Source organism: Passer domesticus, chromosome 6 (assembly GCF_036417665.1).
Source record: "Passer domesticus isolate bPasDom1 chromosome 6, bPasDom1.hap1, whole genome shotgun sequence".
Classification (NCBI taxonomy): domain Eukaryota; kingdom Metazoa; phylum Chordata; class Aves; order Passeriformes; family Passeridae; genus Passer; species Passer domesticus.
Genome location: NC_087479.1, coordinates 494,407 through 565,426, shown reverse-complemented (window position 1 = coordinate 565,426; position 71,020 = coordinate 494,407). Strand labels below are relative to the sequence as shown.

The 71,020-nt window shown below is 52.4% G+C and overlaps 1 long non-coding RNA gene across 1 annotated transcript; it reads left to right on the top strand.

Annotated features, from left to right (window-relative positions):
* The first annotated feature begins 33,487 nt into the window (after positions 1-33,487).
* On the top strand, positions 33,488-34,732 carry LOC135302013 (uncharacterized). Its single transcript, XR_010363699.1, has 2 exons — positions 33,488-33,768; positions 34,587-34,732. It is a non-coding gene; the product is annotated as an uncharacterized LOC135302013 (long non-coding RNA).
* Positions 34,733-71,020: the final 36,288 nt, after the last annotated feature.

Genomic DNA, 71,020 nt, shown 5'->3' with positions numbered 1-71,020 from the left:
GATGGAGAGGGAAGGAGAAGAGACACAAAGTGAGCTCTGCCACTGGGGAAATACTTGTAAAACAGGTGCTGAAAGTCTCTCCCCATGACTAATTACAGATTTGCAATACAAAATGAAAGATATTATTGTTTGACTGAGGCATTCCCTCCTTGCAGGCTCACACTGAAGGATTTCTTTCTGGAAAACAAAGAGTAAATCCCACACTGCATCCTCATTCCTGCCTTTCCTGGGATGGAAATCCCTCTTTGCCTGCCCTGCATCCCTCTGTTCAGGTAAAGCCTGTGTTCCCTCAGCTCTGCTTGCTGGATATTAACTTTATATCTGCAATAAATGACAGGAGTATTTGAGGTGTGTTGTTCTCTGGGCAGGTTTGGGTTTTATGGCATTGCAATGACCATGGCCTGGCTCTTCTCTGTGCCATGGGTAACACATTCACCACTTGCAGTTCAATATTTTATTGAATATATCAGGGCCACCTTCCCAGTAACTGCTGCTTGCATTTTTCCTCCTTTAAAGTGACATAAAAGAAAATAGGATTGAAATTAAAACAATACAGAAGTTATAAAAACTGTATAAATATATTCCATGTTTCTATGGCTATTACCTCATTTTCCACTTCAGACTTATCTCTGGGTGACAGGAAGCCAAAATCCCGAAATGCTTTAATTAGGCTGAAAATCTTATTTAATAAAATTCTGCTGGAGAAACACAAGCAAATGCTATTAGCTCCCACCAGGATCAGTCAGTCGAAGGCAGTGGTGACTTTTACCCTGCAAATGGCACCATAAATCAGAGCAGAGCTGGCACAAGGAGCAGTAACTGGGTCTGGCTTTCTGTTGTTTCTGAGGTTGTTTTGAGCAGTCCCTCCTTCCCAAAAAAGTACTTTTTGCAAGGAAATCTGTTTATTCACCCATGCTGGGCTAAGCATAATAAACAACAGCCTTTTTCTGGAGAACCTGTGCACAGACACCACCCAGGCTCCCTCTGGCACAGCCCTGTCTGGGGAGAGGGAAATCCAGCTCACAGAACCCACAGATCCACCTGGAATGGCATGAAGGAAATCCAGGGAAAAGGGCGGCCTTTAGGCAAGAACAAGCCCAACCCCTGCTCCAGGGGATTAAAGAACTTCTGCTGAGACTGCCAGCAGCAGGGGCTGTGCACAGCATGGAGCAGGATGGGATGGGCTTTAAAGGAATTCCTCACCCCAAAAATGCACAGAGGAGTACTAGGATGGGATTTAAAGGAATTCCTCACCCTAAAAATGCACAGAGCAGCACTGGGATGGGCTTTAAAGGAATTCCTCACCCCAGCCGTGCACAGAGCAGCACTGGGATGGGCTTTAAAGGAATTCCTCACCCCAAAAATGCACGGAGCAGCACTGGGATGGGCTTTAAAGGAATTCCTCACCCCAAAAATGCACAGAGGAGTACTAGGATGGGATTTAAAGGAATTCCTCACCCTAAAAATGCACAGAGCAGCACTGGGATGGGCTTTAAAGGAATTCCTCACCCCAGCCGTGCACAGAGCAGCACTGGGATGGGCTTTAAAGGAATTCCTCACCCCAAAAATGCACGGAGCAGCACTGGGATGGGCTTTAAAGGAATTCCTCACCCCAAAAATGCACACAGCAGCACTGGGATGGGCTTTAAAGGAATTCCTCACCCCAGCTGTGCACAGAGCTGGAGCAGGAGGGGCTGGGCTGGCAGCCTAAATCCAGTGGGATGTTCAATCCGTCTGGGATGGACAATCCAGGAATGGACATCCAGGGCCAGAAAAGAGGCACAGGACAAGTGACCACGTGAAAAATTCCTTTCATTGTGGAAAGAGAATGTACTGGAAATTATTTTCTAGCTTACAAATAAAAATCCATAATTTCAAATGTTTTTTTTTGGAGGTGTGTCCCTCACAAGGATCATTGCCGGAGCTCATTTCCACCTTTCCCCTCACACTGGGCTTGGTGAGGTTGTCCTGCAAATCTTGGCCACAGGGGCAGCACCCAAGTTCCCCCTAGAAAGTTCAGTATTGCTGAAAATTCAGTAAAAACTGCATGAAGTAGGCTCAAAGTGTAATAAAATCCCAAAGTCATTAGAGCTGGAAAAGTTCCTCAAGATCATCCAGTCCCAGCTGTGCCCCATGCCCACCTTATCCCCAGCCCAGAGCTCTGAGTGCCACATCCAGAAATTCCCTGAACACCTCCAGGGACTCCCAACCTCCCTGGGCAGCCCCTCCAATGCCCTTTCCATCCATGTCAATAAAGTTATTATCTGCAATATCTGGTCACTTCACCACTGTTTTTCTAAAATATTCCCTCTAACCTTTTCCCACTCCTAAGAAAACTCCTTTGCTTTTTCCAGTCTATCCTCTCAGAAGCCTCCTGAGCTGCTGTGCTGGGCTCTCATCACTTTTCTGGGAGCTGCAGCTTCCCTCATTTCCCAATTTCCCATAATTTCTGCCCCTGGCACTGCAGGCAGCTCTGTCAGTCCTGGTCTGAGGGACCACGGACAGCTCCAGCGGGACTGGAGATCCCCACTTCTGTGGGAGTGATTTGGGAACCACGGGCAGCTCTGATCCAGGACTGGAGATCCCCGCTTCTGTCGGAGTGATTTGGGAACCACGGACAGCTCTGATACAGGACTGGAGATCCCCGCTTCTGTGGGAGTGATTTGGGAACCACGGGCAGCTCTGATCCAGGACTGGAGATACCCGGTTCTATGGGAATGGTTTTGGGAGCCAAGGACAGCTCTGAGCCAGGATTGATGATCCCCGGTTCTCTGGGAATGGTTTTGGGAATTTGATGGGCTGGATTTTGGCAGAACAAAGACTCTGCAGAGAGCTCTAAATAAGTTTGCTCTAAAGGCAAGTGTTCTGCTTAAAGGCATCTTGCTGGATAACTCCTGGCTAAGCACACCCAGAAAATGTCAGTGCAGCAGAACCCTTTGGGGACTTAGACCATGGGCTACCAGAGGAGAGGAATTCTCAGGAATCTGTTACCCCTCAGAATCACAGAAAATCCAATCACTTCTGCAGAAGATTTTGGGTACAAAGTCATTCCCTGGCTCTTGTGGCTATGCTCACAGATGTTTTTTATTCCCACTCTGTTATTGCTGCATCCCCACACAAAACCCAGGGTGAGCTTGCACTGCTGAAAACAGGGAATGTATCCCAAACATCACCCAGGAAATACAGGAACCTCCCAGAGACAGGCGGGATGGTGAGGAAAAGCAGAGCAGGGGGTTTATTTCCCTTTGTTTCAGGCTGCATCAGGTGTGATTGGGACTGGCATTTAATTGCAGCGCCGTGCACGGGCTCAGGAAATGCTGAGGAACAGTATCAATTCCACGGGAAACAGATGGAAATCGGCTGTGAAAAAACACTGAGCACAGCAGACAAATGGCTCACAAAGTGTGAAAAACCCCTCAGAAACAGCACATTTGGAAGTTTCTCATATTGTTTGATTTATTTACTCCACAGTTTATAAACTGCAATGCTGGAATGGCTCTAAGGGGTGTTGATGGTTGCTGACAGCCTTGAAATAATTGACTGATATCAGTTTTGGTGCTGAAAGAAGCAGCAGTCTGGGCATTCTGCAGAGCTCAGAGTCACCAGGATGAGGGAGCTGCTGGCTGGGGTTTCCCCTTCCTTAATTCAGTGTTGTGTGAAGTGTGTGAGGTGTTGACCAAACCCAGAGCTTGTCTGGTCATTAATTCTGCTCCTTCCCAGTGCCAGGCACTTGTGCAGCTCATTTGGAGCAGCAGAGCTTTTTCTGTGGATGCATATCCACAAAAAAAAGATATATATATAATTAAATTCTATTATATTCTATGCTATTCTATTCTATTCTGTTCTACTATTGATTTTCTACATATCCATTTAAAAATAAGTTATCTGCATATATGAAATAATAAAATAATAAAAATGTAAAAAATAATACCTAGTCCACACCCAAGGGGTAAAAGCAGCAGGTGAAACAAACCCAAGGTCCCAGGGCAGTGAGAGAGGAGGAGCAGAGAGCCCTGAGTGACCTCAACACAGCAACAGACAAATTCTTTTGCAAAGAAATGGTGGGAGGTGGATCCCGTGGGAGAAGGATCCAGTGAGAGGTGGATCCCAAATCCCATGGGAAGTGGATCCAGAGGAAGGTGGATCCCATGGGAGATAGATCCCAGATCCCATGGGAGGTGGATCCCACAGAAGAAAGATCCAGAGGAAGATGGATCCAGAGGAAGGTGGATCCAGAGGAAGGTGGATCCAGAGGAAGGTGGGTCCCATGGAAGGAGGATCCTATAGAAGAAGGATTCTGGATCCCACGGAAGGAGGATCCCATGGGAGGTGGATCCCATAGAAGTTAGATTCAGAGGAAGGTGGATCCCATGGGAGATGGATCCCAGATCCCACTGAAGGTGGATCCCTTGGAAGGAGGGTCCCAGATCCCATGGAAGGTGGATCCCATGGAAGGTGGATCTCATGGAAGGTGGATCCCACAGAAGGTGGATCCCACGGAAGGTGGATCCCATGGAAGGTGGATCCCATGGAAGGTGGATCCCATGGAAGGTGGATCCCTCAGAAGGTGGATCCCATGGAAGGTGGATCTCACGGAAGGTGGATCCCACGGAAGGTGGATCCCACAGAAGGAGTCCCTCCCGTGGCAGGGGTGCAGTGGGATGAGCACAGGGCTCCCTCCCAGCCCCAGCTGGGTTTCCCGCTCACAGGAATTGTGTCTTTGCTCCAAGGCTGCTCCCTGTGAAGGTGGAGGATTGAAGGGACTCTGCAATTGCTCTCCCATGGGAATTCGAGGAGCTCTGACCTGTTCCGTGCCGAGCTCGGGGGGGGGTGGATCAGCTCAGCCTCCCTCATTAATGCCCAGCGCTAATTGCTGGTACGGCCAGCCCCACCCTGGGAGGGATCCCAAAGCTCTGGCAGCGATCAGGGATTTGTGGCTCCTGCAGAGCTGCCGGGATGCCAGGAGCTGCTGGGTTATTTCTCCTTGCCTTTTATTAATGACGAGTATTTATCCATCCCTGCAGCAGCAGCAAAAGTTCAACCCCCCATATATATTTTATGAGCAATATTTTTGATGCTTCTTAATAAAACAAGAAAACAAGGCTCCCATCTAAAATGTCCTTCATTAAGAATCAAAGTAAATGAGCAGAAGGCTCCAGTGGAATGTGAAGAGTTTCCATTAGGATGGAGCTGAACTAATAAGTTACCGTTAACTGGCTCGTTAAAAGGCGCCTTTCCCTCAATGGGAGAGCTGCTGAGCCAGGGAGGGAGAGCACTGAGTATTCCAAGGAATGTTCCTCCTGTCCCACCTGCCCCAGCCCTGCTCACCCCTGTGCCGGGGAATCCGGGCCACGACAGCCAGAGCCACCCTGCCAGGGAGGGGACATCTCCCTGGGGATGCCAACGAGGGGGAGCAGCTCTTTTGCTGCTGAGAAGGCCCTGGGGGTGCTGGGGATGAAAGCTGGATGTGAAAAATGAACCCCTGAGCCCTGCGCTGAGCCTAGCATGGGCAGCAGGGAGGGGACCTGTGCCCCTGTGCCCCTGAGACCTCACCTGCAGAGCTGCCCCAGCCCTGGGACACAGCACAGGGAAAGGACCTGGAGCTGCAGCAGAGAGCCCAGAGCAGCCACGGAGCTGCTGCAGGGCTGCAGCCAGGCTGGGAGAGCTGGGAATGTTCCCTGGAGAGGAGAAGGCTCCAGGGAGAGCTCAGAGCCCCTGGCAGGGCCTGAAGGGGCTCCAGGAGAGCTGCAGAGGGACTGGGGACAAGGCATGGAGGGACAGGAGCCAGGGAATGGCTCCCAGTGCCAGAGGGCAGGGATGGGTGGGAGATTGGGAACTGGGAATTGCTGGCTGGGCTGGAATTGCCAGAGCAGCTGTGGCTGCCCCTGGATCCCTGGCAGTGCCCAAGGCCAGGCTGGACACTGGGACACCCTGGCACAGTGGGAGGTGTCCCTGCCATGGCGGGGGGGGAATGGGATGGGTTTTAGGTTCTTTCCAGCCCAGACCATTCCATTATTCCATCATCCTTCCCAGCTGCATGTTCACCCCAGGCTCTGGTCATTCTGGGAGCTGAGGAGCTCTTTCTGCAGCCAGCAGAGGCTGGAAAAGCCTTCAGGTGGCTCCTGCTTGCTCAGAATCCCACGCCAGATTGCTGGGGCTCCAGGCACTGCGGGACCATAAAGAAAACATATGGGCAGCTTTTTATCTTCTTCTCAGCCCTGCTCTTGATATAGCTCAGCACATGTGCACAGGAGGGAAAAATACAATTTGCATGAAAAACACTTCCTTTGCAGGAAAATGTGTGTGAGTGTAGAAAGTACATAAAAATATGTTCCTGCAGCAGTGTTATTGATAGAGCTGAGCGTGATGGATCGTTATGGATTGCAACTGCTGACAAAAATAAGCTCCAAATAACTCTTCAGAGCAGTGCAAGTGTCAGGGGAGTTGATGGTGTCACCCAGGTCCCAGCAGTGCCCATCTGCAGTGCACAGGCACAAATCCCTGACCCCAGGGCTTTCCTTCCAGCCTGTGCCTGGGCTGGACTCCTGGCTCAGTTGCATCCCAGCCTGTATTTGTGTTCGGCCAAGGAAAGGCACTAGGAATGGAATCCCAGACTAGTTTGGGTGGGAAGGGATCCTAAATCCCACCCAGAGCCACCCCTGCCATGGCAGGGCCACCTCCCACTGCCCCAGGGTGTCCAAGCCCCATCCACACTGGCCTGGCCCAGAATTCCAGCTGTGTGTTCCCAGTGCTGAGCAGAGGCAGGGTCCCCTCCCTCCCTCCCTGGCTGTCCCACAGAGCTGTCCCCAGGCTGGTGGCCCTCTGTGCCATCAGACACTTGGAGAGTTTGGCCCCATGGCACAGACAGCTCCCACAGTCCGTCCCAGCTCAGCAGGGTCCAGCTCCCCATGTCCACAGTGACCCCTGAGTGCTGTAATCCCTCAGGGATCCTTTCCCTGCTGGCACGGGGATGTTCTCTCGTGGCTGGCAGCTCTGGGTTTGGGAGCTCTGGGGAGGGGAGGTCTGGGGATGGCAGCTCTGGGAATGGCAGCTCTGGGTTTGGCAGCTCTGGGGATGGCAGCTCTGGGTTTGGGAGCTCTGGGGATGGGAGCCCTGGGGATGGCAGCTCTGGGGATGGCAGCTCTGGGTTTGGGAGCTCTGGGGATGGGAGCCCTGGGGATGGCAGCTCTGGGGATGGCAGCTCTGGGTTTGGGAGCTCTGGGGATGGCAGCTCTGGGGATGGCAGCTCTGGGGATGGCAGCTCTGGGAATGGCAGCTCTGGGTTTGGGAGCTCTGGGGATGGCAGCTCTGGGTTTGGCAGCTCTGGGGATGGGAGCTCTGGGGATGGCAGCTCTGGGGATGGCAGCTCTGGGTTTGGGAGCTCTGGGGATGGGAGCCCTGGGGATGGCAGCTCTGGGTTTGGGAGCTCTGGGTTTGGGAGCTCTGGGTTTGGGAGATCTGGGAATGGCAGCTCTGGGTTTGGGAGCTCTGGGGATGGCAGCTCTGGGGATGGCAGCTCTGGGTTTGGGAGCTCTGGGGATGGGAGCTCTGGGGATGGCAGCTCTGGGGATGGCAGCTCTGGGGATGGCAGCTCTGGGGATGGGAGCCCTGGGGATGGCAGCTCTGGGGATGGGAGCCCTGGGGATGGCAGCTCTGGGCATGGCAGCTCTGGGGATGGCAGCTCTGGGTTTGGGAGCTCTGGGTTTGGGAGCTGCTGCAGTGCCACGCTGTGCAGGGCTCTGACCTGTGCTGCCAGAGCACTCTGATTGCTTGGCAATCGCTCTGCCCTGTGCTTACAGCCCCAGCCCAGCAGCCTCGGGGAGCAGACACAGTGGCAGCTCAAACAGCAGCCAGAATATTGAAAAGGTCACGAGCCGAGGCAGCAGCCCCAGTGAATCCACGAAATGGGAGCCCCGGGGCACGGAGCTCATTGAGGGCAGTGAAACCCGAGCAGGCAGGCACGCACCCAAAGGGTGTCAGGAGGGAGCTGGAGCTGCTGCCCTGGCAGCAGTGCAGCCCCAAGGTGGCAGCTAGGGAGGGGTGGATGGAGCAGGGTAGTAATCCGTATCCTCTGAACAGAGAGAGACATGGCTCTTTCTCCCAGGAAAATCCCGGGAAGTTGTAAGAAGCTGTAAGAAACTCAGAGAGAAGAATTCAAACAAGTGTTATCTTTCTTTCTGTAACCATTGTTTATAGGTCTGGTTCTCCAGATTGTGCTTCATAGTTCACCAATAGTGTAAAAAGTTTTCACTTTGAGACCAATCAGGTCCCAGCTTAACAAATCAAAGTATAAAAATCACAACTTCATCCTAATAAAGGTTCTATTTCACCTTCTGATCCAACTGATAACTGGGGTCATTCATTGTGTCCCTGGCTCAAGAGCATCAGAGCAGCTCCCAAGCCCGATCCCTGTGCAGCTGTGGCTCCTTCCCATGGGAATGCTCTCCGGGGGAGAGCTGAACCCTCCCTGCAAGGAGCAGCCTTTGTCCTTCACCTGAGCTGAGGAGGGGCACTTCCAGCTGCTGGAGCCTGCAGCGGGTCACAAAAGTGCTCCCAGGCTGCCCTGGCAGCTGGGGACAGCCCGGAGCAGAGCCCCCCTGCCCTGCAGCCTCGCAGCCTCTCCAGCTCCCCCTCACTCACAGCCCTGCCCTCCGTGCCCTGTCCCCTACAGTGAGCCTCCAACAGCCCAGCAGCTCCTGCTCTCACCTCCCCTGGCAGCAGGGATGCTCTGCACCTGAGTGTGCTGAACCAGGCTGAGTGTGCTGAACCAGACTGTGTGCTAAACTAGAGTGAGTGTGCTGAACCAGACTGTCCTAAACCAGACTGAGTGTGCTAAACCAGACTGAGTGTTCTGAACCAGAGTCAGTGTTCTGAACCATCCCAGTCTCTCCCAGGGCTCTGGGCTGGGTGCTGGGCCCCTCTGAGTCTCTGTGCCACCATGGCCATCCCCACCCCTGGGGACACTGGGGTGAGATCCAGGTGGTCCTGCTTGGCCAGGGGGCTTGGTGGGAGCAGCATCCAGGGGATTTTGCCTGTTTTTCACATCTCTGCAATGCCCACATGGACAAAGGGGTCTGGAGCTCCTCCCAAGGGACAGCTCCAATCTCTGCTCTGGGACAGGGACAGCACCAGGGGAGCTGGGGCTGGGCCAGGGCAGGTCAGGCTGGAGCTCAGGAAAGGTTCTTCCCCAGAGGGTGCTGGCACTGCCCAGGCTCCCCAGGGAATGGGCACGGCCCTGGGGCTGCCAGAGCTCCAGGAGCTGCCAGGGATGCCAGGCTGGGATTGTTGGGGGTCTGGGCAGGGAATGGGCTGGGATGATCCCTGGGGGTCCCAGCTCAGGACACTCCTGATTCTGTGATTTCTGGGACTCTGTGAGTGCCCAGGGGCTCAGGACTCTGCCAAGCAGCTCCTGGCAAACACAAAGTGACAAAATGTGACACTCCTGTGTCCCTCCAGCTATGGCAGTGCCAGCCCCACAGGGGGAAGAATGACAACAAATGAACCCCATGAGGGAAAAACAAGGATCTGCACGATATTCTGAAGGATTTTATATCAATATGTCTAATTTACTGGGGGTATAAAATGTCCTCAGGGAGTGAGGTGAGCTCATCAGCCCCACATGGCCTTGGCAGGAGAAGCAATTCCAGCTCCTCCAGGGAACAGCAAGGGGGTGAAAGCTTGCAATTAATGCAATTAATCTGCAGTGGCCAAATTCTCTTTGAATGGAGCCAGTTGGAAGAGGAGATTTTCTCCCAAGAGCCAAGTCCTCTCCTGCAGGAAAGATGTGTTATTTTTTCCCTGACAAAAAGCCAGCACACATTGTAAAAGCAGAGAAGGCATCCACTGCTGCTTTCTCTCTCACCTCCTTACTGCAGCTTTCCCCCACTTTTAACAGGAATTTAAAAAATACCAGCTTTTATTCCTCATATTTTAAACCATAATACTTCAGCAATGTTCACTTCTCCTCATCCTTTTTAATTAAAAAATAATAGAAATGGGAAAACCCACATCTTCCCCCACCAAATTTTGCTTTTACTTTTATAAAAAATTGAGAAAAACAATGAAACCCCAAACCTCATAAATCATGACTTTTCCATTACAAATATTTTGACAGATCTACTCATCACCTCTGAGTTCTTCAGAACTGGAGGTAAAGGTGATTTTCAGGCTACATTTTATTACTTCATTCTCCACTGGCCTTTTCCAATATATCTTGTTCTTTTTTCATCTCTCTCCCTCCAAAAGCTGCTTTGCTGTTGTAGCTCTGATGTGGTTTCTTTGAGGAGCTGCCAGTCCCCTGCCCTGCTCTCCTCACGTTTGTTCTGAGGGCCCTCAGCCTCCTGCTCCCCCCTGCTGAAACCAGAGGGGTCTGACCTGGGGAACACAAATTCATTTTCTGGGTCTCTCATGGCATTCCTCAGTAGGAAAATGAACCCCAGCACTGGGTACAGGAGTGGCTCCTCTGCTTCTGGCACCTTGGGGTCATCCCAGAATTCCAGCCAGGTTTGGGCTGGGAGGGACCTTAAATCCCTCCCAGTGCCACCCTGCCATGGCAGGGACACCTCCCACTGTCCCAGGGTGTCCCAGTGTCCAGCCTGGCCTTGGGCACTGCCAGGGATCCAGGGGCAGCCACAGCTGCTCTGGCAATTCTATCCCAGCCAGCAATTCCCAGTTCCCAATCTCCCACCCATCCCTGCCCTCTGGCACTGGGAGCCATTCCCTGGCTCCTGTCCCTCCATGCCTTGTCCCCAGTCCCTCTGCAGCTCTCCTGGAGCCCCTCCAGGCCCTGCCAGGGGCTCTGAGCTCTGCCTGGAGCCTTCTCCTCTCCAGGGAACATTCCCAGCTCTCCCAGCCTGGCTCCAGCCTCTCACGGAATTTAGGGAAGGCAGATGAAGCCTAACAAACCATGCAGGACTGGCAGAGCTCCAGGCCAGGAGAAGGAAGTCTGTAAATTGATGGGATTTAGGCATCACAGTGGGGATAAAACCCCAGAAGCTCCCAGGACAAACCTTTGAGACCCGACTCCCTCAGTCCCAGCTCAGCCCAGCAGGACTGTCACTGTTTCCTTTCTGCACATGAGGAAGGCAGGAGGGAACATCTGGGATAACCAGGATGGGGAGGTGTTCTCATGGAGTAAATGAGATTTCCTGCAGGTGGGATTCCTGAAGCAGCTGGGTCAGGAGGATGTGCTGGGACAGCCGGGACAGGGTGACAAAGGAGCCGCGAGGGACAGCCCAGAGAGGAAGGAGCAGCTGGCTGTCACTGTGGGGTTCTTGCCCTGGCTGGCAGAGGGGCTGGTGGCCCTCGTGGGTCCCTTCCCCAGAGCTGCTGCACAAGCTGGGGCTGCAGAGGAGGTTTGGTGTTGGTTTGGGGCAGGGACAGGCGTGGCTGCAGGCCAGAGCAGCTCCCTGTGGCTGGTCTAGCGATGCCCTGCCTCGCAGCAGTGTCACCTTTCTGGAAAGCATTTGTTCTTGGAGGTGGAATTAATACATCTTCCTGCTCCGTGCTGGAGCAGCTCCTCCAAAGAGCCCTGAAAATCCCCAGCAGAGAGTGGCAAGCTCATCACTGACTAAAAAATGTCCTCCACAGGATTTCTCCAAGCAAGAGAGAAAGCCATTACACTCAGAGACATTTATAAACAAGCAACACCTGAAAGGACCTTGAAAACTCTGAGCTGCTTTGGTCTGACCCATGAGGAAAAAGCTCTTTTTTCCCAGTGGATTGAAGAGAGGGGGGTGGCTGGAGTGGGGGGTTGGTGCCATGTAAATGTCAGGGACTGTGGAGTGTTTCTCACTCAGTGTTCAGCAGAGGTGAGGCACAGCAAAGCTCCTTCAGGCTGGGAGAAGGGAAGCAAAACCTCCCTGTGTGTCAGAGGGAGCTCCTCACGCTGAGCTCACACCCAGACACCTGCCAGGGAAGGATATTCTCCCCAGCTCTCTCCACCCAAAGGCAAAGGGGATGGGGGGCAGGCAGCAGCGAGGGAGACACGGCACTGCAGGGACAGCGTTCCCACCTGGAGATGCCATTCCCTTCAGTCCAGAGACACCACAGACACCATTCCACCCAGACACCATTCCCACCACTCCAGATACCATTCCCACCCACCCAGGAACACCATTCCCACCATTCCAGATACCATTCCCACCCACCCAGGAACACCATTCCTACCCAGAGACACCATTCCCACCATTCCAGATACCATTCCCACCCACCCAGGAACACCATTCCCACCCAGAGACACCATTCCCACCATTCCAGAGACACCACAGACACCATTCCAGACACCATTCCCACCCATACAGGCACACCATTCCCACCCAGACACCATTCCCACCCAGAGACACCATTCCCACCATTCCAGAGACACCATTCCCACCATTCCCACCCAGAGACACCATTCCCACCATTCCACAGACACCATTCCCACCATTCCCACCCAGAGACACCATTCCCACCATTCCACAGACACCATTCCCACCATTCTCACCCATCCAGAGACACCATTCCCACCCACAGACACCATTCCCACCATTCCACAGACACCATTCCCACCATTCCACAGACACCATTCCCACCATTCTCACCCATCCAGAGACACCATTCCCACCCACAGACACCATGCCCACCATTCCACAGACACCATTCCCACCCAGACACCGTTCCCAGCAGCCCAGGTGTCACTCCTGTGCCCGTGACATTCCCTCAGCCAGGTCCCTGTGCCAGCCCTGCCATGTCCCTGATCCCTCCAATTAACAGGGAATCTGCTCTCCAATCACACCCCAGACTGCAGCTCAGGCTGCAAGCTGATTCCTGTTTTCATCTTTCTCAGAGACCTGTCAGGGTTGGAGTGTCAGCCTCTCCTATAAATGAATTCCTAAATCCCAGTATCGTACTGCAGGGGTTTGACATGGCAGGGAAGGAAATGAAATGTGGTGTGGATGCCCAGGGACCCGCACAGGGTGGCTGGATCCAGCACAGGGTGGGAGTTGTGCCCCTCAGCTGTGCCTGCAGAGCCATCCCAGAGCTGTGCCCGGCTTTGGTCCTGCCTGGGGCAGCTGTGCCAAGGAGCTGCTTGGGGTTTGCTTCAGGTTTTTGGGGTTTTTCTCAAAAATATCAAAAAATACAAAAATCCAGGGAAAAAACACCCCAAAAGTTCAGCCTGGAGTCTGTCCCTTTCTGTAAAACAAGCATTTATTCAGGCTTTGTGAAGATGGCTATTGTTTGGGGCCTTTGGCTTGGAAATCCAAGGCTGGCTGTTTCAGTGAAGTGGGCTGTGATCTCCAGAGGGAAAACAACTGCTCCAGCAGTGGGAAATCTGGGAAATCTAGGAAATCTGGGGGCTTTTGGCAAAGTTGATTTCCCCAAAAGATCCAGCTCAGTTTTTCTGTCACAGCTCATTCCAGAGGACACAGGAGTTTGTCCTTGTGCTGGTCATTGTGCTGGCCCCATGAACATAGTTTCTCATTATTCTTCTTACGATTAAACAATAATTATATCGAAACAATCATCACATCTAACAATTATATCACTTATCATATACTGGTCATGCAGGTGCAATTTCACATGATCTGGCAAACACAAGGCCTAATGTTTCCCAGGGCCTGTTTTTAACATTTTCCCAGGGCCTACTAAGCCTAGCTTTCTTTTTAACTCCCCGAATTTTCTATGATTTTAAAATCTTTTACTATCACCCCCTTCCCTGGAATTGTGGTAGCAGGCACAGAGCAGCCTCTCAAGAGCTGCTGCTCATCCCAGGTAACAGAGAACTGTGAGCTCATCCCTGAAACGTAAAAAAGGCCTTTGCCAGCACCTGGCTTTGCTGGATCCCCATTTGTCTCTGGCTTCTATTCCAGGGCCTGGGGGACAAGCAGGAATGTTCCCACAGCCGCACAAAAATTGGTTTTCATGGTTTGAAGGGCTCTGAAGCTTCTTCTTGCAGTGGCACGCTCAGGGCCTGACCCTGCTCCGCAGCAGCTGCTGCTCCCTGTGCGGGACACACACGGCTGGCAGCGAGCAGCTGGCACTGCCAACGCCAGCAGAGGAGCTGCAGACTCATTAACTTAATTATTCACTGGAACTGGCTCTTCCCCCGTGAGTTCCATTTAATCTTCACAGCACAATTTCCTTCAGAAAACACAATGACGGTAATGAGTCAAGTCTGAAGGGTTCTGTTCTTCGCAGGTGAGCAGGTTAATTTTCTCTATAATTAGTTAATTGCCAAAACTGGAGCTATTGATAGCAAGGTAGAGGGAAATCAGTACAACACCTTGTTCGTGTCTCTCGAGGTAAATTATGGCAGAGGAGGGTGGCACTGCAAAGATTACGGGAGTTTTGAAGGCCTTTGGAAAATATTTGGTCTTGAGAAATTCGAATGGAAGAGCTCATACTTAGCTCTGAGCTGATTTATTCCTTAGTGCTCTTCTTCTGTTTGCTTTTTTTTGAGTCCTGGCACTTTGCTACTTGTTCCTTTCTTTGTCCATGAGGAGTTCCAGATTCCCCTCCAAGCTCTGTGCCTTTCCCTTTGGGATCTGCTTCCCGTGGCTCTAAACCTCAAGTGTTTGTGTTTGAGCCCTGCCACCACCCCAGCTGGAAAGGATTTGTGGTTGCTTTGTCCCTACCCAAACCACATTTTGTCTTTTCTTTTCTCCAGCCTCCCATGGCAGCAGCTCCTTCCCAGCTTCCCTGTGGCTGAGCCAGCCCTTCCTCCAGCCCCTGCACTGTGGGCACCGGGATCACCAAACCCCAAATCACCAAATCCCCTATCACGAAACCCCAAATCACCAAAATCCCAAATCACCAAACCCCAAATCACCAAACCCCAAATCACCAAACCCCAAATCACCAAACCCCCAAATCACTAAACCCCAAATCACCAAACCCCAAATCACCAAACCCCAATCACCAAAGGTGGCATTTTCCAGACTTCTCCTGTATCCTGTCTGAGGAGGTTTGTGGCCCTCTGTCCCTGATGCACCTCTCACTCTGCAGCCCCTTCCCCAGCCGTGCCCACTGACCCCACAGGGAGGGGGGCTGGCTCTGGGCACCCCAGGGTGCTGTCACCCTTCAGAGCCCGTCCTGCCACTGCTGGCTGGGGCTGTGCCACTGAAACCTGGGCTGGGCACCAAAGTCAGCTCCTAAAGCTGCAAGCCCAGCCTGCCCTGTGCCTCTGCTCCAGGTGCGCTCTGCCCCGGGATGTGGGAGTCCAGGGGAATCCACAGAGCTGCTGCAGGGCTGGAGCCAGGCTGGGAGAGCTGGGAATGTTCCCTGGAGAGGAGAAGGCTCCAGGGAGAGCTCAGAGTCCCTGGCAGGGCCTGAAGGGGCTCCAGGAGAGCTGCAGAGGGACTGGGGACAAGGCATGGAGGGACAGGAGCCAGGGAATGGCTCCCACTGCCAGAGGGCAGGGATGGGTGGGAGATTGGGAACTGGGAATTGCTGGCTGGGCTGGAATTGCCAGAGCAGCTGTGGCTGCCCCTGGATCCCTGGCAGTGCCCAAGGCCAGGCTGGACACTGGGACACCCTGGGACAGTGGGAGGTGTCCCTGCCATGGCAGGGTGGCACTGGGTGGGATGGGATGGGATGGAATAATGGGATAATGGGATGGGATAATGGGATGGGTTGGGATGGGATGGGATGGGATGGGATGGGATGGGATGGGATGGGATGGGATGGGATGGGATTTAAGGTCCCTTTCCTGACCCTCTGACAGGATTCTCCCCTCAGTGCCCTCTCCCCTGTCCCGGGCAGAGCCTGGCTCAGCCCCAGCCTGGTGGCTCTGGACAGGTCACCCTGGGAAATGAGAAGAGCCCAGGCTGCCCAGCCAGGCCACAAATCCATTACAGGATACAAAGGCTCTGACTCTGAAGTGCTGAGGCCACGGCCAAGAGGGATTAGGAAGACGAGGCAGCAGCAATTTCATCTGAGAGCCTCTGATTCACACACAGAGCCTCCCTGGTTTTCTCCCAAATAGTCCCTGCACTGCACAGAAAATGGGAATTGTGTCCTGAACAGCTCATTCTTCCAGAACCAGGAGAAAAATTAAACTCCAAAAGTTAATTATGTAGCGAGAAGCTGAGTGGGAAAGGAGCTGAGAGGGAGGAGGAGGAGGGAAGAAGGGCACCATGAAAGACAGAGGGAGAGGGTACACCGGTATTTATTCATCTAGGAAAACAGATTTTTTAACTACATGGCTTCTTCCAGCTCCTGTCTGCAAGTTCTAATAACAGATTTTTAATTTACCAGACACATTTTGCATGTCCCCTTGTTGCATTCTGCTTGCTATGAAAAGAAATTCATATTTTTACACTGCAAAAGCCAATTCAGATTTTCTTTCAGATAATGATTTGTTATTAAGGTTAGGAGCCTTTTTTGCATAATTAAATTAGAATTGTTTTGGGTATGTTAGGATTTGTGCTATTTGGTTTGGATAGCAAATATATATATTTTATTTCCTTTCTTGCCATGAAAATATTGGCTGTGTAAGAGGTGAGATTATTTCTGGGTTTACATGAATATATTCATTTATCATGTGGTTATCCTTGCACTCAGCTTGAACCCACAGTGATACCTTGGGAAGGAGATGGAAAGCCTGGGGAAGTGAAGGAGATCCACGTGGTTGTTTGGACAGCAGCAGTCCCAGTGCCCAGGCTGCTTGGAGCCCTGTGGGTAATTCCTGAAGTTCAAGTCCCACTGGAAATAGTTACAATTCCCTGAAGTGTTGGCTGAAGTGCAGCACCTGAGCTCAAGTGCTGGGTCTGGGCGAGTTGATGGCACCTCAAGGTCCTCTGGATGTGGAATAATGTTCTCCCTCAACAGGAAATCCTTGCAGGATTATGCATTTTGTGTACATTTTTTTCCCTGGGAAACTGAGACTCATTCCCCTCCTTCAGAGGTGAAATATTGGGTGAACTCTCTGCCTCGCTCTGCCTCTGACTGCTGGGAAAGGGTTCCCTTTAGCCGTGGAAGCCAGACAATACTGGAAGGGTGCAGAACCAGGCTGGGATCCCGTCCCCAGCACACTGCAGGGTTGCCCACCCTGCTCCTCGCAGTTATGGGAGGAAGGAATTCCAAAACCTCTCCATTCCGGTTTCCAGCCTCACTCCTGAGCCCCTGAGTTTATTGCAGGGATGCTGCTCCTCCCTCCCCAGGGGCATTTTCCAGCCTTGGAACCACCAAGGCACAGAATTGTTGAGATTGGAAAACACTTCAAGGCTCCAGGCCAAGCTTTGGCTGAACAGCACCACGCCCACTGTTGGTCTGTATCAAGCTGCTTTCCAAGATTAATGACAATTATTAGCAAGAACTGGAGTCAATTCTGGCAAAAATCTGTGAATCCAAGAGTTTGGCACTCGTGCTGTGGTGTTCTCTTTAGCAGAGTGGCAGGGCTGCAGGATGGAGAGGAACTCATGGAATCCTGGAATGGTTTGGGTTAAAGGGACTTTAAATCCCACCCAGTGCCACCCTGCCATGGCAGGGACACCTCCCACTGTCCCAGGGTGTCCCAGTGTCCAGCCTGGCCTTGGGCACTGCCAGGGATCCAGGGGCAGCCACAGCTGCTCTGGCAATTCCAGCCCAGCCAGCAATTCCCAGTTCCCAATCTCCCACCCATCCCTGCCCTCTGGCAGTGGGAGCCATTCCCTGTCCCACATCCAGCAGCACCCACAGCTCCCTGTGCGAGCAGCATCCAGCAAATTCCAGGAAATTCCAGCAAATTCCCCTCAGTCTGGAGGGGCTCCTGCAGCCGTAGGGTCCGTGCAGGGCAATCCCTCCCCAAAAAAACATGTGCCAGATGAGGAATGCCATGGCTGACTCTCACAGTTAAATATTCTGTGCATATGTTAGGAGAAGTGGTTGTGGTTGTGTTTTACCCCCTGTGCTGTTATCAGGGTTTGGGTTTGGGACATTTGGGAGGGTGGCATTGGCACCATCGCAGCACCTGACCCCAGTCAGGATTTCAGGCAGTGATCTCCACCCCTGGGCAGGCAAGGAGGAGTTGATGGGCAGAACTTTGGGGGAGCTAAAGGGTTAAAAGGTGAAACCTCCACTGTGTGGGTGAGCACCTGGGGGGAAAGATCCTCTGCTCCTGTCATATTTTCTCTATTCAGTCTGCTGTTGTGTTTTTGATAAGAGTTTAATAAACCTTTGAAATTTTTTGGAAGTGAGCATCATTTCTCACACCAGGAGTTGCTCCAGGCCCTGGGCAGAGCAGCTCCTGGGGTTCATGGTGAGCAGGGATGTGTTCCCACACATCTACAGTCCTGGCAGCTGCTCCAGACCCCATAGGGCTGTCAGGCAACAGCCACAGGGACCGGGACAGGGCTGGCAGGGAACAGGAACAGGGCTGGCAGGGAACTGAGGGAGGGAACTGGGGCACAGGGACAGGGCTGGCAGGGAACAGGGACAGGGCTGGCAGAGAACAACCCCAGGGACAGGGACAGGGCTGGCAGGGAACTGAGGGACAGGGACAGGGACAGGGCTGGCAGGGAGCTGAAGGACAGGGACAGTCACAGGGACAGGGACAGAGCTGGCAGGGAGCTGGGGCACAGCTGACATTGGAGCCATCTCCTGCCCCAAGGCAGCAACAACTGCTCCGTGCATCCCTGCCAGGTGTTTGGCCAAGTGCAGAGGCACTCTGTCTGTCTGTGTGAGAAATGATATCCACTTCCAAGAATTTCAAAGGTTTATTAAAACCTTACCAAAAACACAACAGCAGACTGAACAGAGAAAATGTGACAGCACTGGAAGGAGATGATCTTTCCCCCCAGGTGCTCACCCACACAGTGGAGGTTTCACCTTTTAACCCTTTAGCTCCCCCAAAGTTCTGTCCATCGACTCCTCCTTGCCTGCCCAGGGGTGGAGATCACTGCCTGAAATCCTGACTGGGGTCAGGTGCTGCCATGGTGCCAATGCCACCCTCCCAAATGTCCCAAACCCAAACCCTGATAACAGCACAGGGGGTAAAACACAACCACAAATCTATAAAACTTCTCCTAACATATATACAGGATATTTGCCTTTTACCTATGAGAATCAGCCATGGCATCCCTCATCTGGCACAATCTGGTTCATGTGATTTTGACAGAGGGGGTAAAAGATAACTATAAATCTGTAAAACTTCTTTTAACATATATACAGGATATTTTCTGTGACAGTCAGCCATGGCATCCCTCATCTGGCATAGTCTGGTTCATGTGATTTTGGCAGGGGGGGCAAAAGATAACTCTAAATCTATAAAATTTCTCCTAACATATATCCATGGTATTTGCCTTTTAGCTGTGGGGGCCGGCCATGGCATCCCTCACCTGTCCCTGCTGGCTGTGCTCCCTCCCACCACCCCTCCATGCCCCCAGGGGCTGATTCTGCCCCCCAGCTCTGAGCCCAGCCCCTCTGCTGCTGCTGCCCCATCCCAGGGCTGATTCTGCCCTTCCCTGGGTGAGGGGCTCTAGTCAGTGTTTTGGTCCATCCAGCGCACAGGGGAGGTGACAGCAGCACTGACCCCTTTTCCTGACAGGGATGGGAGCCCCCAGCTCTGGGAGGATCACCCAGGAAAGGCCGTGCCAGGGACTTTAGTGCTGTAAATCCAAGGGACTCTGGGTATTCTAGGAGTGCAGGAAATAAATGCAGACTGGAGGCTGTGGCCTATGTCTCCAGAGGGCAGATCCTGTGATGAATTAACTCCATTCCACCCTCCAAGCATCACATTCTCATCTCCTGAGCCAAAGTCCACAACTGCATGCACTCAGAGCCAGTTTTACCAAGCCAGTCTGATCTTCTCCATTTCCTGAAGCCCCTGAGAGTCCTTTTAGAAAGATCAGACTGCCAAAAGGAAAGTGCCATTAAAAGGACGCTGTCCAAGTGCTTTCCCAAGGGCTTACTTAGGAAGGCAACAGAAATGGCAAATAAAAAATCCAGCTTCTTCAGCTCAATGTGTGTAACAGAAGGGTTGGGCTGGTTTTGGGGGTGTTTGGTTTGGCCTGGGGAGGAGAAGGCTTTGGGCAGACCTCAGAGCCCCTTCCAGGGCCTAAAGGGCTTATGGAAAAGAGGAGAGACTTTATATGGGCAGAGAGGGACAGGACGGGGGCTAAGGGCCCGACACTAAAAGAGATTTGGATTTTAGTAACAAATTATTCCCTAGGAGGGTGGCAGCCCCTCACAGGGTGCCCAGAGCAGTTGTGGTTGCCCCTGGATCCCCTGGGTCCTCTGGAGCCCTGGGGATTCTGTGCCCAGGGTACAGGACAGAACTGACACTGGCTCACTCAGGTCCAAAAACCCCAAATAACCCAAAGATGTGCCTCCAGGACCCTGGAATCTCCCGGTGTGTTTGGCTGCAACTCAGCCCTGGGGACAAGCACAAGGTGCCACCTGGGCCACCCCTCCTGGCACCTCCTGCTCCATGCAGGGCCCTCCCCAGTCAGAGCTGTGCCCCTTTACCTCCTTCACTGAAAAAGGAACCTTTAGGGCTGCAATGCCCTGCATTCACCTGCCCTTTGCTCTGAGACAAACTGGCACTCTGCATTGTAAGCCAGCTCTCCTTTCCCCAAACAGGGTGAAAGGAGCTCCACTGGGTGTTTGGGAAGTGTGGGGCCAGCTCACAGCATTGCAGTGAGCTCCCATCTCCAGAAATCCTGATTTTCACCACTGACACAGCCCAGCCTCTGCTCCCATCTCCAGAAATCCTGATTTTCACCATTAACCCAGTCCAGGCAGGGTCTGCTCCCATCTCCAGAAATCCTGATTTTCACCATTGACACAGCCCAGGCTCTGTTCCCATCTCCAGAAATCCTGATTTTCACCATTGACACAGCCCAGGCTCTGTTCCCATCTCCAGAAATCCTGATTTTCACCATTGACACAGCCCAGCCTCTGCTCCCATCTTCAGAAATCCTGATTTTCACCATTGACACAGCTCAGGCTCTGCTCCCATCTCCAGAAATCCTGATTTTCACCATTAACCCAGCTCAGGCTCTGTTCCCATCTCCAGCAATCCTGATTTTCACCACTAACACAACTCCAGGCAGGTTCTACTCCCAAGCACAGGGGGCTGGAGTCTGGCACTGCCTCCTGACAGACTGCTCCAACGCTCACAGAGAGGTTTCCATCCTTGTTCTGAGGTGTCTTATATTTAATCCTCAGCTGTGCAGATATGAAAAGCTCCCGTTTCCTGTGGGATCAATGTTGCAGTACTTTGACATATGACATTTGACACCTGTCAAAACATTATAATCAAATCTGAGCCTAAATAGCATCAAATTAATATGACAGATCTCTGAGAAATTATACACTTGAAGTAAAGGTAACAAGGCATCTTTATTTCAGTGAAACAGAATTCTGTTTAAAAATTAACACAATCAGCACATTACCAGGAAAACCTTTTATTTTGGGGAAGCTGCTTTGTGCAATGAAAATGTTTCAGTTAATGTGCCACTGAAGTGGCTCCCTCGATGCCTGCAGGTATTGCTGTGGCCTTTGATATAAACCCAGCGCATCTGAACCTGCTTCTGGAGTTTAATTTTTCACACACTGATACATTTATTGATCTGGGTGCTGTGACATGCAATTCATCAAATCTCTTGTGCCTGCACTGCTGTTATGACAGCAGGAACCAGCAGCCCAGCATTTAGCAGGCAGAATAAATTAGCCCAGCTCATTGAAATTAAAACAAGGCAGCAGGGAGAGTAGAAGGAAGCTGAAGTTGTGTCTTCAACTTCAAACACGTCAGTAAGAAAGGAAAAACCTTTGGCAAAATGTTACCTTGCCATGGGGGACATTCCACAAACACCTGGCAGGAATGCTGTTTCACAGACATACATGTATTTCGTGTCTTCTGCACACAGGATGTGCGCTCTGTCTGCAGCGAGGGCTCAGCAGCACCAGGGAGGGCTGGGGGTGCAGGATCAGAGCCTGGGATGGTTTGGGTGGGGACGCCCAAAGCTCATCCCTGCCAAGGGGGTCACCGGGCTGCTCAGCAGGAGCAGGAGTGTCCCCAGCCCCTGGAGAGCACCTGGGGCCTGCAGGGACGAACTGGGCAGAGCCCCAGGGCTGGGCTGGGCTCTGAAACCCCTGGGGAACGAGAGAGAGCTGGGCTGGGACAGCAGGACACGGGGACAGAAGGACATGGAGACAGCAGGGACGTGGGGACAGCAGGAATGTGGGGACAGCAGGGACACGGGGACAGCAGGGATGTGGGGACAGCAGGAATGTGGGGACAGCAGGACACAGGGAAAGCAGGACACAGGGAAAGCAGGACATGGGGACAGAAGAACATGGAGACAGCAGGGACAGTAGGGGATAGCAGGGACAGCAGGGACACCTCCCTGGGGACATGGGGACAACTCAGCCCAGCTTACCTCAGAGGGACAGCAGGGATGGCAGAGCATGGCAGGGACAGCAGGGATGGCAGGACGTGGCAGGGGACAAGGGCCAAGTGCTGCGAGGGAAACCCAGAGGACAGCAGAATTCTGAGGCCACTTCCAGCCTATCACCCAGGAACCACCCCAAATACCCCAGTAGCTACAGAGCCCCCAAATCCTGCCCACCCCAAATATCCCAGTGCTTACAGAGCTCCCTCACACCCAGCAGTGGAAGAAAACCTTTCTCTGGGTTTTAGCAAATGCAAAGGTGCCACATTCGAGCCAGGGCTAGGCATTGTTTCCTTTCTCCTTCTTGCCTTTCTCCTTCCTCCCAACGTTAAAACCTGATTACAGGAACTAGAGAAAACCCAGGTTTGGTGAGAATAATCAGGGATGAGAAAAAGTGCTGGGGATAAAATACCCCATTTAAAAATTGCCCTGCTCATGTAGGATAATGTAGTAGAGATGGTGATACTATTAATGGTGGTACTATTAAATTTGTCTGAAACATAAATTAGGTTAACCCAAGGGAAAAAAAATAAATCTCTATGTCAGACCAAAGTGGCACTGACCAGCTGGCCTTGGAATAGTGGCTTAAACAGCAGCAGAATCCAAACACCCAGAAGGAATCAAAGTTACATTTTGTTTGTACCACTGAGTTGATGCCTCAGGTTTGAGCTTTTCTATTTTCACATTCTGTGCTGCTTCAGTGTGTGGGGCTGGGCTCCACATCAGGGCATGGTTCTGATGGTGTGTAGTTCTGAGCTCTGTGCACAGAGCAGGGACACAAAACAATTCCTGCTCCAGCTGGGCACCAAGGACAAATGATCCCAATCCCAGCCCAGGAGCACAAAGCCCGTGGGCTGCAGAGAGAAAAACAAGCAGGGTGGGACTGCAGGGGCTGCAGCTGGAACTGGACACTGAACTGCAATGTGCACATGGAGCAGAGCTGAGCCCAGGGAGAGACCCCGGCAGCGCTCGTGCATTTTGGGACCATTTGGGTTCATCTTGGGGGCAGCCCTGGCTGGGCTCTGGTGCTGCCCAAGGTGCATCCATGGAGGAGATCCTTGGAATCAATCCCTGCTTTATTCTGGAACTCCATCCACCCTCTGCTCCAGGGCAGCCTAAGGCATCAGAAGGATAATTCCCCAATTTTTAACCCCACAACTGTCTGAGTGCAGCGGGAAGATCTCATTTCATTCCAAAAGAGCCCCGGGCTTACAGGGCCCTCAGAGCTGGGCTGATCCCTCCCAGCCCGGGTGCTGAGGGTGAGCCTGGGGTTCCCTGCACCTTTCGGGGGCCCTGGGAAGGAGGGGAGACACAGGGTGTCAGTAACAGGAACATCCTCTGGGCCATCTGTTTGCTCCCAAGGCAGAGCAGATCCTGCAGACAGCACCAGCAGCCTGCTCTGGGTTCATTTACCTCCTTCCTCAGGGCCTGGAGGGAAAACACCACAACTTGCCCAGGATGGAAAGTCCAAACTGTCATATTAAGCTCTTTTCTGACCCAGAGATGGGGCAACTGAGAGGCATTTTAAAACTTTTATTCTATTAAAAACTTTTATTCCATTTTCAGTCTCATGAGAAGTGTGAGACAATACAGATGCTATAATTCATGCAATCACAATCAGAAGTTAACTATTTCCTAATTATAATACACTGTAAGTGTTTCTTGGCCTATGTGCTTTTTTACCACACCATGCTGTAAATGCCTTGAAGCAAATCATCTAAAATTACCCTCGTGGGTCCCACTACAGTCTATCTTTCATAGCTCTATTTCTCCAAAATATCTAGTCTTATTTGCAAGGCCATCCACACCAGAAATAGCTTTATTTCTCAAATGATGCTCCACAGAATGATTTGTGTTGAGAAAACACTCTGAGGCACCGAGTCCAGGCACCCCCCAACAGTGCCAGGGTGACCCAAACTCCTGTCCCCAAATGCCACACACACACAGCTTCTGAACCCTTCCAGGAGGAAAGGTGAGGATTCAGTTACATCTGGAAGCAGACAGGAAATTCAGCAGGGAATTTATTTGTTCTTGAAATGCAACACCCTGGACAGCTTGGAGAGGAAATGGAATTGAAGGGAGAGTGGAAATGGAACAGTGAGGGTTCTACCATGAGAACCTCCTTTAGGGGCACCTGTGGGTTTCTTTTTCTCATAAGAGCACCCAAAATACTGAGTTTGGAATGCATCCCACTGATGAAGGGAAAAAAGTCTGGAATTCTTTGCCTATCAAAGCCTCCCTCCTCAAGGACAGCACCAGTGAACTTCACCCGTGGATGGAGATTGTTAATTTGATTTTTTTTCTTGTAGGACAAACGTGGGAATAAACCTCCAAATAATAAAAAACCCCCAAGAAACAGGAACCTGCATCTGAATGCAGGAACAGCAAAGGAGAAACTTCAAAATGCAAATGTTCAACTTCCCAGGTGATGAAAGGAGCTCTTGTCAGGCCAGCACTGCTCTCAGAGGTGACTGCTGACTTCCCCCTAAAGGAAATTGCACACAAAGGCTTTGCTGATTTTTTCATCTTCATTTCGTTTTCTCCATTAATTTTTCGTTTTTCATTTTCATTTTTTCACTGTTCTTTGAGCAAGGCAGCCCTTGGTTCCCTCCCCCGTTTGCTGGGGAGCAGTCAAGAGACACAGGGAGTGGTGGGACCTTGTGCAGCCCCATGAGGGGATTGCAGCTCCTTTCCCCAAAATCAGAGTGCCTGCTGAGGAGAGGCCTCACCTGGCCTGCCAGGACAGCGCCTGCTCCAGAGAAACACAGGTCAGCACTGCCAAGGAGCTGCTCTTGGGTTTGACCCCTCATTTCCGTCACATCCCCCATGTCCCTCATGTCCCCCACTCCAGGGGGCTGAGGGCACTGAGCCTCCCCAGAGCTGGCAGTGGCAGCCTGGCACAGACCAGGGGCTGGAATTCCATGTGCTCCACCCTGGCAGTGCTTTCCTGGGCTGAGCCCATCGGCTCCTCACCAGGAACTTTTCCAGCATTGCAAGGCTGGGCAAGGAAATACAGCAGAGCTGCAACATTTCCCCAGCATTAACCAACCTTCCTTCCTTCCTTCCTTCCTTCCTTCCTTCCTTCCTTCCTTCCTTCCTTCCTTCCTTCCTTCCTTCCTTCCTTCCTTCCTTCCTTCCTTCCTTCCTTCCTTCCTTCCTTCCTTCCTTCCTTCCTTCCTTCCTTCCTTCCTTCCTTCCTTCCTTCCTTCCTTCCTTCCTTCCTTCCTTCCTTCCTTCCTTCCTTCCTTCCTTCCTTCCTTCCTTCCTTCCTTCCTTCCTTCCTTCCTTCCTTCCTTCCTTCCTTCCTTCCTTCCTTCCTTCCTTCCTTCCTTCCTTCCTTCCTTCCTTCCTTCCTTCCTTCCTTCCTTCCTTCTTTTTTTATTTCTGGCAGTGCCCAGTTTCCATAATGGGAAAGAGGCAGAATTAGGGAAATTTCCTGGTAGTGCTCGGTTTCCCTGGCAGGTAAGAGGCAGAATTAGGGAAGTTTCCCACACTGCCCGGTTTCTCTGGTGGGTAAGAGGCAGAATGAGGGAACTTTGTGGCAGTGCCTGGTTTCCATGGCGATGGGAGCGAGGGGATGGTGGGTGCCCGTGCCAAGACAAAGGCTGGCACAGGAAAGGGCCCCACACGAATGGAGCAGAACAGAACAGAAAATCCCACTGCTGGCCAAAGAACCCAGAGGGAACACACAAGAACAAAGGGATTCACCACAACCTCCAGTGGAACTGGGCAAGGCTTAAGGAGCAAATCCCACCTTTTAACACCCAGAAGCCAGGAATAAATGAAAAGAGAGGGCAATGTAAAATGTAATCTCAGACATCTCTCAAATCCCAAACTCTGTTAGAAACGGGGGAGGAATCCTTTAAAAGATGGAATCACCCAGGGCAGGGAGCCTTTTGTCTGATTCCTTCAAGGTCATTCCAGGACACACAGAATCCTGTGGAATGGGTCCTTCCTGCCTTCTTACCCCTTCCCGTGGTGGGGACAGAGCTCAAACCTCAGCAGCTGTTGGGTGGTTTTTAAACCTGGCTCATTTTTTCTCACCTGATGCTCTGCCTCCAGGCAAATGTGGGACGGGCAGGACAAATGAAAATTGCAGTGGAACTTAAAGCACACGAAAACTGAGACCCTCGTGCCAGTGGCTTTAGGAGCAGACACGGGGTGCAGCAGGGAACAACCAGGGTTTCCAGGGCTCCCCGTGCTCTGCAGGAGTCTGCTGCTCCGCCTGGGAGCCCTTCCCTGTAATCACCAGTTCCAAGCTGCTGGGGCTCAATTTCCATAACAAGGAACCATGGGCTTTCCAGAGACATCCAAAATTCTGTAAAAAGGAAAAATAGGCTTTCCAGATGCAGCCAAAGCAGTTAAAAATAAGAGGGCAGAAATGTACATTAAATTAAAACAGTTTTCTAAGGGGACCCAAGGAAAAAAAAAAAAGATCCGGGAATTGCAGTCACTCTTAATTTTCATTCAGATTGGTTCTATATAACCATTAAAGCTCTGTTTGTAAATGTGTGTTAATTTTAATATGAAAAGTGTCACTTCTACATAAAAAGGGATTTATTGAATATTGAGATGAAGCACTTTCAGAAATCAAAGTCTGGAACATTTCATTCTGATAATGCTCAAATCCAATGTTTGGGAATTATATTATTTCTCTCTTTTTTTTTTTTTTTTTTTTTTTTGCTAATCTCTTTGCTGATTTCAACCTACTTTAGCAAATCTTCCATTCCTATGAAACTTCACAGTTCAATCAATTATTTAATTAAAAACAAAGGAGTTCAGTTCTTCATCCTTTGGAGGGGTCCTGGAGCAGAGCCAAGGGCAGGAAGGAGCTGCTGTCCACCCAAGGCCAGTGCGTACCTCAGCCAGGATCTCCCTCTGGATTCCTCCCTTCCCTTCCCTTCCCTTCCCTTCCCTTCCCTTCCCTTCCCTTCCCTTCCCTTCCCTTCCCTTCCCTTCCCTTCCCTTCCCTTCCCTTCCCTTCCCTTCCCTTCCCTTCCCTTCCCTTCCCTTCCCTTCCCTTCCCTTCCCTTCCCTTCCCTTCCCTTCCCTTCCCTTCCCTTCCCTTCCCTTCCCTTCCCTTCCCTTCCCTTCCCTTCCCTTCCCTTCCCTTCCCTTCCCTTCCCTTCCCTTCCCTTCCCTTCCCTTCCCTTCCCTTCCCTTCCCTTCCCTTCCCTTCCCTTCCCTCTCAAAGTGATTCTCCGGACAGAAATGTCCCTGCTGGATTTCAGCCCAGCCTGCACTTCCCCAGCACAGCCCGGGCACTGCAGGAGCCTCTGAATGCCCCGCAGGGTTTGGGGACCTTCTGGGGAACAGAGGGGTCCAGGAGAGCTCAGAGCCCCTGGCAGGGCCTGAAGGGGCTCCAGGAGAGCTGCAGAGGGACTGGGGACAAGGATGGAGGGACAGGAGCCAGGGAATGGCTCCCACTGCCAGAGGGCAGGGATGGGTGGCAGATTGGGAACTGGGAATTGCTGGCTGGGCTGGAATTGGCAGAGCAGCTGTGGCTGCCCCTGGATCCCTGGCAGTGCCCAAGGCCAGGTTGGACCCTGGGACACCCTGGGACAGTGGGAGGTGTCCCTGCCGTGGCAGGGGTGACACTGGGTGGAATTTAAAGTCCCTTCCAACCCAAACCATCCGGTGAGTTTATGATTTATTGATGTTCATGACTGTTACAACTTTAAGCCTGATGTAGGCAAACATTATCCCAGCATTTTCCAACAAAAACAAAAACACAAAAAGGACAAATTTTGCCTGGGGTTTTAAAACTTCCTTCCTACACACAGAGTATCCCAGCTCAGCCTCTAATCTGACACAGAAGTTGAAGGAATAAATAGAAGTCACTTTTCTGCAGGACTCTGAGGATTTCCAGTGAGGAAGTGGTGTGTTCCCCAGGACTGCTCCCAGGAAGGTGCACACACACAGCTTGTGGCCATCACCCTTCCAGCTCCTCTGTGCTGAGTGCCCAGCACCAATTCTCTTTGGGGGAAGAATAAACAAGAGAGGGAATTCTGCCACCACTGTCAGTGCCATTGCCCGATGTCCCAGCCACATTCCTGTTTGAATTGTTCTCCAGCTGCAAACTGAATGTCTCAGTCTGGCTTTGAGCTGGCCAGGAAAGCCTCATTCCCCATTTGCACTGGAAACTTTCACTGCCCTTTTATACCCAACTTTTGGGTTGTTCTGTGTCTGCAGATGGCAGGAGAGGGTTTGAGGAGGGTTCTGCTCCTCCTTGGACTCCAAATTCTCAGCCAGTTTTATACTACTGAACGTGGTGGGGGCAGTTTTAATTGAGACCCTCTGCTGCTCTGAACAAACACAATTAGGAGAATTAAGAAAATTCAACCAAATTGAAATTGACCTCCTTCATATTGGCGAGGGCTCAGTGTGAGCCAGCAAAAAAGCTTAATTTCACTCCTAGAAGTTTGTTTTGTACAAACTTCTAAAAAAGGAGACAAAAAAGAGCAGCTAAAAAGTATTGACTGAGAGAATGTGCTTGGTCTGGTATGTAAAATGTCACAAGCATGGAGCTCTGTGGAGGCATTTCATAGACAAAAATGAGAAAAAAATTTGATGTGTTAGGCAGAAACACAATTATCCAGAGCTCTGGGCTCAGCTGAGTCTGTTCTAATGAGGTGCAGCTCCCCCAGATGATGGTGGGCTTGTGCCCCATGGGGAGGGGACAGGGCTGGATCCCTGGAGGAGCCTGCAGGAGGAGATGGATCCAGCCCAGCTGCACTGGATCCCTGGAGGAGCCTGCAGGAGATGGATCCAGCCCAGCTGGGCTGGATCCCTGGAGGAGCTGCAGGAGATGGATCCACCCCAGCTGGGCTGGATCCCTGGAGGAGCCTGCAGGAGGAGAGGGATCCAGCCCAGCTAGGCTGGATCCCTGGAGGACTGGGAGTCCTGCAGGAGATGGATCCATCCCAGCAATGATGAACTGACTGAATTCACCCCAGCAATGATAGACTGAATTCACCCCAGCAATGATGAACTGAATTCACCCAGCAGTGATGAACTGACTGAATTCACCCCAGCAATGATGAACTGACTGAATTCAGCCAGCAATGATGAACTGACTGAATTCACCCAGCAATGATGAACTGAATTCACCCAGCAATGATGAACTGACTGAATTCAACCCAGCAATGATGAACTGACTGAATTCACCCCAGTAATGATGAACTGACTGAATTCACCCAGCAATGATGAACTCACTGAATTCACCCAGCAGTGATGAACTGACTGAATTCACCCAGCAATGATGAACTCACTGAATTCACCCCAGCAATGATGAACTGACTGAATTCACCCAGCAATGATGAACTCACTGAATTCACCCAGCAGTGATGAACTGACTGAATTCACCCAGCAATGATGAACTCACTGAATTCACCCCAGCAATGATGAACTGACTGAATTCACCCCAGCAATGATGAACTGACTGAATTCACCCAGCAGTGATGAACTGACTGAATTCACCCCAGCAATGATGAACTGACTGAATTCAGCCAGCAATGATGAACTGACTGAATTCACCCAGCAATGATGAACTGACTGAATTCACCCCAGTAATGATGAACTGACTGAATTCACCCAGCAATGATGAACTGACTGAATTCAGCCAGCAATGATGAACTGACTGAATTCACCCAGCAGTGATGAACTGACTGAATTCACCCAGCAATGATGAACTGAATTCACCCAGCAATGATGAACTGACTGAATTCACCCAGCAATGATGAACTGACTGAATTCACCCCAGCAATGATGAACTGACTGAATTCACCCAGCAATGATGAACTGACTGAATTCACCCAGCAATGATGAACTGACTGAATTCACCCCAGCAATGATGAACTGACTGAATTCAGCCAGCAATGATGAACTGACTGAATTCACCCAGCAATGATGAACTGAATTCACCCAGCAATGATGAACTGACTGAATTCAACCCAGCAATGATGAACTGACTGAATTCACCCCAGTAATGATGAACTCACTGAATTCACCCAGCAGTGATGAACTGAATTCACCCAGCAATGATGAACTGACTGAATTCACCCCAGCAATGATGAACTGACTGAATTCACCCAGCAATGATGAACTGAATTCACCCAGCAATGATGAACTGACTGAATTCACCCAGCAATGATGAACTGACTGAATTCACCCCAGCAATGATGAACTCACTGAATTCACCCAGCAATGATGAACTGACTGAATTCACCCAGCAATGATGAACTGAATTCACCCAGCAATGATGAACTGACTGAATTCACCCAGCAATGATGAACTGACTGAATTCACCCCAGCAATGATGAACTCACTGAATTCACCCAGCAGTGATGAACTGACTGAATTCACCCAGCAATGATGGACTCACTGAATTCACCCAGCAGTGATGAACTGACTGAATTCACCCAGCAATGATGGACTCACTGAATTCACCCAGCAGTGATGAACTGACTGAATTCACCCAGCAATGATGAACTGAATTCACCCAGCAATGATGAACTGACTGAATTCACCCAGCAATGATGAACTGACTGAATTCACTCAGCAATGATGAACTGACTGAATTCACCCCAGCAATGATGAACTGACTGAATTCACCCAGCAATGATGAACTGACTGAATTCACCCCAGCAATGATGAACTGACTGAGTTCACCCCAGCAATGATGAACTGACTGAATTCACCCAGCAATGATGAACTCACTGAATTCACCCAGCAGTGATGAACTGACTGAATTCACCCAGCAATGATGAACTGACTGAATTCACCCAGCAATGATGAACTGACTGAATTCACCCAGCAATGATGAACTGACTGAATTCACCCAGCAGTGATGAACTGACTGAATTCACCCAGCAATGATGAACTGACTGAATTCACCCCAGCAATATTTAATCACTGAATTCACCCTAGCAGTAACTCACTCCCTGAATTCACCCAGCAATAATTAATCACTGAATTCACCCCAGCCATATCCCACTGAGCTGTTGGTCCCTGTGTGGCAGCAGCTGCCTCCAAGCTCTGCAGCAGTGGGTTCATCTCCTGAGCTCTCTGCTTTCTGCCTTTTCCAGGCTGTACAAAAGGCAATGAAGGACCTTCTGGCAAAGAATTAATTCTAAGCAGGAATTTTGCAACTTCCCAGCTTTCCAGGGGACCCAGAGCAGAGGGGAGCTGGGCTCAGGCTATGCAGGACAGCAGCTGATGTGCCCCCTCCCAGGTTTGGTTTACCCAGCCCACATTATCCTGAGCACAAGCTGGGAGGTGTTCACAGCCACCCCAAGGCTCTCTCCAACCCAGGGATTGATGAAAGGCAGGCTGGCTCCCTGGGAAAAGCTGCCAGGATGAGATCAGCTCCATCCAAACCCTGCTGAAGCAGCCCCTCCCCTGCCCATGGCAGCTCTCCTGCCACCCCCAGCTCTGGCAGCTGGTGTGCCATTCCAAACCATGAAAAAGGGACCAGAGAGTGCTCCTGAGAGCTCTGCACTGCAGAATCCAGCACCCTTCAGGGGAAAGCAGTGCCCTGGAGCAGTGCAGCTCCAGTCCTGGCAGCACCAGGGCTCTGGGGGATGGGTTTTCCACTTCCCAGAGTGTCTGAGCTGAGCTGCTGGGCTGCAGCCCCTTCCCCAGAGTTCCTGTCCCTGTCCCTGCAGGGCAGAGCTGTCCCCCAGCACCCCCGCACTCCTGGGACAATCTGCACTGGGAGCACACGGGTGGAACACAGGCAATCCTGCTGGAGGGCACACAGCCTGCCAGGATGTTCAGCTGAGCAGCCCCAGGAGCTGCCTGCTCACTTCCAGCGCAGTCACTGCCCAGGAAATGTGTTCTCCCAGCTTCCCACGGCCACCACCCACAGCGTGCCCACTCCTGATCCCAAAGTGAGCAGCGCAGGCACAGCCAGCCTCAGGCACATGCTGGGGAAGCCACAGGGAGGAGAGCTCTCTGCAGCCCAGACACCTCCCACAGCCCACAGGACTGGGAGGCCTGAGGAGATGGATCAGAGCATTCCAGGGCTGGAACAGAGCTGTCAGAGCTCTGCCAAGCCCAGCAGCAGCTCCTGCAGGGCCACATCCACAGCCTGCTGGGCACTTCCAGGGATGGGCACTCCCCCTGCCCTGGCCAGTCTGTTCCACTGATTTACAGCCCTTGCCAGGATTTCCTTCCCCAAAATCCACCCTGAGCTGCCCTGGCCCAGCCTGAGGCCGTTCCCTCTGCTCCTGTCCCTGTTCCCTGGAGCACAGCCCGACCCCCGGCTGTGCCCTCCTGGCAGGAGCTGTGCAGAGCCACAAGGGCCCCTGAGCCTCCTTTGCTCCAGGCTCAGCCCCTTCCCAGCTCCCTCAGCCTCCCTGGGGCTCCTTTCCCTCCCCTGGATGCACTCCATCCCCTCAGTGCCTAAAACTGTCCCCAGGACTGGAGCTGTGGCCTCAGCAGAGCCAGCACAGGGGACGGGCACTGCCCTGTCCTTCACATCCACAGTGCCAGGCAGGAGGGACTTTGGGAGGGGACAGGAGAGGGGACACACTCACACTCCATGGGCGGGGCTGTCACCTTCAGCAGCATGGCCCTGCAATGTCCCCCTGCAATGTCCCGCTGTTGTGTCCCCTGCAGTGTCCCCTGCAGTGTGCAGTCACCCCGTTGCTCACTCCAGAGCTGTCTCTGGTTTCTCTCAAGCCCCAAACCTCCCCCATAGGCCCGTGGGGCACAGAATGCCCTGGGCTGGAGGGACCCCAAAGCCCAGCTGGCTCCACCTCTGGGACATCCTTGCAGGGACCAAAGGCAGAGCAGCCCTCCACGAGGGCAGAGCCCTTTGTGCTGCTCTGGAAAATGCAAACGAAGGAGTAATCCCACAGGGGGTTTATCTGCTGCATTTTATGCAAAAGGAATTGACCTCTGTACCCCGAGCTCCATCTCATCAGTCCCATGCCATGGTGATGCCATCTTCCAGAGCCTTCGGGCTCAGGAGTCCTGAATATGTTAAAAAATCCCTACCTAAGCAAAAGTGAGTGTGAGAGAACTCCTGGCCATCTTCAGTGTAAAAACACCCAGGCATTTGTGTTCCCTGCAGAAACACAGCCATGAATCCAGAAAATTCCACTGGCTGCTGCATCCAAATGATCACCATCAGTGACCTGATTTGCCTCTCATGCACCTGGGATTTATTCTGGATGCCAGGTGACTCAGCAGCTTTTCTGAGATGTCACAGAGCAGGAGGAATGTCCTTCTGCTTTAGCAGTTTTGTAAATCCATGGAGTCTGACTTTCACCCAGCCACGGGAGCTCTGCAGCCCCCAGTGCAGCCCCAGCTGCATAAATCATGTGATGGGCCTCTGATCACCAACAAAACCAGAGATGCTGGGCAGAAATGTCCATCCAACAGATTCCACCTGCAATCGATGAAAAATGTGAGCCAAGTCCAAGGACAATCCAACCTTTCTGTTTTGGGCACCTGCTTTCTTGTAGGATTAAACTGTGCTTGGAGGGATCAGTCTTCCTTTTGACTTCTGCACGGCACAGAGGAGGGCTGGATGGGAGATTGGGAACTGGGAATTGCTGGCTGGGCTGGAATTGCCAGAGCAGCTGTGGCTGCCCCTGGATCCCTGGCAGTGCCCAAGGCCAGGCTGGACACTGGGACACCCTGGGGCAGTGGGAGGTGTCCCTGCCATGGCATGGGTGGGATTTAAGATCCATTCCAACCCAAACCATTCCAGGATTCCGTGATTCTCTGACAGACTGAAGTTGATAAATCCCAGGAGGTGACAGGAGCCCCCAGGCTCTGTCCCCCTGTCCCCTCCCAGCCAGGGCTGTGCCGAGCTGCTGGAGGGAGGGTTCAGGTGATGGGCTGAGCATGGCTGTGTGCAGGGAAAGCTGTCAGAAATTCACTGTGCAGTGCCCAAAGCCAGGAGCTCTGCTGGGATTCGCCGCTGTCCCTGGCCCAGGCCCCTCACTGCTCTGGGACTCAGCCATTGCCTCTCAACAGAGCCTTCATCTTCAAAAATAACAATTGCTAATCATTTCAGCTGGGTTTAACCATGAATGTGTCAGATTCTGAATGCCTTGTGATGGAAAGACTTAATGCCTATTAATTAGGATCAGTATTACTATTTTTATGTGAAATCTCCATGGTAATAATTCTGTTCTGGAGGGTGCCAGGGGGAAATTTGGGTTGATTTGGACATGAAGAGTTCAGACCATTGCCACAACAGTGTCAGTTTCTCAGCAGGGTCACCGTGAAAGACAAGATGCAGATTTTGTCCCTTTTCATCAGTTCCTGAGAGGATAATTTTTAGAGAAGCAGCTACTCCTAATTTCGGGAGTTCAAGCACAGGAGTGTCTGTACATGTAATTACATTTCCTTTACCAAGCTGATTCCTTGTGAGATTGCTTTCTGGTGTGCAGAGTTTCTTGTTTGAAATTCCACCATGCAGAGCTCAGAATTTCCTTGCCTGATACATTAAAAAACCTTTTTTTTTTTTTTTTTAAAGAGAAACATGGATCAATCCACTCACACCAGGAGAGCTTTGGTGCATTTCCATGTTGGTTCAGTGCCCAATTCCAGCTCCAGGGGATGCAGTCCCACCCTCCCAGGCTGCTCTCCTCCCTCCCCTGCTGGTGGCACTTTGGGGCTGGAGCTGCAGCGGTGTCCTTGGCTGTGGGCTGGAAAAGGATTGTTGTGTGTGCCTGAGCTGTGAGGAGAGCTGCTGGCACTGCGTGTGGAGCTCAGAGTCACACACCAGTGCCTCCTGTTTGAACTGTGAGCACTGCCTTGACAGTTTTGTCAAATTCTTGTTGGACACATTGAAGCACCACTAATGTTGATTCTTCTGCTTCTTTTCTCTGCCAAGATCAGGATTAAATGCTCAAGATGGTATTTCTTGTTGGGACTCAGATGTTTATCAGTTCTTATCTCTTACAATCCCACAAACCCTGAGTTCTGCAGCACTTCACTCTGACTAACTAAAAATGGAGCCCCATCTCTCTACAAGCCTTTTAAGGATAAACTGTCCAATTAAGAAATGACACCTAAATTATTTTCACTTTTAACCCAATAACCAACCACCGTGCCTGCAATGGGGAATTTTTTATCCAGTTACACAAAACCACCCAAAGCCATGGAGAAGAAGGTGAAGAAGGACCAGCACTGCCCCAAAACCTCCATCTTGCTTTTTATCTATTACTGTATTCTAAACCCTTAAACTCTGAGTTTTCCACCCTGTGATATCCCACACTTCTATCCAAACTCCACACCCACAATCCCAGCTCTGCCATTCCATTCTGGAAGCTTGTCCATGACCTCAGGTCAATGCAGAGTTCTCCTGGGGGTCAGAGCCTGGCAGCACAGAAAGTCTGGAATTCTCAGTGCCGAGGGTTCTCAGTAACTAATGCAGTACAGAACTGGAAAATGTGAAAGCTAAGGCTTAAGGCATCAGTGGTGGCGTTGGGAACAGTCTGGACCAGAGGGGAAGAGGAGGGTGACCCATCCAGAGCAGCCCCACACAGACCCAGTGCCACACTCAGTCCTGCCCAAACACCAGGGACAGATCACCTCTGACCTTCCTGCTGTGGGAAAGCAAACCTTTCACAGCCTGAATAAATGTATTTTTCAGCTTTGGCTCTTACATTTGTTCTGTGATTTTTCCCATACTCAATACTTCAGCTTTGCCTTGCAGAAATGGCTGCAGCTGCACTCAAAGGAAAGTGTTGTTTGCTTCTAAAAGCATTTTTAAAGGTAATTTTGTTGGTTTTTTTTATCTTTGAAGATGTCTATTGCTGTTTCCAAAATGAGATGACATGTTGAGATGTAGTAAAGGCATAACAGAAATTCAGATCAAAAAATCTGAAGGGTTTTGGCTGGAACTGTTCACCAAATTGAATCTAATTTGCAGAAGGCTGTGTTCAATACCAAATTGAAGTTTTTGATGTAATTAAGCCCTTCCACCTGCCTTGGGTGGTTACTGCCTGCTCTGCATTACTGGTATTATTCTCACATTTCCTTTTAACATGAGGAGATGGTGATGGCAAAGGCAATGACGGCACAAACAGATTAAAAAATAAGCTCATTTGGGTTTTTTTATGAGCAGATCTTATTTTTTGATCCAGAACCTTTTCAGCTCATTTGCACACAATACCAGTGGAAAAGACACCTTTCCCCCCCCACCTTTCATTGTACATTCCTGTGACAGTAAAACAGCAAACAGACTTTCAAAAGAATGACTCCCAGTTTGAAGCCTTGTCTAATGAGGCACAGCCTGGTTTAGCAGCACTGCTCTGAAGGTTTAAAACCAGGGAATTAAAATGAGATCAGTCCCACGTCAGCTGCAGTGGCCACAGTCCCCAAGTCCATTGAACGGCCCCAGGGTGCCCAGGTGGAACCCTTGGCTGCTCGGGCTCCTCCTGCAGCCCCAGGGCTGGCTGCAGAGCCAGGCATCACCAGGGGCTGGTCCCGGGGAGCAGCACTCAGAAGTGAGTCCAGCTTCCCCCGAGCCCAGGGAGGGACAGCCCCAGGCTCTGGAGGAGGAGGTGATTCACTGGATGCTGGGATTGCATCTCCACCGCAGCCAGTCCCGGGGGTTTCACACTCAGCCTCCCCCAGCTCTGAGCAAATCATTAAAGCAAATCCTCCTTTATTCCCTGGTTCGTTGTGTCTGCTTGTTTTTTCTTCTCCCTGCTCTCATCCCTTCTTCTTTGGATAACTTCATTGTTCAGATGTATCCCCCATTCGGATTTATTTGAAGTATATTAAATTTTAAACTTCCACAGGGACCAGGGCCCGTCCCAGCACTGGGGTGGCAGCAGGGCTGGGGCAGCGTGTGTCCCCTGAGCTGGGACAGGGCTGGGACAGAGCTGGGGCAGGGCTGGGGCAGGGCTGGGGCAGGGCTGGGGCAGGAGTGTGTCCAGGACAGGGAATGAAGCTGGGAAGGGAATAGAGAATTCCTGAGGGAGCTGGAAAGGGGCTCAGGGAACACGGACGGGACAAGGGGAAATGTTCATGTTGGATATTGGGAAAATTCCTCATGGAAGGGGTTGTAAAGCATTGAAATGGGCTGCCCATGCCTGGCAGTTTAAAGCCCTGGGGATGTGGCACTTGGGGACATGGTCAGGGTGGCCTTGGCAGAGCTGGGGAAGGGCTGGGCTCGCTGGGCTCAGAGGGGTTTCCCAGTTCCCAGATAATTCTGTGGTTCCTGGTGGCTCCATGTCTGGAACCTCCCTGGTGTGGCCAGGGGGGGAGGCCCTGAGGGGCTGAGGAGGGGTCAGAGCAGCCCCAGGGGTGCTGTGAGAAGCAGGAGCTCCAGAAATGTCCTGAGCAGGACAGCAGGAGCTCCAGCCTGCCTGGCTTGGAGTTAATCCTGAGCTTATTTCCCACTCCCCAGCCCTGGCTGGGCTCTCTCAGCGGGGCTGGGCTGGTGGGACTCCTTGGCCAGACCTTGGAGTTAATCCTGAGCTTATTTCCCACTCCCCAGCCCTGGCTGGGCTCTCTCAGTGGGGCTGGGCTGGTGGGACTCCTTGGCCAGACCTTGGAGTTAATCCTGAACTTATTTCCCACTCCCCAGCCCTGGCTGGGCTCTCTCAGTGGGGCTGGGCTGGTGGGGCTCCTTGGCCAGACCGTGGGGAGGAGATTCTCCCCTGCCACTGCCCTGGCGCAGGAGCCCTCTGGCACCCAGTGCCTCTGGTTCCTGGCCCGTGCCAAGGTCTAGAGTCACACAGGAGAACAAAAAGTGTCATTTCTCAGCCCAGACAATGGCAGGGCAGGACAGATCCTCGCTGAGAGCTGAGCACCTACGTGAAAAATTTACATGAGATATAAAACAGCTCGGCTCAGGTATTGATTAAGAGCTGAAACAGAAGTAGTTACAAGTAATTTATTCTTTATACCCTGACATAATACAGGAATTATTTAATTAGGAACAGAATTATTTACAGAAGGTGCGTTTGTGGCGAGTTTAAATCAATAGGTTTAGTTAATAAGCAAAAGTATAAATCTAGGTGGAGTTTAATTAAGTGCAGGTCTGTCAGCAGCTCTGTGAGTGCATCCCACTGGCAGCAGCTCTGGGTGATTTTTATGGATAGCTCACCTTTAAATTAATTTCTCTGTGCAAGTTCCATGCTGTCCTGTAGAACACTGCCCAGTTGCCTGTGTTTGTTGGGAACAGAAGGGGATCCCTCTCCTGGGCCTGCTGAGGATGGGGAATCCTCTGCTGGCCCCTCCATCAGCCAGGGGCAGCAGGGAGCTGTGCCAGGGCTCCAGGAGGGCTGCACAGGGGCTGGGGACAGGGGATGAGGGCAGGGCTGGGTGGGACTTTGGGAATTCCTGGCTGGAGGGTGGGCAGGCCCTGGCACAGGTGCCCAGAGCAGCTGGGGCTGCCCCTGGAGCCCTCCATCCCTCAGGGAAAAGTCTCTTTCCTCAGGCAGAAATGCAGCTCCTTTTCCTGAGCAGGAGCCCCTTGCTGCAAAACCTAAAACTGATTGAGGAAAGTCAGAGTTTTGGACTTTGGGAAGAAAATCCTGCAGTTCGTAGGCAAATCTGTAATTTCTGAGAATTTCTACTTGGATGACAAACCTCTGGCTTTTTTCTTTCTTTTACATCAGTAGAAATGGAAATATGGATTCACTTAGAGCTGGATCAGTCCAGAGGTTACAGAATTTATCCCCAATACTTTAAAAACAGAGTGGTTTTTGGAAGAGAAATAATTTTCTCTGCTCTCCAGAGGCAGCAGGGAGGATGGAGAACATGTTTCCTATTTCATTGCAATATTTCTCAGTGCAGGAAGGCCCAGCACACTCCTGATCTGTTTGATAACTTCCCTGTTTCCTGGCACCAACAGAAAAGTGAGGTGAGTAAAATAAAAAATGATTTATTCATCCCATTCCCACCGTTTACCATAAGAGAGATTGATCTGAGCACAGGCAGGAATCCCTTCCTCCTTCATGCTGAGCTCTTGAACTGGGATTGAAGCCACTGCCTTGTTTTAATTAACACTAATGCTCAATTAAATCAAGTAAACATTAAGATTCATGAATTACAACCCTCAATTATCAAATGATTTGAAGGCAGCTTGTCAGGATGCAGCCACAAGAAAGCCTGAGGTGAGGGATTCCAGGCCAGGAGCCGTGCCAGGGGTTTGGCACCTGCAGCTGAGGGGCCTGGGCACAGCAGGGCCACGGGGACAGCCCTGAGCCCCAGAGCAGTGACAGGTGTGTGTGACATGGTGTGACACAGTGCAGTGACACAGTGTGACACAGCCCCTGAGCCCCAGAGCAGTGACAGGTGTGTGTGACATGGTGTGACACGGTGTGACACGGTGTGACACAGTGTGACACAGCCCCAGAGCAGTGACACAGTGTGACACAGTGTGACACAGGGCAGTGACACAGAGTGACACAGCCCCAGAGCAGTGACACAGTGTGACACAGTGCAGTGACACAGTGTGACACAGCCCCAGAGCAGTGACACAGTGTGACACGGTGTGACACAGTGTGACACAGTGTGACACAGTGTGACACAGCCCCAGAGCAGTGACACAGTGTGACACAGTGTGACACAGTGCAGTGACACAGTGTGACACAGCCCCAGAGCAGTGACACAGTGTGACACGGTGTGACACAGTGCAGTGACACAGTGTGACACAGCCCCAGAGCAGTGACACAGTGTGGCACAGTGTGACACAGTGTGACACAGCCCCAGAGCAGTGACACAGTGTGACACGGTGTGACACAGTGCAGTGACACAGAGTGACACAGCCCCAGAGCAGTGACACAGTGTGGCACAGTGTGACACAGTGTGACACAGCCCCAGAGCAGTGACACAGTGTGACACAGTGTGACACAGCGTGACACAGCCCCAGAGCAGTGACACAGTGTGACACGGTGTGACACAGTGCAGTGACACAGAGTGACACAGCCCCAGAGCAGTGACACAGTGTGGCACAGTGCAGTGACACAGTGTGACACAGCCCCTGAGCAGTGACACAGTGTGACACAGTGTGACACAGCCCCTGAGCAGTGACACAGAGTGACACCGTGACCCGGTGTGACCCAGCCTGTCCCCGCTGGGCCTGTCCCTGTGCACACAGGTGCCAGCTGCCCAGTGCCACACTGGCCCTGCCAATCAGCCCAGGCAGAGCACAGCAGAGCTGACCTGGCTCACCACGGGGACCCTGCCCTCCTGTCCCTGCCCTGCTGTCCCTGCCCTGCTGTCCCTGCCCCAACACCCCTCTGGCAGGAGGGCACCTGGGGCACCCCTGGGCTGGCACTGGGGCTGCCAGGGGCTGCTTGCCCTGCCAGGAGCTGGGCTGGGCTGCAGGGTGCTCAGAGAGCAGCCCGGGGGTGTGCCAGCCCTGCAGTGACACCTCCAGGGCCCCTCCGTGGGCACAGCAGCTGCCATGGCTGGGATTGTCTCAGACAGATCATGGAATGTCCTGAGCTGGAGGGACCCACAGGGATCATCCCAGCCCATTCCCTGCCCAGACCCCCAACAACCCCACCCTGGGCATCCCTGGCAGCTCCTGGAGCTCTGGCAGCCTCGGGGCCGTGCCCATTCCCTGGGGAGCCTGGGCACTGCCAGCACCCTCTGGGGAAGAGCCTTTCCTGATCTCCAGCCTGACTTGCCCTGGCACAGCCCCAGCTGGCTCCTGGTGCTGTCCCTGTCCCAGAGCAGGGATGGGAGCTGCCCCTCCCCACCTGGAGGAAGATTGCCCTGGTTGCTTTGTGCACCCATTTATTCAGCGCCCAAGGCATTGCTTGGACAATGCACAGCAGAGCACAGAGCAAGGGCTGTGCAGGGGCAGGTGTTGGCTCTCAGGAAACCATTCCTGTGGAACCCTTTCTGCACCAGCTCTGGCCTTGCAGCAGCGTGACTCCAGGCACAGAGGTCCTCTAACGAGAGCACTGATGTGCATCCTGAAAAATCAGGATTAATTTCTTAATTCTCCACCTAATTTCTTAATTTCAATGTGGAGCTGCTGTAGGTGGAGTGGCTGCCAGCCCAGCTGTTCCAGGCTGACCTTCCCCCAGACCAGCCCCATTTCCTGCCCAGCAGAGTGGCACAGAGCAGCTGATGTGCAGGAGGAGCTGGGGAAGCTGCAGCGATCCCCAGAGCTGCTGCTCCTTTTCCCTTTAGCCTGGCTGCAGCTCATGGAAACCCTGCAGGCTCAGCTGCACTGGGGCTGGGCCTGCAGAGCTGCCCTGCTGGCCTGGGGGAACCTCCAATGCAGGCAGCTACAGAAGAGCCAGGCAGGAGAGGCATCAATCCACACCAACAGATTTGCATTCCTACTTCTGGATTGAGGGCTCTTTGTCTGCCTTTCTTTTCCATTCATTTTCCCAGCCACAGCTTTCCCTCCTCTCTCCAGCTGGAAGTGCAGCTAGGTTTGTTTTACTGACCCTCAGCACCTGTGGGCTGAGCTCCATGGATGGCCCAGCAGGACCTGAGCAGTGACAGGGAGGATGGCATCCCAGTGACATCCCAGTGACAGGGAGAGTGGCATCCCAGTGACAGGGAGAGTGGCATCCCTGCTGATGGCAGTCAGCTGTGCCCATCCCATCGTTCCATCACTCTTGCCTCTCCCTTCCTGCCGGACCCAGAGCCGGAGATGGGCTGGGGGTGGTTTTTGGCCTCCATCCCCTCAGGAGGGATCGCTGTCCCTGCAGAGGTGGCATCAGTGTCAGGGATCACTGTCCCTGCAGAGGTGGCAGCAGTGGCAGGGATCACTGTCCCTGCAGAGGTGGCAGCAGTCTCAGGGATCACTGTCCCTGCAGAGGTGGCATCAGTGTCAGGGATCACTGTCCCTGCAGAGGTGGCAGCAGTCTCAGGGATCACTGTCCCTGCAGAGGTGGCAGCAGTGTCAGGGATCACTGTCCCTGCAGAGGTGGCAGCAGTGGCAGGGATCACTGTCCCTGCAGAGGTGGCAGCAGTGTCAGGGATTGCTGTCCCTGCAGAGGTGGCAGCAGTCTCAGGGATCACTGTCCCTGCAGAGGTGGCAGCAGTGTCAGGGGTCGCTGTCCCTGCAGAGGTGGCAGCAGTGGCAGGGGTCGCTGTCCCTGCAGAGGTGGCTCCAGCAGTGTGGAGTGGCCACAGCCAGAGCAGATCTCTGGGGGATGGGCTATGGCTGCACTGGGACACCTCGGGCTGCTCAGGCTCCTGTCCCCTGCAGGGGCTCAGCCCCTCTGAGCTGGGCAGCCTGCTCCTCCCGCTGGCCTTGGCCAAGGGCAGCACTGGGAGCACTCCCCAGCTCGGTGCTGCAGGGAGAACCTGCTGGGACCCTGGAGCTGAGAGTTCCTGACCTCCTGTGCTGCCAGGCTCTGACCCCCAGGAGAGCACTGCAGTGACCTGGGGCCCTGGAGAAGCTTCCAAAATAGAATGATGGAACTGGGCTTGTGGGTGTGGAGTTTCACAGAATCACAGAATAATGAGGTTGGAAGAGACCTCTAAGATCATCGAGTCCAACCTATGCCCTCACACCTCAGCCAGACCATAGCACCAAGTGCCATGTCCAGCCTTTTTTAAACACATCCAGAGGTGCTGATTCCACCACCTCCCTGGGAACAGCATTCCAGTGCTTTATTATTCTTTTGGTGAAATTTTTTTTCCTAATATCCAACCTATGCCTTCCCTGACGTAGCTTGAGTAGCTTTGAATAGAAGTGTGTGATATCACAGGGTGGGAAACTCAGAGTTTAAGGGTTTAGAATACAGTAATAGATATGGAGCAAGATGGAGGTTTTAGGGCAGAGGCTGCTCCTTCTTCTTCACCTTTTTCTTCACCCTCTCCTCCACCTTCTTCTCCATGGTTCGGGTGGCATTGTACAATTGGACAGAAAAGTCCCCACTGTGGGCCATGGGTGGTTGGTTATTGGGTTAAAGTAAAAATAATATAGGTGTCATTTCTGAAACATCCTGAAGCCTCAGGTTTCTCTGTGGCAGGCTGGAGTGTAATTAGTTAAGATGTTCTTTAGGTAATTTTAATCCATATGTTATTTTTTTTCACCAGAAAGTCCAGACTATGAACAAACTCTCTATGTTCAATGCAAAGGTACAAATGGCCACTAGAGATTTATAGTATGTTGACAAAGAAGACACATTTAACTGTAATTTGGAAAAAAAGTCATATCAAATGGATTTATTTTAATATTATCTAAGTATTGAAAACCGCCCTGGAAATAACAACCTACTCATAATTTTAATTTGTAAAGAAAACGTGTTTACGTGGCAGCAATTAAAAATATCAGCTCAATATCTGTAGGACACAGACAAGGCCGAGCTAATTTATTTTCTAAACTTAGTGAGCACGTCTGGGCTCAGTCTGCAGGGAGAGTTCTCCATCTCCAGTTCAGATAAAGGCTCCTTTGCAGACGGGTGAGGAGGGCTGAGTTACAGAGCAAATGGGTTTGTAATGGAGATCACAATCTCCAACAAACAGTTTAGGGTAAAATTAGGAAAACACTATTAGGCTCCATTGCCGTGAGTTCCCATTAGTAATTTCATTGGTAGGAGCTGCCTTCCAGGAATAAATGCATTTTCCTGCTGCGGGGAGCACGGCTGTCCCAGCCACGGCGGGGCAGGGGAAGGAGTGCGGGGCCAGGGAATGCTGCAGCGCTGCAGGAGCATCCTGTGCATGCCATGCATCCCCTGCATGCCCTGCATGGGCATCCCCCGCATGCCATGCATCCCCTGCATGCCCTGCAGGAGCATCCTGCGTGTGCTGTGCATCCCCTGCATGCCATGCATGAGCATCCTGTGCGTGCCATGCATCCCCTGCTTGCCCTGCAGGAGCATCTTGTGCATGCCCTGCAGGAGCATCCCCTGCATCCCCTGCATGCCCTGCAGGGGCACCCTGAGCCCTGCTGTCCCGGCTCCCAGGGCTGGGTTGCTGCTGCAGCTCCCAGGCAGAGCTGGGCAGGGCCAGCAGCCCCGGGGGCCGTGTGGCTGCAGCCCCAGGGGCAGGGGAGGGACATGGGGACAGCTGCAGCTCCCTGCCCAGCCAGGGCCAGGGTGGGACCCTGCTGGAGGGTGTGTGTCCATCCCGGGGGTCAGCAGGGTATGTCCATCCCTGGGGCCAGCTCTGGGGTCAGCAGTGCTGTGTCCAGCCCTGGGGTCAGCAGTGCTGTGTCCATCCCCGGGGTCACAGGGTATGTTCAGCCCCGGGAAGCACAGCAGGATCCTGGAGATCCTGGATCTGGTCCAGGGGAAGGATGTGAGGATGAGGAAGGGCTGGAGCATCTCTGTGCCCTCAGGAAAGGCTGAGGGAGCTGGGGCCCCTCTGCGGTCCCTCTGGGGTCCCTCCCAGCCCAACCCATGCTGGATTCTGTGCCTGTGCTCTCCGAGGCCTTTTCCAACCCTAGTGACTCTTGGATCCTCATCCCTGGTGCCACAGGACACGGCTGGTGGCTGTGCTGTCCCTCCCTGGTGCCACAGGACACGGCTGGTGGCTCTGCTGTCCCTGGCAGGTGGGAGCATAGAGCCTCCCACGGAAATTCCTCCACCCAGCCTGGGGGGAGCTCTGGGCTTCCCCCTGCACTGACCCACAGCCCACCCTGCAACAATCCCTAAAACCAACAAATCAGCTGTGGAAACTGCCCTGCAGCCCCAAGAGAGGATTTATTTGTTCTGAGGATCAATAATGCCTGATTTTTCTGTTTCTTCAAGCATCAAGAGTCACAGTGGCTGTGCGGTGTTATTATTCATGGAAAAAGATTTCCAGAGAAAATGAGAACTTTGCATGGGTAGTTTAGGTTAGATATAGAAATGATTAATTTTGTTTAATTTAATAGAGAGATCTAATTTCACTGCTACCTAATATTTAATATTTTTCCTCTCATCTCGGTTCTTTCTTTAGACTTTCATGCTACTGAAAGAGAAATAAAGGAAAAAAAAAAGAGGCAAAGAATGCAAAGTAAAACAAAAATGAGGCTGCTCAATCAGGCGGGGAAAAAAAGCTATCTAAAATCCCCTGAATAAGGTCAAGGAAAATGAATCATATCTTTTTCATTCAAGAAGAGAATTTGGCTTCAGGCATTAAGTCTGAAAATGTTGGAACACACTTTCAGCTGAGGCTGCCCCACTTCTGCCTAGCCTGGCAGGTCCCAGAGTGTGGTATTGTCTGAGACCCCTGTCCTAGGGAGGAAAATTATGAATCTGACTCCATGTTCTCAGAAGGCTAATTTATTATTATATTATCATTATATTACATTATACATATGATATGATATGATATGATATGATATGATATGATATGATATGATTGATATTATATGATATTATATGATTGATATTATATGATATGATATTTGCTATACTAAGCTATATTAAAGAATACAGCAAGGATACAGAGAGAAGGCTAAAAGATAATGATGAAAACTGGTAACCCTTTTTTCAGTCTGACACAGCTCGACCCTGATTGGCCAATGACTGAAAACAACTCACATGAAACCAATCAAACAATCAGGTGATTGTTGGATAAACAATCTCCATCCGCATTCCAAAGCAGCAAAACACAGCAGAAGCAAATGAGATAATATTGTTTTCCTTTTCTCTGAGGCTTCTCAGCTTCCCAGGAGAGAAATCCTGGCAAAGGGATTTTTCCAGAGAACATGACAGTGACACCAGAGCAGCCGGGCTCTGAGCAGGGCTTGGCTCTGGAACTGCCCTGAGTTCGCTGTCACACCCGGGGCTGCACAGCTGCTGCCCCACAAGGAGCCTCCTCCTGGCAAGGGCCGCTGCCAGAGGCCCAAACCTCCCATTCTTGAGGGGTTTGGGGGATCCCCTGGGACACCTCTGGGGTCAGGAATTAGAAGGGTGTTGATTGGAAATAGATATCTGGATTAAATATTGTTCAATATTTGCTGTGTTTTACTGTGCTAGCTGCCTGTGAAGGGGGACAGGGTACACATGAAAGAATGCAGGGATGTGTGAGGAGGGAAGGATGCTGTTCATCAAACAGGACACAGTTACAAGGCTGCCAAGACAACAAGGCTGACCCCCAACCAGATCCAACCCACCTCATGGTCTGGAATGTGACCAAAGGAAACATGCACAAGAAGAGGGGGTGGAAGGTCAGCTCTGATGAAGACCACTTACTTCATCCCATACGACCCCCAAGATGAGCCCCCAAATGCAGGCACAAGGGACTGATGAGATAATTAACAAAGCAGGACACGGTGCAGCCAGGAGATGAGCGTGCATTGATGTACTGCAGAACCTGATGTGCATGTAACATTTTAGAGGGTGAAAAAGAACCCAAGAGCAGGTACTCATGCCTTTGTGGGGGTATCCTGGCCAAAAATACACACCTGCTTTATAATGCACACCCACCTTATAATGAACATCTAGTCTGTAATACACACCTGCTTTGTAATACACACCTATTTATAATACACACCTATTTTATAATGCACAACTGCTTTATAATGCACACCTATTTATAATACACACCTATTTTATAATACACACCTGTTTATAATACACACCTATTTTATAATACACACTGCTTTATAATGCACACCTGCTTTATAATGCAGCCCTGCATGCACAGGGGGGCCAGGACAGGCTGGCTCCTCTCTGGGAGATCTCAGAGTCACAGAACTGCTGGGTGGAATATCCTCTGTTTCCGTGCATACATTGGCTATTGTGGGGCTCACTCAGATCATGGATCCAGCCCCTGGCCCTGCCCAGACCCCCAGCAAACCCACCCTGGGCATCCCTGTGCTCCTGGAGCTCTGGCAGCCTCGGGGCCGTGCCCATTCCCTGGGGAGCTGTTCCAGTGCTGATTCCACCCTCTGGGGAAGGATCTTTCCCTGATAAGTTGGAATGTCTGCTGTGGCCCTCCCACACAGGCTGTGAGCTGGGTTAGGGATGTCCCAGCTCCTTTTCCAGTTGCAGACTGGGGCAGATCCATTACTCCAGGGAACAGAGCTCTGCTTCTCACCCCTTGGATCCCAAGGAAACTGGGTCTCATTCCAAGCTGGATTGAAGCCCACCAGGTCCAACCCCCAGGCTGCAGGGACCCTTTCCTGAGGGCTGCCAGCTCCCTGCTCTGGGAGCTGCTCCCGTCTGTCTGCTCCCATTAGGACAGACGGGGCTGGAAGGGACCCCTGCACTGCCATGTCACAGCTGCCTTTTGCCCCAGCTCTCTTTCTGGGGCTCCTGGGAAGTTTCACATCTCTGGAATTGCTTCTTGTTCTGCAAAAATGGGCATTATTTCCATTTTCCCCACTGGATGCCACAGTCCCTGAGCACTCTGGTAGCTGCATGTGGCAGGTGTGTGGCTGACATTCTCTCCATCAGGCACTCTGGGGGATCACTCTGCTGCTCCCTGCTGTGTCCTGCCTCCCACAGCCCCTCCCCAGCTCCAGTCCCAGCCGTGCTCAGGGCAGAGCTGCAGGGAGCAGTTCTGGGAGCTGATCCTGACAATCACAGCTCTTCTCCCAGCCCACAGCTGCTCAAGGGACAACAACTGTCACACATCACCCCAGCCCCATGGCCCCACAGGGGCTCCTGTGCCAGAGGGAGGCCTCAAAGCACCAGATCCTGGGAATGGCACAGGGAAATTCTCTCAATGCCCATCACAGAGTCACTGGGTGCTTTGGGTGGGAAGGGACCTTAAATCCCACCTAGTGCCAGCCCTGCCATGGCAGGGACACCTCCCACTGTGCCAGGGTGTCCCAGTGTCCAGCCTGGCCTTGGGCACTGCCAGGGATCCAGGGGCAGCCACAGCTGCTCTGGCAATTCCAGCCCAGCCAGCAATTCCCAGTTCCCAATCTCCCACCCATCCCTGCCCTCTGGCACTGGGAGCCATTCCCTGGCTCCTGTCCCTCCATCCCTTGTCCCCAGTCCCTCTCCAGTTCTCCTGGAGTCCCTTTAAGTGCTTCTGGCTGTGAAAGGGTTAATCCAGTTGCTCCCATTTCCCTGTCTGTGGGACAGCAGCCGTGTGTGTCCCTGGCTCTGGGGGTCAGCCCAGCAGCTGCACCTCTGCTGGGACAGGTGTCCCCTCCTGGGCTGGGGACAGACACCCTGGGACACCCTGGGACATGTTGTGACACCCTGGGACACGCTGGAACACCCTGTGACACCCTGGGACATGCTGTGACACCCTGTGACACCTTGAGATGCCCTGGGCTCAGTGTCCCTCTCCCTGTGGCTCCAGCCTACTCTGCAGTCCCTGCTGAGCCCTCTCCTAACACAAGGCTCATCTTCAGCAGTTCCCAGTTTTCCCCGGGAGTTCTCCCCCGGGGCTCTGCCATGAGAAGCCCCTCAGAAAGGATCCGTATTTCCCATATTTCCCAAATGAAATCCCCATCCTTCCCACCAGGGCCGCTGCTGCACATATTCACCCGGTTCATTTGAAATGCAGATTTGCACTGCCAGTGCCTAACCAGAATTTGTCCTTTCTGCTGGGAAGGTAGATTTCAAATCCCAGCATATATTTTATGGAGATTGTTGTTAGTGACATATTTATAATAAAAATCATCCACGTGAACCAGCCTGAACCCACTGATGCCATTGTGCAGAACTTCTGGTGCCACCCTCGTGATTTATACCCACTCCTTTACCTCCAGAACACACTTAGCGTGGTCATCTTCTTTGGAGATGAGTGATCTGGGAGTGAAGTACAGGTGGAGGGGAGAAAAGCTCTCCTTCCTCTCGCTGCCTGCACTTCACCCCCAGCGAGCCGGGCTGCCTGCCTCTCTGCTCCAGGGAGCTGGGAAACGCCTCAGTCTGCTCCGGGGCAGCTCCCGGGGGTGCCAGGAGCACAGGAGAGCCCCAGGGGGTTTGCAGGGTCCCTCCAGCCCTGTCTGGGGCAGTGATGGCATGCTGCTGCTTCCAGAGGGGGAGAAGCAAATCCCACCAGAGGAAAACTCAGCTTTGGAATTGCTGGGGTTTGGAATTGCTGGGTTTCCTTGGAAGCACTGAGGACAATTTGAGCTGGAGGTGTTTGTGGTTGTGATTTTCAGTGATTTTCAGCAGCTCTGGGGCCCCTAAAGCCAGTGACTCTTTTTTCCCCCACTTGTAGCCTGTCCCCTCCAGGTTGCAGTTGTCTGAAATACTCCTCTTGTCATGGAATTCCACTTCAGGGGAGACTTGTGCAGCAGGCAGAGGATCAATATTCTCTGACTCCACAATGCACCTGCCTGTGCTCATGCCTAAACAGCCTGTGCTGCTGAGGATCTCTGGCTGGGACTCTGGCATCCCTGGCTCCCAGAATTTGTGTTGGAAAAGCCCTCCCAGCCCCAGAGCCCCACCCTGTCCCCAGCCCAGACCTCTCAGTGCCACCTCCAGGAATTCCCGGGACACCTCCAGGGATGGGCACTCCAACCCTCCCTGGGCAGTGCCAAGGCCTGAGCACCCTTTCCATGGGGAAATTCCTGCTGTGCCCACCCTGAGCTGCCCTGGGCCAGCCTGAGGCCGTTCCCTCTGCTCCTGTCCCTGTTCCCTGGAGCACAGCCCGACCCCCCGGCTGTCCCCTCCTGGCAGGAGCTGTGCAGAGCCACAAGGGCCCCTGAGCCTCCTTTGCTCCAGGCTCAGCCCAGGGGAGGGAGCAGAGTTCTGGTTCTCCCTGCCCCATCCCTGCCCTGCTCCTCAGCAGGACTCCCCTGCAAGAGGAATTCAGCCCAGGAGATGGAGAGGAGAAAACCCAAACCGGTCCTGAGTGGCTGCTGCTGGCTCCAGGTGTGACTCCGGGAGTGGGGTTGTTCCCCCACAGAGCCACTTCTTCAAAGAGCTGGATTAACAATTCACACCACACGGATCAGCTACAGAGCATTTTCCTCGACCGTTTCTTGGTGGAATTTATTCCAGCATTTATGGCTCATTTTTCTTCCTTTTAAGCCTAACATGTTTGCAAATGAAAGCTGGAGAGTTTTCCACAGCCCGTTCCACACACAGATCACAGGATGTCAGGAAATTGGGGAAAAAAGAATGAATACTTGAAGAAAAATAGACTTGAGATTATTTCCCGTGAGCCAGTTCCTTTGGAGTGGTCTGTTGTGAACTAGGAAAGTGGAAATGTAAAGTTGGGGCAAACCTGTGAAATGTTTGGGATGAGTGGGAGTTGTGGTGCCCAGGAAAAGGGAGATGTGTCCTGGCACAGCCTGGCACTGCTCTCCAGCCTCTCCAGACAGAAAATCCAGCTGAAAAGCTGTTATGGCTGAGTTTATGGGAACTGTGAGATGAACAATATTGATGTAGTTTGTAGGTAGTTCGTTTTTTTCATTTCTTTAGGTACCGGCTAAGCACAGGACAGAACTATGAAAGAGGAAAAAAATACCCTCCTGGTCCATTTAATGAGGCTGTCACTTTTTACTCATCCTTCTGAAAATGGCTCTAAAAATAGCTACAAAACACAGGGTTCTTAGATTTTAATTCCACTCCTTCCCCACCCCTCCAAAGGCAGGAATATTAAACATTCCATTCCTTTAGTGCAGCCAGCAAATATACACAAGTCTCGTACCTATTATATATGAAAATTTAATGGTATATAAAAAAACATCCGGACAGGATTTATTTATTTATTCACTTATTAAACCTTTTCAACCAATCACATTTTTTTTGTTCAATCAACACCTTTGTGTACCTTCCTCACTCAGCTGCAATCAGTGGGAGTATTTTGGAGATTCCGTGGGCGATAAAGTGAATTATTCTCCTGAGCTGTAACAAGTCTCCTAAAGAGGCAGAGATTTGCAAGGCTTTTTCTGTGTGGCCACAACAGCTACTGGAATTTTATTTTCAGCAATGAAAACACCCTGGATTCCCCGCTGGCAAATCCAGCTTCCTTTGTAGCTGAGCTCTCCCTGTGAGCTCCCTCACTCAGTGGGAACTCTCTGTGTCCCTCTGTCTCTCCCATTCCCTGTTATCCATGCCCCAGGCTCCAGGCAAGGTGACTCTGCTGGGGGAGGTGTAGTGGGGACAGCTGGGAACAGTTCTGGTGTGCTGGCCTTGTTTAGGTGAGGCCCCTTCCCTTCCCTTCCCTTCCCTTCCCTTCCCTTCCCTTCCCTTCCCTTCCCTTCCCTTCCCTTCCCTTCCCTTCCCTTCCCTTCCCTTCCCTTCCCTTCCCTTCCCTTCCCTTCCCTTCCCTTCCCTTCCCTTCCCTTCCCTTCCCTTCCCTTCCCTTCCCTTCCCTTCCCTTCCCTTCCCTTCCCTTCCCTTCCTCTCCTTTCCCTTCCATCCCTTGTGCAGGCTGCCCTGGAGCAGAGGCTGGATGGAGTTCCAGAATAAAGCAGGGATTGATTCCAAGGATCTCCTCCATGGATCCACCTTGGGCAGCACCAGAGCCCAGCCAGGGCTGCCCCCAAGATGAACCCAAATGGTCCCAAAATGCACGAGCGCTGCCGGGGTCTCTCCCTGGGCTCAGCTCTGCTCCATGTGCACATTGCAGTTCAGTGTCCAGTTCCAGCTGCAGCCCCTGCAGTCCCACCCTGCTTGTTTTTCTCTCTGCAGCCCACGGGCTTTGTGCTCCTGGGCTGGGATTGGGATCATTTGTCCTTGGTGCCCAGCTGGAGCAGGAATTGTTTTGTGTCCCTGCTCTGTGCACAGAGCTCACCATCCCATAATGAGAACCCAGACCCACAAACCAAAGCAGCACAGAATGTGAAAATATTAAAGCCAAACCTGAGGCATCAATGGCAGCCCTGGAGGAGCTCCCTGTGCCTCCCTTTGGACAGCCAGGCTCAGTGCCAGGCTCAGGAGCAGTGGCTGAGTGCAACAAGAGGAATTCCAGAGAACTCCCAAGTTTTCACCCAAGGGCTCTGCAGGCTGAGCTGCCCTGCAGTAACACCTGCCACAGGGAGAAGAGGCCCTGGAGAAAGCTTTGATCCCAACATGGCAGCAAGGTTGTTAATTTGTCCTGCCCACTGACAACTTCCCTGTCCTTCAATTACCTTCACCTTTGCAGAGCAGCATTGCCTCCCCCTCTCGCGGTGCTCCCCAGCTCTTCAGCACCACGGTAGGAGAGATTCCCTCAGTGCCTGCAGGCACAGGCTCAGTTTATTGATCCAGAGGAGCATATTGACTCAAAAGGTCAGCACGTGGGAAAAAAATAGAGAAAAATGGGGTTTGTTCCTAGTGCCTCTTCCTAGAAACGCTAATAATGAACTCTGAGGGATCCTGGGAAGCCAGGACAGTGACTCTGTGTCATCTGAGCAGGAATGGGGAGGGGAGCAGGGCCCACCTCCAGGCAGCCCAGGGGAGGCTGGAGATGGAGAACTGGGCATGGAACAGGTTCCCTTTCTCACCAGAACAGGGATTTCCTCGTGCTTTGACTCGGATAAGCACAACCTGCAAACAATCCCAAAAGCAAAACAGAGCTATGCTTGTTTAACTGGCACGTGGGGTTTGGGGAGAAACAAACCCTCACCTTTGCTGGATGAAATCTGCACCAGAACATGACAGGAGTTTACCCACCTGAGGTGATAACGGAAGGTTATTTTTAGTTGGAAATTATTTTGTCTCCCTTTACTCACCCCTCCATGTGTAACTGCTCCAGTCCCATGGATTCCTTGTGCAGGACATCTCCAAACCCAGAAGAGCTCTCGGGTTTTTCACAGGGACCCAGCACCTCTTTATTTCAGCCCAGTTCAGCTCCCACTGCCAGACTGGCTCCTGCCCTGCCTCCTCTGGGTGCCAGTGCTGCCCGTGAGGCACAGGCAGGCATCCCCAGCCCATTTCCAGAGCTCCTGGGCTCCCCTGCGGCGGTGGCTGTCCCAGTGAGTACCCTGTGTGTTCAGTGGGGCCATCACCTCTGTTCTCAGGGCCAGCCATGCTCATGGCCCCCACAGGCTCTGGGCTGCAGCAGAGCTGGGGCTGGAGCTGCTCCATGGGTCCTGCTCCCTGGAGAGCCAGCCCTGCTGCACTGGCACGTCCTGTCAGCAGGGACCAGGTCTCACACTCACCCCACAGCAGGAGTTTTGAAGGAGTTTTGAATGGGTTAGAGACGGGGCCTCTGAGCTGTTTTTGATGATGTGACTTAATTTCTTATCTTCTGCACAGGCAGGAAGGGTGAGTTCAGCTCACATCTTCACTGCATGCCTCAGAAGGTCACAAGACCCTCAGTTACAAGACTTTTTAAGGATTTATTGACTAATAAAACACTGCCAACAAGGATATTTATGTTTTTGACCCAATCCTTAAATATTTCATGTTATGGACCCATGCTACAATGTGAGCTTCCTTAGCCACTCATGTTATGGCACACAAACCCACAGTGCTGCATCCTAAACTCCTTGGTCACCTCTGGAACTACTTTTATTTCTGTATCTTAAACTCTAAAACTCTAAACTTTCCTTTCCTTAGCTCAACGTCTCTGCTTTAGACTCTAAATCCACATTCTCCCTTCTGGCCCCTCAGTTTGAGAGACTTTTCCGAGGGCTCAGATCAAATCCTGGGTTTAATTCTGAGCTTTGGCTCACAGGCCCAAAGCTCTGGGAGCTCCCTGCATTTCAGATTCCAGCATTCCCCCACCCCTGTCTGCTTCCCAGGCTGAACTTCCCCTGATTTCTGCCCAGGGGATGGGGTCAGTTCCTCACCTGGCTCTGCTGCTCCTTCCTCCCCAGGACTGCGCTCCTCACACTCCTCTCTGCTCCAGCCTGGGACAGCTCAGGACCTGGGGGTGCAAACCCAGCTCCAGCATCTGCTCCTGCCTGCCTGGAAATCTGCAATTCCCCGAGCCCTCAGGGCCCAGCCTTCTCACCAGCAGGGTAAAAGGGATCAGAGGATGCTCTTGGTGAGGCAAATTGTGAAGAGATCAGCCCTGTCCCCAGTCGAAAATGCAAATTGTGAAGAGAGCCCCCCTGTCCCCATCAGAAAGTCCATCTTCCCTTGTCACTTCACCCCTTAACTAAGGGCACGGGCAGTTTCTCACTTTCTCAGCTGCTGCACTGGATATCCAGGAGCTGAGCTGCAGAGCTCTGTGCTCTCCTGCCCCCAGGGTGGTCAGCTCGATATTCAACTGCAATACCCTGCAGAGGGTGGCCACGGTGGCTGGAAAATTATTTGATGTTCAGCCTTTATTTTCTGCAGTGAGAAATGTGCAAGAATCTCTCTGCCGGAGGGGCAGGAAAGGCAGGGCTCCCCTGGCTGGGCTGGGGCTCACTGAGCACAGCCCCAGCCCCTCAGAGGACAAGGGCTGGGGGAGCTGCACAGAGCAGGGCTGGAGCTCCAGGGAAAGCCCCTCTGCTTGGAACCTGTGCTCCAAACCCAGGGAAATTGGGATCATTCACTGGCGTGCCTCTTGCTTCTCTCACTTTGTCATCTTCAACAGCAGCAGCAACAAATTCGCTCTGTGTGATCTGCTCAGGTGTGGGAGTTTCCCTGTGATTCCAAACAAAGTCTAAACAAACTATTAGGGAGGCATCAGAAGGACACAGCAGAGATTTCAGAGTGACAAGGAAAGCGATTGCTCCGAGGAACTGGGGGGATTGAGGAAATGTATGAATTTCTGCTGCTCAGAAGGAACATAATCCCAAAACCAGCTCCTTTGGATTTGCACCTGAATCCAGAAATCGATGACTGGAGACAGAAAATGCATCGGCTCAGTTCAGTCACTTGGAAGAGACACTGTCCCCACTCTGGGTGTGGGGACAGTAAAAGGGGGCATTGGACTGCCAGGGGGAACTGAAAAGTATCTTTTCCTGCAGTGACTCTGAGCCCTGTCTCAGAGTTTGCTGCTGCAGGAGCAGCCCAGGCAGGGCTGGGGGCTGCAAAGGCCTGGTTTAACCTAAACCCAACTGTCAATGACCTGGTTTAACCTAAGCCCAGCTGCCAAAGGCCTTGTTTAACCTGAGCCCAACTGCCAATGAACTGGTTTAACCTAAGCCCAGCTTCCAAAGGCCTTGTTTAACCTAAGCCCAGGTGCTGCCAAAAGCCTGGTTTAACCTAAGCCCAGGTGCTGCCAAAGGTCTGGTTTAACCTAAGCCCAGCTGCCAAAGGCCTGGTTTAACCTAAGCCCAGGTGCCAAATGCTCCAACACTTGGCAGCGGGGCTTTGGCAGGGGTGGGCAGGGCTGGGATCAGGCTGCACCTGCAGCTGGGCAGGGCTGGGGGCACCGGGGCACCACTCACCTGGGACTGGGGTGGAACATGGCATGAGGGTGGGGACACGGGGTGGGGACATATGCAGTGTCCTGAGCTCACCTGGGCACTGCTGACCTCGGCCATGAATGGTCCTGCCCGTGTCCCTGCAGAGGATACTGAGGCTCCCCTGGGCCATTCCCACAGGGACAGAGGAGAGGAGAGGAGAGGAGAGGAGAGGAGAGGAGAGGAGAGGAGAGGAGAGGAGAGGAGAGGAGAGGAGAGGAGAGGAGAGGAGAGGAGAGGAGAGGAGAGGAGAGGAGAGGAGAGGAGAGGAGAGGAGAGGAGAGGAGAGGAGAGGAGAGGAGAGGAGAGGAGAGGAGAGGAGAGGAGAGGAGAGGAGAGGAGAGGAGAGGAGAGGAGAGGAGAGGAGAGGAGAGGAGAGGAGAGGAGAGGAGAGGAGAGGAGAGGAGAGGAGAGGAGAGGAGAGGAGAGGAGAGGAGAGGAGAGGAGAGGAGAGGAGAGGAGAGGAGAGGAGAGGAGAGGAGAGGAGAGGAGAGGAGAGGAGAGGAGAGGAGAGGAGAGGAGAGGAGAGGAGAGGAGAGGAGAGGAGAGGAGAGGAGAGGAGAGGCGTGCTCATGGCCCAAGGTCTGCTTTTGTCCAAAGGGAAATGAGAACCAACAGGAAAAGGGTGATAAACACAATGTAGGATATCAGCTGGAAATGGCAAAAGGGAAAATGCAGATTAAGGAACAGCATTGCCCATCTGAAATCAAGTGTTCCAATAAATGCCATCCCAGGGGCAGCCTGGACAGGGCAGGTGGGGTTTAAGGTCCTTCCCACCCAAACCATCCTATGATGCTGTGTGTGATTTAATATTTTTCCCCAGCACTGTGGCAGAGCCCAGGGAGCCAGAGCCTCTCAGGGAGCCCCTCGTGATGGGTCTGTTTGCTGGGAGGGTCTGGGGCTGGCTCAGCTGCAGCTGCTGCCCCCAGGCAGGATTTAGGGGATTGGGGGGATTTAGGGGCTGTCAGGGGCTGTGTGCTGTGACCCGTGGAGAGCTGGCTCTTCAGGAGGACAAACGGCATGGGGTGAGTGCCCAGACATTTTCCACCTGCCGGGAGCTGTCCCGGATTAAGGAGGAAAGAAAAATCACTTCCTTTTGTTTTGCCAGGGAATTCAAATGGTCCAAGATTTAGTGTAACACAGGATCTGCTTAAGTGGTAATTGTTCTTTGTTTCAAACTACATCAATTTGCAGCTGGAACACTATGGCTGTCACTGGAAATGCTTTGTAAATTTATTTACAGGCAGCAGGAAAGTGAAGAAGCACACAGACAGAATTTTAAATACAAATCGCTTCAAGGTACAATTTCCTCCAATTGCTGTAATGTGCATTATGAATTTAATTTCGGTACATTTCTGCTATATAATAACCTGATTTGGAAGTATAAATGCAAATTAAATTTAAATAACTTATAATTTTTATGTGATCTTTTATAAATATTTACTGTGGGGGTCTTATTGAATCAACGAGGCCCTAAAGTGAGCAGATCATGAGGAAGGCAAGGTCACCCCTTCCCTGGGCATGCTGGCATTGTGCTGGAAGGACCTGTTTGTGCTCCAGCTCCTCAGTCTGAGGGGAGACAGCAGCACTGGCACCAGAGAGCTCCCAGGATTCAACAATTTATTTCAGAACCACAAAATCCCAAAATCCCAGAGGTTGGAATAGCCCTCCTAGCCCAGGGAGTCCCAGATGTGCCCACCTTGTCCCCAGCCCAGAGCCCGAGTGCCACCTCCAGGAATTCCTGGGACACCTCCAGGGATGGGCACTGCAAACCTCCCTGGGCAGTGCCAAGGCCTGAGCACCCTTTCCATGGGGAAATTCCTGCTGTGCCCACCCTGAGCTGCCCTGGCCCAGCCTGAGGCCGTTCCCTCTGCTCCTGTCCCTGTTCCCTGGAGCACAGCCCGACCCCCCGGCTGTCCCCTCCTGGCAGGAGCTGTGCAGAGCCACAAGGGCCCCTGAGCCTCCTTTGCTCCAGGCTCAGCCCCTGCCCAGCTCCCTCAGGGATTCTCCAGCCCTTTCCCAGCTCCCTCAGGAATTCTCCAGCCCCTGCCCAGCTCCCTCAGGGATTCTCCAGCCCTTTCCCAGCTCCCTCAGGAATTCTCCAGCCCCTCCCCAGCTCCGTTCCCTGCCCTTCCCAGCTCCAGCCCCTCCAGGTCCCTCCTGCTCCCCACTGTGACTCCAGGGCAATCTGGCAGCAGGGGCTGCTGGCCAGGCTGGGCTCACCAAGCTCTGCCTTGCTTTACATGCCTGACTTGTTCCTGCCCTCTGGGCAGAAATAATTCTGCTGTTCCCTTCTCTTTGGTGAAACAACGGAGAAAATTGGTCCAACATTGAAGTTCTCTACTGAAGTTTGTTGCTCAGTGTTTTATTCATTTTAAATGACTGACAGATGGATAGTTTTAAATGGATTTAGTACATAATGCAATTATTTCAATATAATAAACACTATTTAAGATTATTTAATAATGTAATAATAAAATATAACATCACTAATTATAAAATATGATACAAATTTGAAAATTATTAGAATGTTTTGATAATTAACAGAATTCTGAATTGGTTTGGATTGGGAGGGACCTCAAATCCCACCCAGTGCCACCCCTGCCATGGCAGGGACACCTCCCACTGTCCCAGGCTGCTCCAGCCCCAGTGTCCAGCCTGGCCTCGGGCACTTGTCCCATTGTAGTGTCCCCACTTGATGTCCTGGCCAGCAGCTACAGCCACTCCCTGGGGGCAGGGATGGCCAGGAGAGCTGACATCAGCTTCTGGCCCAGGTTTCTCTGCTTCCCTGGGCCTGGAGCAGGATTAAAGGAAAAGGCTGGGTGCAGGGTGGAGCCCAGGGCTGGGATCTCTGCTTTGAGCCTGCAGTGCCCTCCCATCTGGAGCTTCCCAGGGAGCAGCACGGGCAGGGACATGTTCCCTAACATTTGGAGGAGTTTGTTTTGCAGGTTTTTTTTTTAAGCTACTGCAGCTGAAAATAAATAAATACTGAAGGGCAATTTTAGCAGCGTGATTCTAATTTGTTTAATCAGATTATGTTGTTTTCTTCTCTGCTGCCTTCTAATTTGGCTATATGAAAATGAAATTAATATTAGATTCTCATATTTATTCAGACTTAATGAGATGATTGGAATGGATTGCCAGAATAGAGTCTTTTAATGTGGCTAAACTTCATTTCCTGGGACTGTCTTCCATGAGAGCTTCACTCCCTCCTGAAGTCAGGAAAATGACCCAAAAGTGACCCACTTTTGTTCCTAATCATTCCTGATTCCTGTCATCAGCAGCTGCTACAAGGTTTGACAGCCCCAAACACAAGAGGAAATGGCCTTGGACTGCCAGAGAATAGGGATGGGTGGGAGATTGGGAACTGGGAATTGCTGGCTGGGCTGGAATTGCCAGAGCAGCTGTGGCTGCCCCTGGATCCCTGGCAGTGCCCAAGGCCAGGCTGGACCCTGGGACACCCTGGGACAGTGGGAGGTGTCCCTGCCATGGCAGGGTGGCACTGGGTGGGCTTTGAGGTCCCTTCCCACCTAAACAGCAACTTCAGTGCTGCCATCCCACCAGCCCCTCCCGCAGGAATAAAGACCCCAAAGCTTCCAGGGCCGAGCTGTGTGCCCCCAGCCTGTCCTTGGCTCTGTGGTGTCACTGCAGGTGCCAGTGCTGGTGCCCCCAGGCCCGGGGGAGCTCTGCCTCCCCCTGCCCATCTCTTCCCATCCCTGCCCATCCCTGCCCATCCTTGTCCCATCCCTGTCCATCTCTTCCCATCCCTGCCCATCCCTGCCCATCCCTGCCCATCCCTGCCCATCCCTATCCATCCCTGTCCATCTCTGCCCATCCCTGTCCATCCCTGCCCATCCCTGCCCATCCCTGCCCATCCCTGTCCATCCCTGTCCATCTCTGTCCATCTCTGTCCATCCCTGCCCATCCCTGTCCCATCCCAGCCCATCCCTGTCCCATCCCTGTCCAGCTCCAGCCCTGGAGCCATGGATCTCATCTGGAGCTCCTGGAGGAGGATGGGGTTGAGGGACAGGAGTGTCCCTGTCTGGGCACACAGGAGTGTCCCAGGCACAGGCACAGGAGTGTCAGTGTCCCTGGATGGGCACACAGGTGTGTCAGTGTCCCTGTCACAGGCACAGGAGTGTCAGTGTCCCTGGATGGGCACACAGGTGTGTCAGTGTCCCTGTCTGGGCACACAGGAGTGTCCCAGGCACAGGCACAGGAGTGTCAGTGTCCCTGGATGGGCACACAGGAGTGTCAGTGTCCCTGGCACAGGCACAGGAGTGTCAGTGTCCCTGGATGGGCACAGCAGTGTCCCTGGCATGGGCACAGGGCCTGGCCAGGCAGGATTCTGGGATCTCTGGTGCTGGCAGCACTCTGCAGACATCCCTGTCGTTACTGTGGGCTTTCAGCTGACTTTTCCTCAAATCCCTGAGCAGCTCCTCACCTGATTATCTCCGTTGTGAATCCGGCCTGTCTATCCAATAGTATTTCCCACTCAATCAACACATGCCTCCAACTTGTAATTATCTTGGGAAATGTTTTCATAATGTACAACCCTTCACCTTTTTGCTGTGCTGATTTATTGCCTCCGAGTTAAACCTTGATGTTCAATTTCCCGGCGTTGTTATTAACATCTCCTGCTAGAGAAAATAATTCTGCTGAAATTTCATGGGAAAATGAATCAAAACATGGTGATATTTACACACGGCCTTTTAATCATTGCAAACATAGAGAAGTTTTTGATTTAAAATTACAGTAATTTTATTTCAATTGTCCTTGGTATTATCCCCAGCCATAATTAGGAATATCCACAGAATTAACCAGCTGGCAGCTCCTTCCACAAGCAGTAAATAACACCTAAGATAGAAAGAAAGCCCAATTGCTGGTTTGAACACCAGCTTCCTGCAGGTTTTTAGTGACAAGGAATTGAGATCAACGTCCTTTACTTTTTGTTTGGAGTCAGGAGCAGCGCTGAAGGAGTGAGACACAGATGGGGAATGGCAGCACTCATCCCATTCCAGGCTGGGAATCTGCCTCTCTCCAGGCTCTTCCTCTGCCTCCAGCAGGGTTTAGAATGTGCTGAACCCAGCAGGGCCGTGGGGCTCTGCAGGCACTTACACTCCTGAGCCATGAAATCAGGGAATAACAACTCAGAACTAGGGAATCAGAAATCAGGGAGTCAGGGACTCACAGATCCCAGAATCAGGGAGCCACGAATCCCAAAATCAGGGAATCACAGATCCCAGAATCAGGGAGCCACGAATCCCAAAATCAGGGAATCACAGATCCCAGAATCAAAGAACCACAAATCCCAAAACAAGGGAATCACAAATCCCAAAACAAGGGAATCACAAATCCCAGAATCAGGGAATCACAGGTCACAGAATCACAAATCAAGGAATCATAAAATGGTTTGGGAAAGAAGGATCTAAGACCCTGTGTAGTTCCACCCCCGTCCAAGGGCAGGGACCTTTCCTGCCCCCCAGGCTGCTGCATGGGCCAGAGAAGGGGTGCTGGGGAGCTGAGGGCACCAAAGGACCCAGGATCTCCCCTGGGAGCTCCTCCCCTGCCCAGAAGAAAGGAAATTCCTCATCTTAGCCTAAAGCCTTCTTGTAAGTGGGTAACAGCACCCCAGGGATCCTGGAGTCCAGGATTTTCCCTTCACTGCCCTCTGCAAGAGTCCTTTCCACTCCACTCATCCAAAAGCCCTTTGTCTGCAGCTGCAGGCCGAGGTGGGCAGCCAGGATCCATCTCTGTGTGTGACCCAGGATCCACCTCTGTATCCCTGTCCCAGGATCCCTCTCCCTGTTACTGTCCCAGGATCCATCTCTACCTGTCCCTGTCCCTGTCCCCATGTCCCTCTCTCTGTTCCTGTCCCTGTCCCTGTCCCCATGTCCCTCTCCCTGTCCCTGTCCCTTGGTCCCTCTCCCTGTTCCTGTCCCTGTCCCTGTGTCCCTGTTCCTGTCCCTGTGCCCCTCTCCCTGTCCCTGTCCCTGTGTCCCTCTCTCTGCCCTGTCCCTGTGTCCCTGTCCCTGTCCCTGTGTCTCTATCCCTGTCCCTGTTCCTGTCTCTGGGTCCCTCTCTCTGCCCTGTCCCTGTCCCTGTCCCTGTCCCTGTGCCCCTCTCCCCGTCCCCGTGTCCCTCTCTCTGCCCTGTCTCTGTCCCTGCCCTGGGTTTCCATGCTCACACAGCTGAGGAGCTCCATGAAGTCCAGCCCTGCAGGGTCCCTGCCAGCCTCAGTCAGCTCCATCACCCCCAGCCAGGCTGGCGAGCAGTGCAGGCACAGGGCCAGGGCCCATCACAGCAGATTGGGATGGATGACCCTCATTCCACCAACGATGAATCCAATAAAAAAAATGTTGTTCCACTTTAATGCATTATCTGTCATGATAATGAAATTTTATTTACCATTTCCAGGAAGGTTTTCCCTCTCAGAGATGCTGCTGGAAAGAGCAGCCCAGCAGAGCCCCGGGCTCCCTGGGAGCTGCCAGGCAGGGGCAGAGGCTGGTGTGGCTGCCAGGTGTTGGGCACTGCTCCTCCAGAGCTGTTCTGCTCTCCCTCTGTGCTTTACTTGTTTCCCAGGCTGCAGCAGAGCCTGCTGAAGCTCCGGAGAGAGGTGAAATCTGGGAATGAACAGCTCAGGTTGTGCCCAGCTGCAGCCTGTGGCTGCTGGGATGCATCTCTGGCAGGTCGTGCCTGGGCAGGCTCCCCCCAGGCTCCCTCTGGCTGCCCCACAGCGTTTCCCTTCCCCAGCCAGAGCTGCAGAGCCACCCTGGAGCCCCAGAGCTGGGGCTGCTGCTCCCAGTGCCCCCTCGCCAGCTCTGGGCACTGCACAGCTCAGCTCCCTCTGGCTGCTCCCAGGATTTTGTTTCCTGACATCCCTCTCTGGCCTCCTCCTCCCCCTGTGGCTCACCCACGTCCCTGGCAGACCTGTCCTGGCTGCTGTGCCAGCCTGGCCTGAGCTCTGCCCTTTGGGTGGCTTTCCCTGCCTCCCTTGGACCCGAGGGTCCCCTGGCTGGACTTGAGTTCAGAGTTCTCTCCAGCCTGAATGATCCCATTATTCCTTTCCTCCCTGGTATTTCTCTGCCCTTTTCCCAGCTGCAGCCTCCTATTTCATTTCCTTCAGCTCATTTTAAATGACCCACAGGGGTCGTGTCTCCTCTGCACAGGCAGCATTCCCTGGCTGTCCCTGAGCCAGGCCAGCACAAGGCCAGACCCAGCTACACCCCAACAGCCACAGAAATGTTCAATGACTTATCCTGAGACACAATTCACTCCCCTGCCTCTCCCTCACGCTCTGCTGACGCAGTGATCCGTAAAACTTATGAGAAATATTTATAAAGGTGACAGCCCTGACATGGAGAATTAAATCACAATAGCAGAATGTGCCAATTTAGTAGCTTATGAAGTTCGAGTGAAAAGCCCCACCAAAACCAGATGAAGAACTGTCACAGCTGAGAAAAACAAGGGTCTGAGAAGAGCTGGGCTCTGGGTTTGGTGCCTGTGCAGAGCAGCAGGAGGGTGCTGGGGGCCAGGGGACAGCAGGGGGACAGCGCTGAGCCCGAGTGCCCCTGCAGCACGCTGAAGAGAAGATGAAGCGGCACAAACAATGCACCAGAGGCATCTGCTGCTTTTTAATAAAAGGGAATAACAGGCTTTGCTCTCTGGGCAGAGGAGGGCACAGTGAAGCACCGTCCCACATCCCCCAGGCTGTTCCTGCCACCTGGAAGTGCCCAGGCTCTGCCCTTTGGCACCAGGGCTGTCCCCACCAGGCAGCAGGGACAGACCCAAGGCCAGCACAGGAGCCCCCAGCTGGCTCTGCTGGGCTCTGCTGGTCCTGCCCGCGTGGGGAACAAACTGTACAGGGCATTTCGAGCCACAGAACCATCAAATCATGGAATGCCCTGTGTTGGAGGGGTCCTCAGAGCCCACCCAGAGCCACCCCTGCCATGGCAGGGACACCTCCCACTGTCCCAGGCTGCTCCAGCCCCAGTGTCCAGCCTGGCCTTGGGCACTGCCAGGGATCCAGGGGCTGCTCTGGGCACCCTGTGCCAGCCCTGCCCACCCTGCCAGGCAGGAATAATGAGGTTGTTAACAACAGGGGGGCCCAAAACAGAACCCAGAGCTTTGGAGCCGTGCACAGGGTTTCACTGGGGTCAGGGATGTGCAGGAGGGGCGTTCTCCAGAGCTGGTGCCTGCTGGGGTGAGCAGCAGGGCAGCACAGCAGCCCAAAGGCACCTTGGGCACGAGAGGAGCAGAGCCTGGGACTGGGGACTGCTGCACATGGATATTCCTTTCTGCTTCTTTCTGAATAAATGACTGAAGTCTACTGGAAGCCCAGTTCCATGGATAGAAATGTGCCTGCTGGGGCTGACATGGGTGCTGTGAGCAGCAGTGCAGCCTGGGAGCAGCAGTGCACGCTGTGAGCAGCAGTGCAGCCTGGGAGCAGTGCAGGCTGTGAGCAGCAGTGCAAGGTGTGAGCAGCAGTGCAGCCTGTCAGCAGTGCAGCCTGGGAGCAGCAGTGCAGCCTGGGAGCAGCAGTGCAGGCTGTGAGCAGCAGTGCAAGGTGTGAGCAGCAGTGCAGGCTGGGAGCAGCAGTGCAGCCTGTGAGCAGCAGTGCAGGCTGTGAGCAGTGCAGGCTGTGAGCATCAGTGCATGCTGTGAGCAGCAGTGCAGCCTGTCAGCAGTGCAGCCTGTCAGCAGTGCAGCCTGCAAGCAGCAGTGCAGCCTGGGAGCAGTGCAGACTGTGAGCAGTGCAAGGTGTGAGCAGCAGTGCAGCCTGGGAGCAGTGCAGCCTGTGAGCAGCAGTGCATGCTGTGAGCAGCAGTGCAGCCTGTGAGCAGCAGTGCAGCCTGTCAGCAGTGCAGCTGTGAGCAGCAGTGCAGCCTGTCAGCAGTGCAGCTGTGAGCAGTGCAAGGTGTCAGCAGCAGTGCAGCCTGTCAGCAGTGCAGCTGTGAGCAGCAGTGCATGCTGTGAGCAGCAGTGCAGCCTGTGAGCAGCAGTGCAGCCTGTCAGCAGTGCAGGCTGTGAGCAGCAGTGCAGCCTGTCAGCAGTGCAGCCTGTGAGCAGCAGTGCAGCCTGTGAGCAGCAGTGCAGCCTGTCAGCAGTGCAGCTGTGAGCAGCAGTGCAGCCTGTCAGCAGTGCAGCTGTGAGCAGTGCAAGGTGTCAGCAGCAGTGCAGCCTGTCAGCAGTGCAGCTGTGAGCAGCAGTGCATGCTGTGAGCAGCAGTGCAGCCTGTGAGCAGCAGTGCAGCTGTGATCAGGTTTGGGTGTTACCCACGGAGGGTTCTGCTGTCCCCAGCCTCCTGCAGCCGGCTTTGGGGAGGAGCTCTGCACTGGAACCCGTTTGGGCAGGAAATGTGACTATTGCTGGGGACAGAGCAATGAAATAAGTGACCTCAAAGGCTCCTGAAAGCTGTGCTCCAGGACATCACCTCTCTGCTTTCCTCAGTGTCACAGGGCATGAAGGGACCGTGCACTGACCCTTCCTGGCTCACCCAGGGGACACAGGCTCCTCACTGGGGCAGCAGGGCTCTGTCAGAGCTGGCTCTGCCTGCTGTGCCTCCTTGTGTGTCCTCAGAGCAGCAATCAGTGGCTCTGCAGGGTCACCTCTGCCCCACAGGGATGGTTTCTGTCACCCATGTCCCCGCAGAGCAGCTGCAGCCAGCAGCACCCTGGTCACCCCTCTTGTCCCCAGCATCCCCAGGGACACCCAGAGACACAGCTTGGACACCTAGAGACACAGCAGGGACATCCAGAGCCTGGCAGGACACACGGCAGGGTCCCTGGCAGTGAGAGGACACTCCTCAGGGTCCCTGGCAGTGACAGGACACACAGCAGGGTCCCTGGCACTCGACCTGCCAGGGGCTCTGAGCTCTCCCTGGAGCCTTCTCCTCTCCAGGGGAACCCCCCAGCTCTCTCAGATTCCCTCACAGCTTACACACCATCTTCCACTGAGAGTTACTTGACATGTTGTAGTTTTGGTTTTGGTTTTTTTATTATTATTTTTTTAATTTTTTTTTTAACACATTAACCCGATTTTTAGGCAATTAGAAAAGAAAATGTTGCAATTACTACTAATTTATGTTATGGTCTAGTCATCCTGTCATGTGCCTCTTCTGGAAGAAGGGAAAAGGAAAAAAGCCCTTGTTGCTGATTCTCTACTGAGGCGCTGTGTCTATTAAGAGACAAATAACCTTGATGTGCAGGCACTTATCGCAGTTAAAAATCTCATGATTCACAAATTAGTGTGGGAATATTAATGAAGAGCATCTTGTGGTACCAGGCACTCCCTGCTTTAAGTGCTTCAGGTTACCTGAATTTTATGATAAAATCCTTCCAAGTCAAAACAAGTGGGTGAAGGTAAATTAAGCTTTATTCAATATTCTATTTTCTATTCAATATTCTGTTTTCTATTCAATAGTCTATTTTCTATTCATCTTGCATGACAAGTGTTCCAGGAAGGAAACTGAGCTACCAGCTCTGGACAGTTCCAGGGAGAGTGGGCTGAGGTGTGAAAAAGTGCTGAGGGGAACATGAGACACATCTGAGCACTGATGTGTGATGGGATCACATCGAGCCCACCTGCAGTGGCTGCTGATTCCCTGCGTGCAGGTTTAGGGATCACACTGCACTTTGGTCCCAAAGCTGCTGGGAAATGGATTAAATGCAGGAAAGGCTTGCCATGCAGCAGGGAGAGCTCGGGAGCTCTGCATTTTCTGCATTGCCATTTTGCTATTTGCCTGGTAAAACACAGCTGTGACTCACACGAGCGCTCTGAGCAGCTCTCCAGAGACTGGGTGGCTAAAAATGCATTTAATCTGACTCTATTTGAGAAGCTCCTTCAGAATGGACTCGGGGGAGCAGCCTTTGCATGGCAAGGAGGTGTATTCCATGATTTTCAGCATCCTCCTGCTTCCAGTTCCTCTGACTCCGTTACCTGGAGCCTCGGCTGAAGTGCTGCAGTCGTGGACAAATGGATTAACTGGAGCTTGGTGTGGGTTGGGAATCCCTGCTGGCCTGTCTGATGGACGGGATCTTCTTCACAGGGGCCGTTCTGGTGCTGTGGCTCAGGTCTGACTGATAGTAAAAGATTTTAAAATCATAGAAAATTCGGGGAGTTAGAAAGATAGCTAGGCTTAGTAGGACCTGGGAAAATATTAAAAACAGGCCCTGGGAAACATTAGGCCTTGTGTTTGCCAGATCATGTGAAATTGCACCTGCATGACCCGTACATGATAAATGATATAATTGCTAGGTGTGATGATTGTTTAGATATAATTATTGTTTAATTGTAAGAAAAATCATGAGAAACTATGTTCAAGGGTTTGGGGGGACCACGAGAAACCCATGCTTGGACGAAATCAATGTATACAATAGAACAATGTAAGTGTAATAATTAATATGTAAGTTATATAATGATAGAATATAAAAACATGTTCATCCCAAACCCATGGCAGAGTCAGATTTGGGTCTGTACCCCTGACACCCAGAGATCTTCAATAAAAGCACCTGCATGAATCATTCTGTGATTATGTGTTCCTGAGCACTAACATGACCAGAGCAAGGCTGGTGGGCCCTAACTCCTTAAATCCTTGAATGCCACCAGTGCCAGCCCTGGCAGGGGGGCAGAGCCGTCCTGGAGCCAGCAGCCCTGTCCTGGCCACGAGGGCACACGGAGGGCACCGGAGGGGCAGGACCCACAGAGGGGTGGGCAGAGCAGCAGCCCCCCAGAGACCCCAGAAGGGGCTGCACATCCTCAGCTCTGCGGGGCAGGAAGGCTGTGGGAATGCATAAAATCAGAGGGGTTTGGGAAAGCTGCAAAAGGCAGGCCTCAGAGACAGCAGAACTGTGATTAGAGCTCAGCAGCAGCCATAAGATTGGTCAGCAGAGAAATTATAAAATAAGTAGAAAAGTAAGGACAAGTGGAACATGGTCTGTGTATTAATGCTTGGCTAGAATAACTCCCTGAGCTACAGAAAAGTCTATCTAGAGAGATGTTAGGGAGCTCTAAGCTGAATAATGGAGCACTGGGCATTGTGTTTGAAGGCTCACAAACAGGTATTGTATTCAAAATAAGCAAGCACTGTTTAACCAAAGGTATGTGTGCTTCTAGTGGTTGGATAGAACTGCTGTCAATGTGCTTTTGCTTTGTGTGATTGGTCAAAAAAATTTAAAGTGAGTTTTAATATTGAGTTCTTTGTCTGCTGCCAGGGATGTGAGCTGCTGGCATCTTCCCATTGTCATAACCATGGAATGAGGCTGATGCTGGAAAATACAACAGCTCAAGGCACATTCCTAGCAGTCCCATCCCACTGGGGGTTGTACACAGACCCCCAGCAGTCCTGTCCCACTGGGGTTTGTACATAAACCCCAGCAGTCCTGTCCCATGGGGTTTTGTACACAGACCCTGCCCAGTCCTGTCCCATTTTTGGTTTGCACACAGACCCTGCCCAGTCCTGTCCCATTTTTGGTTTGCACACAGACCCTGCCCAGTCCTGTCCCGTTGGGGGTGGTACACAGACCCTGGCCAGTCCTGTCCCATGGGGGTTTGCACACAGACCCTGGGCAGTCCTGTCCCGTTTTTGGTTTGCACACAGACCCTGCCCAGTCCTGTCCCATTTTTGGTTTGCACACAGACCCTCAGCAGTCCTGTCCCATTTTTGGTTTGCACAGACCCTGCCCAGCGATGGAAGGCCAGGCTGGGGCAGGCACTGTCCCCACATGGCCCCGACCCCGGGCAGTGCCAGCTGGGTCGGTGCTGCAGCCAGGGCTGCTCTCCTGCCCTCTCCTGCCTGATCTCCTTCCCCCCTTCCCCTCTGGCCCTCCATTCTTTGGTTCCTGTTATTATTTTCAGAAGTTGGAGATAAAACCTCACCAATTCCCATGCTGAGCCAGGAGCTCACTCTGGGAGCACTTGTTGGGGCCCTTTGGCTTTTGCAGCTCTTTTCTGGCCACAGGAATCTCCAGATCCTGGGGCTCCCTTCCACACAGGCAGACCCCAAAAGCCATCCAAGGACCTGCCACAAGACACCTGAGCCCCGTTTCTCTGAGCTGAGGCTGCTCTGCAGAATTATCTCTCTTTTTTATTCTGCATCTGATTCCTCCATTGACACTCATACTGTAACTTTTTAAAATGTCATTCCTGGCATTACTGGTTGGATTGAAAACATTATTTAAATGCATTTCACATGGACATTTATTACCAAGCTGGAAGGAAAACATTCTCTTGGAAGTTTACACAAGTTATGAACTTCACGTTTGTATTTAATGCCTTTGTAGAACTGCATTGTGAGAAAACATTATAAATATGAGAAATAAAAAATATTTCTAAAGATATTGTATAACCTTGTGGATTTATCTCCCTGTATTTACTCCATTGCTCTGAGGGTCCATTAAGGCAGCAGTAATCTCATCCTAAAGACAGGATGTCATTTCTTATATCTGCATTCTGCTGCCACCCTTTAAGTGGGCTCCAAAGATCCCCAAATGGGAAATAAACAAAACAAAACAAAAGAAATCAAACCAGGAAAATAACAGCCTGGGCCCATGGCTGATCTCAAAGGGTTGTTTGATTTTTTTCTTTTGTCAGTTTTAATCCCCCTGCTCAGGGAGCAGATATTCTCCTGGGACACAAGAGCCGGGAGAGGGACTGGGGACAAGGCATGGAGGGACAGGAGCCAGGGAATGGCTCCCAGTGCCAGAGGGCAGGGATGGGTGGGAGATTGGGAACTGGGAATTGCTGGCTGGGCTGGAATTGCCAGAGCAGCTGTGGCTGCCCCTGGATCCCTGGCAGTGCCCAAGGCCAGGCTGGACACTGGGGCTGGAGCAGCCTGGGACAGTGGGAGGTGTCCCTGCCCTGGCAGGGTGGCACTGGGTAGGATTTAGGGTCCCTTCCAACCCAGACCAGTCTGGGATGCTGGGAATTTGTGCTGCTTTGCTGCTCTGCTCCCGGGCTCAGCTCCAGGCCTGGAGCCACCACGGTCCCTCAGTGTCCCCCACCAGGGACAGCCCTGTCCCTCCCACGGCACCCGGGCTGGCTGGGGGCTCCCACAGGGATCTGCTCCTGGGACAGCAGCAGGGACAGAGGGACAGGGCTGTGTCCAGCTGTGCAGAAAATCCCGCTGGGCACAGCCAGTGTCCCTGCAGGGGCTGGGCAGTGCAGGGGCTGGGGAGTGCTGCAGCTTCACTCCAGAGAAGGAGAGAGTCCCCTGGGGCTCAGCCCATGGGGGTCCAGAGGTGCAGCCTCCTTTGATCCCAAACTCCTGCACATTCCCTCTTCCTTTCCCCGTTGCTGAGGTACCAGGAAGGTGCAGTCTTCCCCAGCCCCCTGCCCCATATCCCCCCTGAACCTGGCATTTCCTCAAAGTTCAGAAACTCCTCCTTGTGCAGCCCCATTTGGCTAAACTGTCCAGGCTCTGGGACAAACTGGGCTGGAAGTTCATCCCAAAGCTCAGAAACTCCTATTTGGCTGTTCCAGGAGTTGAACTGTCTGGGCTGTGTTACAAATCCTGCTGGAAGTTCATCCCAAAGCTCAGAAACTCCTATTTGGCTGTTCCAGGAGCTGAACTGTCCAGGTTCTGGGACAAACTGGGCTGGAAGTTCATCCCAGAGGTCAGAAACTCCCATTTGGCTGTTCCACGAGCTGAACTGTCCAGGCTCTGTGCAAGCCCATGGATGGAAGCAGGCACAGACATCCAGCCCCATCTCAAAGCTGTTCCCCCATCCCCTCTCCCAGGAACTGTTTGTGCAGACATCAGCTCACACCTTCCCTGGCACAGCCAAACTCCAGCTGCTCTCCCCTGGCTCTGAGCAGCCTCTCTGGGCCTCCCCTCCTGCCTTCCTCCCCTTTCTGCCCTTGCTGCTGCTCCTGCCTGGCTGCTCCTGCCCACAGAGCAGTGGCAGGATGATGCAAGTGTGGATTTTGGCACTTGTGACTCCTTCCTGCCTCACTTGCACCCAGCCACAGCTGGGAACACACCGGTGGGCTTCAACCATCATGATTGTGACTGGTTGTTGGGATTGCAGTGTTGTGTGGCACAATACATCAAAGCCTTATGCCAATAAATTAAATATCGTGGGAGAGGAGCAAGTCGAGCTCCCAAGAATGCCTCTCAGCTCAGCACAGATGTGGGGCAGGAGGAGAGCAGCCCGTGGCTGTCCTGGCAGGAGCTGTGGCATTCCCTAATTGATGATGGAGCACGTGGGGCACGGCCCAGCACAGGGGGTGTGAGGGCTGGCAATGGAGCCCTGGCAGCCTGGTCACTGCTCCCAGCAAAATGGATTTTTGCCAGGAGTCTGAAGCTCACATTAAGGGTGGTTTCCTGTGGAAACATTTTAATTTAGCAGTTTCAGCAGGAGGGTGGAGTTAAAAAGTCAATCTGCAGGGTTTGTGATGGGCCAGGAAGGGGAGAGCAGTGCAGAACAGGACTGCACTTTTCCCTGCTGTCCTAATTTTTTTTTCTCTTGCAAAAAATTCAGTGTGAATTCCATGTAAATGTACAGTTTGTGAACCCACCCCTGCCCACTGAAAAAACTTTGAATTGTTAATTAGTTCCTTCCCCCAACAGGAGAGAGCCACAGTCCAGGAGGGAGAGGCA